This window comes from Arachis hypogaea, chromosome 13 (genome assembly GCF_003086295.3).
Source record: "Arachis hypogaea cultivar Tifrunner chromosome 13, arahy.Tifrunner.gnm2.J5K5, whole genome shotgun sequence".
NCBI lineage: Eukaryota > Viridiplantae > Streptophyta > Magnoliopsida > Fabales > Fabaceae > Arachis > Arachis hypogaea.
The window spans coordinates 493,026-547,738 of NC_092048.1; the positions used below are offsets into that span (position 1 = coordinate 493,026).

Below are 54,713 nucleotides of genomic sequence, written 5' to 3' on the forward strand. Positions count from 1 at the left end.
GGTTTGTTGCGGCTGAGCAATTAGGCCATGTGGTAGTGCAGTAGCTGCCAGCGCCGCTGCCTAGTTATTGTTCTTCTAATGGTTCTGCTAACTCTTGTTATACTCTTGTTCTAGATTGAACTTTGGAACTAGTATAGGGAGGAAGAAAGATAGTAATAATCACGGTGATGATCACAGTGATGATAGTAGTTAGGCATGAGAAATGTGGTAAGATTTGAAATGAGAAGAGTAATGATGGAAAATAAAATTAAAAGTAAGAGTTAAGTTATATTAGAGAATAATTTAAAAATTTTATTTAATTTTTTAAGATTTGAATAATTTTATCTGTAAAAATCTATTTTTTACAAGTATAAAATTAATTTTAATTTTTTATAATTAATTTTATTAATATTTAAATTTTTGATAATTAAAAATAACTATTTACTCATAATATAATAGACATAAAATATTATATAATAAATATGAGTAATACTGTACGGACAAATTTGGTTGTCAACCAAATTAAGTGAGTTGGACATCAACAAAAATAATTCCCATCACTTTTATACACTCACTCACCTAAATTTTATTGTTAAATTTAGTTAGACTTAATTCACATAATATATGTATTCAATAGCATTTCTCTAAAATATAATAATTTCAAAATGATGAGAAGGGAAGAGGAAGACAGAAGAGGCTAGAGAAGCCTAAATAAACGGCAGTGATGTTGAGCTGTTGTTGTTTTTGTCGTTTAGCTGTGCACTTAATACCTCTTCACTCTCTTCACTCTTCACTAATGCGAACGATACTTCACTGTCTTCACTCTCTTCATTCTCGTAAACACTTCACTCACTCTTCAACACAACACACTCTCCATCATCATCACATTCACATTTCAATCACTAACTCTTCTCCTACTACCTACCAAAGTGTGAAAACCTTGCGGTATGTGTTCGTGTGTCTCTATGTTTTCCCTTTCCTTTTTTTATTTTAAACAAAAATTGTGCGTGTGTTGGGAAATGTGAACTTGAATCTTCCATTATGGCTACTACTTTTTAACCATGTGGGTTTTGAAATTTGAATGGAATTGAATTGCTGCAGGGGTTTTCTTCTTCTGCCGCCGCTGCTGGGTGGCTTCTCTGTTCTGCTTCAACTCTCCAAGTCATCAATCACTCACTTACCTGAGCGAGAAGAGGAGCTACTCAACAACACTAACTCTTACAGGGTTTCTATATTTAGATCAGGTTTTCTTTACATTTTTATACATGTAGCTTCATTTAGTCATTTATTGCATTTTTCTTTTAGCAACTCCTGCATGCTTCTTTTCGTTTCATGGTAAAATGTAAACCCTTTTTTTTGGTATGAAGCTAGGCCCCCATTGCTCTTCGTTTTCTTTTTTACCTTTCTTGATAAAATTTGCTATAACATAAAAATGGTTATGGAGAAGAACAAAGTCCAGATGCAGATAATGAAGAGGCACCACATGACTTAATTAAACTTCCTGAGTGGCTGTGCCCATAAGAATTCTAGAGGAACAAACTCTGAGGTTATTGAATTTGTTGTAGAAATGTGAACTATGAATTAAGTACTTTTTGTAAGTTATGCTGGGCTGTAATCTGAATGGCAATGCATAGTTTAGTTTGATGCCTGACAGTTCTAAGGAAATGCTAGATGTTACAAATGTTGTTGCATGGAAATAATATACCATGAGAGAAATTGTTTCTCATGGTCCATGAATAATGTTGATAGAGGTCCACTAAGAGAAGTTGAGACTTAAACAAAATAGCAAATAGTATAACATTTTTCAGAATTTATAGAAATATTTTTTATGCGATATGTTGTATATCACATGTTTTATTATTTGCTGAAGTCTGGTTGTGCAGGCTTTGATTGGCAGTAATTTTGGGTTGAACTTGCCGGCTGAGATGATATTGGATGTGATGAATCTTAAAAAATGTCTCACAAATGTCTTTCTGCTCACACTAGCTATGCTAACCACTGCATCAGGTAATTTATAATCATACATCTCTGTTTTTTTTAGCGATCTCACTTTGGAAAATGTCCAAGATATTATTATCATGTTGATCCAAACCAGGCTTTGAATCAATACTCAACACCAAATGGTTCGTATCTGCAGCCTAAACAATAAGCATGCCTTCTTACAGACTTAAAACTCTTCCCCTTTACAAAATAATTAGTCTTAAAATGAAATTTATCATGGCATTGGCTGTGAGACTGGATTTTATATCAATTCTATGGCATTCCCAAGATAAGTCCTGCCAATATACTAAGCTTGCTTCTTAGGGGATTCTGTCCATATACTTTTAACGGTATCATTCATAATCTAAGCTTGGTCTTGTTCATCAATTGGGTGTTAGAGGAATAGGGGCTCTGAAGAGGACCAAAGGGGGATACTTTTTAAATGATTGCAACCTACTTTTGTTACCGGTACATCTCCTTGTCTATTAGGATTCTAACTGTGAAATCATTAACCCTGCAAGCTGAATGCTGAGTCTCTTATGTTTGCTTGTTTGTTTATTGAACATAAAATATGGGGGTGTTTTCCTGTACTGTATGATATGGAATTGTTACAATCAGTTGTTGATTTGGATCAACTGGAACTTATAGGTGGATTTGTTGGCGTAAACATTGGAACTGATGTTTCTGACCTGCTGGCTGCTTCAAATGTTGTTGCGATACTAAAGGCCCATCAAATTACTCATGTTCGTCTATATGATGCCGACACTCACTTACTACAAGCCCTTTCAAACACTAGTATTGAAGTAATTGTTGGTGTCACCAATGAGGAGGTACTAAGAATAGGAGAATCTCCATCAGCAGCTGCAGCCTGGATTAATAAAAATGTACTTGCTTATGTGCCTTCAACTAATATCACAGCAGTAGCAGTTGGCAGTGAGGTTCTTTCGACAATCCCGAATGTTGCCCCGGTTCTGGTTCCTGCCATGAATTCTCTTCACAAAGCCCTGGTTGCTGCAAACCTCAACTTTCGGGTCAAAGTCTCAACACCACACTCTATGGATATTATCCCCAAGCCTTTTCCTCCTTCTACTGCCACCTTTAACTCTTCATGGAACTCTACAATGGTCCAACTGCTTCAGTTTTTGAAGAACACAAATTCCTCTTTCATGTTAAATGCCTACCCTTATTATGGATACACTAAAGGAGACGGCATTTTCCCGATTGAATATGCTCTTTTCAAACCCCTTCCTTCGGTGAAGCAAATTGTTGACCCAAACACTCTATTCCACTATAACAGCATGTTTGATGCTATGGTGGACGCTGCCTATTATTCTATAGATGCCTTAGATTTCAGTGATATACCTGTTGTTGTGACTGAGACTGGCTGGCCATCGTTGGGTGGATCAAATGAACCAGATGCTACTGTAGGAAATGCTGAGACATACAACAATAACCTGATTCGGCGAGTCCTGAATGATTCAGGGCCCCCTAGTCAGGTGAACATGCCTATAAGTGCATACATATATGAACTATTTAATGAAGACAAGAGGAATGGACCAATATCAGAAAAAAATTGGGGAATCTTTTATTCTAATGGTAGTGCTATTTATCCGTTGAGTTTAAGTACTTCTGGCCAGATTAATGGAACATCTGCATCAGTTTTTTGTGTGGCAAAAGATGGTGCAGACAGTGATAAGTTGCAAGCTGGCCTGAACTATGCTTGTGGACAAGGTGGAGCAAACTGTGCCGCTATTCAACAAGGGCAGCCATGCTATCTCCCAAATAATGTGAAAAGCCACGCCTCTTTTGCTTTTAATGATTATTATCAGAAAACTCATAGTACTGGAGGAACATGCGACTTTGATGGAACTGCTACAATTACTACAAGGGATCCTAGTAAGTTGATATATTTTTGTTTCTATTTTAACTCTAATCTTTTGGTATCGTACACTTTTATCACTTCCGAGTTCTTTCCTTGGATTTGCGCACATTGTTATTTTCAAATTGCATGCTTACTAAGATGCCATGGAATTTGTATCATTTTATGTTTACTATATACCATGGACAGCATGTTGAATTTAGTGTCCTGGTTCCTATTAGCTTATTCCTTAGAAAGTTACCTAAGCAATTAATTCATTGTAATCCATTGCAGGTTATGGATCCTGTATATACACTGGAAGGTATAAAATCTTAATCCATGCACATCCATGCTTCAGTTTATTTGATTTAAGAATAATTGTTACCCTTTTTTAAAGAAATCTTATATCTGATTTTGGGCATTGAATCTTGATGGCAGTTCTAACTCGAGTGGTGGTGGAATGAGTTTGGCTCCGACGGCACTTGGACCTTCAAGCCCCTCGAAAGCATCTTCGAACATGCAAATGTGTAGTCTTCAGTATTTGATATCCGTTGTGGGGGCATTTTTGGCTCTGGTGATGTTATGACCGAAAGGATCGTGGAATCATAGTTGTCATTGATTTTGTTTCTAACATCACATTGATCCATTTTATTTATTTCTACATATCTGTATTTCACCTTGTGCATTTGGGTATCATTTGTAATTTATCTCTTTATGATAGGTAGTTGCTTCAAATAGGAACAACACGGTACCTCAAAAGTGATTGATGACATTATTTTGAGTTTTGACCATGCAAAATCATAGGAAATTTTTATAATGGTCTCTGAGAATCATGCGATTATCTGTTTTGGTTTCCGAAATTTAAAATTACCTATAGTGGTCTTCCAGATTTAGGTTCGGACACCATTGTAGTCCCTCAACCTTTTTTGGCGATGACTGGACAAACGAAGTGTTGAAGTGGCACCCTTCCTGCCTCGCTGGACGCTGCAACAGCTAGTTGACATGACCAGGAATGTATTTGTACCCAATTTGGTCTTTAAAATCCTAATTTTCTCTCATTATTTGTTTGACTTTGATTCTTCTTCAACCTCTGTTCTCCTTGTCTTCTTATTCCCCTTTATCTTCATTAATTATTTCTTTACCAAACTTTTCCTTTATCATCAGTTTACAAGTGGCTCTTATATGTTTGGCACTTTGGCTATGAAATTGGCACTTATATCTATATCATCATTGTCATTGTTCTTGTTCAAACCCTCATCCAAAGAGTCATTGATAGCTTCAAACTTTTGAAGAGTAAAAGACTCTTCTTACTCAATCACTTGTATCACTTCATCTGGTGTTGCACCATATCTTGGCAATCCAATTTTGCTTCTTCAATGAAAGACCTTTCTGACTCGAGTGCATATAGTTAAAACAGGAATAATGGCATGATTTTTCTAACTATATAGTTAAAGAATATATGATCAATTTAAACTTAAATAACTATTATAAATTAAAAGATTTAAAGGTTAAAAGATAAATATGTATATATATTGGTGGAAACTCATGCTTTCACATGAAATTGATAGTTTTTCATGTGATAGTTGAGAACCGTTAAATGAAAATTTAGTCAAATCAGTTAAATTATCTAACGACTCTCAATTATCAACTTCACGTAAAGTCGACTGCACCTGAGTTTTCACCATATATATTATTAGATTTTATTTATTTTTTAATTAATATTAAACTAATCAAATAATTGAATTGGTTTGATTCCGCAATCTTAAAATCGATAACCGAACCAATTAAGGTCAGATTTGATCGAATCTCATCCAAATGTATTTGATTACCCATCGGATCCAAAACCAATATAATTAGGTCGGGTCAGTTTGGACAGGTGGTCGAGTTACCTGTATCCTGTGAACACCCTAACTAAAATGATTAGTTCAATAACCCATTATTGTACAATTAAACTCACTAATGTCGAAAGAAAATGAAAATTTAGGTGTAGTTAATTTCATGTAAAGTTGATAATTAAAAATCGTTAGATGATAATTTAATTAAATTTATTAAATTATTTAATAATTTTTAACTATAATTTTCACATAAAATTAACTGCACCTAATTTTAAAAAAAAAGACACTAAAATTTAAACATGAAAAAACGTGAAAGAAAGATAGTAAAATTTAAAGATGAAAGAAGTTATAAATTTAATTGTGGTTAATGTTTTATTTTATTATTTTATAAATTTTTAAGGATTTTTTCGTGTAAGTATGTTAAAAAAATAAAAAATAATATATGCACATAAAAGATGAACTATTAAATTAATTATTATGTTTATTATTTAATATATATTTAATGATTAATGTAAAAAAATTAAATAGTAGAGGAAACGTGATGTTGGTAGGGGAGCGAGTGAGTTGTGAGCGAGTTTTGAGCATGGATGCAGGATCAGGAGGAGGGTATGGTTATGGGTGGGCAGTATGTGCTGGATTCAACGCCGCCCTTGCCGCTATTTCCACTAAGCTCCCCCTTCCTCATCAGGTATTCTATTCTATTCATTCCTATTTCTCATCAAATAAACCAACCATACATCCTAACTCTGCATCACAGTTTCTTAGGTACGCCTTTGTGGCACTCTTCAATGTCACCATGTGGGGATGCTATGTCAACAGCCTCAAATCCCTCTCTTCGCTTCAAGCAACCGTCACCAATTTCGCCACTAATTTCATCTCTTCCGGTTTGGCCGGTTTCTTCTTCTTCCACGAATCACTCTCTCCTCAGGTACATAACACCACACCAATTGTTTGTTAATATGCCACAAAGAAAGGACTTACTTTTCTCAATCATATTCAACATTATGGCTTGTTATTTCATGTTGAACATGTTCTGATGCAAAATAACTCTTCCACAGTGGTTTGCAGGTGCCTTACTCATCATAATTGGTGTAGTGATTCTTAGCAAGTCAAGTGTTGAGGAGAAGCTCAGAACTGATTAGATGGTTTGGCTTAGCATAATGCCTTGCAATACAGTTTCTTGTTGCTTTTTGCCTTTGCCGAATGGATCTCTCTGTTTGCACCCATCTTGTGTATCTTTTGATTCCCCATCTTACTATGATTTCAAGCTTCAAAGTTCATCTGGTGACAAGTTTTTACAGAGTGATTTAGCAATTAGCATGTAAAAAACAATACTCTTGATTGGCCTTAATGTTCATGTTTTACTCTAGCTGTAATTTCACTTTTCCTGATGCTAATCTGAGCATCCATTCCGGTCCCTACTGTTATTTTTAAGAGACAAAATATCTAACTAATAAGCCTAACACCATAATCATTTTAAAAGCTTGCTCAAAAGATCAAGAAAGAAGGAACCTATTAGTGATATTGGCATGACAGACCTCATTCTATTTTCAAAAGATGGGAAATCATCAGATAAAGCAACAGGTCAAACGGTACATATAGCAGCAACTTTTATTCAGACTGCTTGATTTCCTAAACAAATTTCACACTAGTATTTGTGTAGCTATAGGGCAAAGGATCAGCGTGGGAACTGGGACCTTAAGCTGAACAATTATACAGGAAAATCTAACAAAATGCAGACCAGGAACTTGGCAACACAAACCTACCTGTTCTGATTTTTCTTCTGGCTTATATTATCTGTTACTTTCCACTGAAAGGAACCCTTTTCTTCCTGAAATATATCATTATATCCAAACGAATTTAGAAAATTTGTTATCAAATTCTTTAATACATTGGAGTATTCTGGTCCCGGGATTTCTTAGAGAGCAATTTTCCTTGCAGCTTGAAAAACGTGAAGTGCCCATATTCATTCATCAGCCACACAGTCTTCTGGATAGACTCAGTATCACCCTTTTGTTGAATGGTGTGTCTCCACTAGCGATTCCTTTGATTTCTGAGTATGCTTTAATTTGACAAAATCCTGATCATGCATGTTCTTGATGCAATGCACTTACTTAAATTCAACCATTTGAATAGTTTTTCCTCACCATGACTCCATGTTCTTTCAGACATAATCTTGAAAATGCATGTTGCCCGATCAACAAAAATCAAGATTGTTGTTCCCGTTTTATCTGAATCATGGAACAATATTTGATATTCAATTCCGCTACATTACCAACAGCATTTCTGCCAACTTCTGCCAACTCTTATGACTGTGTTTAATAGAAGTGTCTTTGTGGATGTGTCTAATAAAAATGTTTTTTTTATGGCTGTGTCTAATAGAAGTGTCTTTATATATGTATATGTGTCTCCTTATACATGTGTTTAAAATATAATAATTAATTATTGTTGGCAATAAGTTAGCAAATAGTATATTGGTATCTTGTACTTTTCGTTACATTTTCCAAAATCCCATCTTTGAAGCTAACCGTATAAATGTTAAATAATAAATATCAAATTAATTACTATCACTACCGTTTTCCTCTTAACTTTTCATATTTGTTCGTTGAATCTAGGAGCATTTGTAACATTTCATCCTCCTCAAGAATTGTGTTAAACACCAATTTCTGATAACATTTCATCCTCTTGAATTTTTGGTTCATCCCACAATGGTTCCTTCACTTTCAAGGCTTCTGCTAAGTACAATCCTGTGAACAAATTGAAAGAGCAATTCTTTCTTGTTTCCAATGTCTCCAAAAGATCACATCATTGTATCGAGGATACAGGTAACGTTCAAGATCAAGAAACCAAACCAGTAAAAGGTAATAGGTTAAGGCGGCATCAGTGTTCTTTCTTCCTCGTCACGGTGAACGAAGAACGATTCTCCGTTTTGGTGTTCTCCCATTCCCAAACTACGAAATGTTGGAAGAGCAAGAAACTGCTTTTCTATGATAGAATGCAATATCGTGGAAACTGCCGTGGATACCTATTTATAGGTTTCCCAAGGCGGCACCACCTGGCCGACATATCTCTTTATTCTTACTAGCGGCTCAACAGCCATAAATGTAGCCATCCTTCTATTATTTTTAAGAAATTAATTTTGTTTTTTTTTGTTAATATATTATTTATTTTTTAAATTTGTTATATAATTATTTTTTTATTATTTTAATATTAAAATAATCTTATTTATATTATATTTTATTGAAATTAAATTATTATAAAAAAAATTTATAATGCTAAATTATAAAAATACACTATAAAAAAAATATATTATAAAAAACAAATCATAGTTCAAAAATTAATGTTAATGGTAATAATAGTCTGATTTAAAGAGAGTTATAGCTCAAATGACATAGTCTTCTCATACTCATTTAAGAGGTCGCGAGTTCGAGTCTCCCTATCTTCCGTAAAAAAAAGCAAATTATAATACATATTAATTATTTATAAAAGATAAATTATACTTATATATATATATATATATATATATATATATATATATATATATATATATATATATATAATATATATGTCTTTATCATTTTAGGCCAAAAATATAGATCTGAATTTAAAGAAGCTTTTATTTTTCTACAAATAATGGAAAAATAAAAGAAATGAATATGCTTTTTTTTTTTTTAAATGTCAAACTATAAGAATCTAAAGAATTGAAATATCTTGTTTTGCGCTGAATTTTTTAAAAAGACAAAAATGATATTAATCCTTGTTTATCATTGAAAAAATTAAATTAAATCACATTACATGTGATTTGTTAGGTATTTTTATTCAATAACAGTTACTTGCAATGATATTGTTTTAAATACAATATTATTTTAATTTTTTATTATTTTAAGAAATTAATTTTTATATTTTTATTTTTAAAATTATAAATTTAATAAAATTATTTAAAAAATAAAAAATATTTAAAATAAATATAAAAAATTTATAAGTTATTTCACTTTTAAAATGTATGAAATTTATAAATTTAAAATAAATAAGATATTAAACAATTATTATGTTATTATTATGTATACCAAAATCAAGATAAATATTTATAAAATAATTATTTATAAACATTATATAAGTTTATTTATTTATTTTTTATATTTTTAATTTGAATCAAAGATAAAAATATATATTCAAAATATTTTTTATCTTCATGCATAATTCTAATAGATAAAAAAATTTATTTTTTAATTTTATATTCAATTTATTAAATTATCTTTAATTTTATTATTTTTTTAAAATTATTAATTTATACTTTATTATATTCTTTCATTATATCACACACTGTTATTTTTCCTTACTATTATTCTCTATACATATACCTATTATTGTCTCACCACGAATGTTATATTGCTTTGTTCTCTTTTCGCATTTTCTTCTTCTCCTCTCACCAAGTACTATTATTACAACTTTTAATCTTGTCTATCGCTTTAATCTATAATTATCTATTCTATAAACTTTTATGAGTTGTTCAAATATTATTAAAAGAATTCGTTTTTGTATCTTTTGAATATTTATATGTATAAAAACAATAATTTTATCTTGATGTGCATGTTAAGTCGTATTATTGATTTATTAAAAAAAATTAAGACATAAAGCATTTAAAATTTTTGCTCAAATTATCAAAATTTAATGTTAGTAATGCTAGACAATAATATCAAAATATATTATTTTTAACTAATATAATAAAAAATAGTACATTATTGTAAGTTTTTAGCTAATAATTATAAATTTAAGTTACATTTTAATATAGTATTTTGAAACAAAAAGTTATCATTACTTTCTGTATTTGACTACTATTATATAAATTTTACGTTTGTTTTATTGTGTATAATAATTAAAATAAACAATACTTTATTTTTTATTTTGTATGTTTTGAAATAATGCGATCATACTATAAGAATGATATTAGTTTTCATAACTAATGTGAATATTTTTACTATTTTTTTTTCATTTAAATAGTATCCATAAAAAATAATTACTTAAAGTAAAACACTATATAAAGAAATAAAGGAAAAAAAAATCTTTGAATTTATCATTTTTCTTTGCTTTTTAATTCTCGTTTAATATTATTCAAATTTAATAAGTTAATGGTGGTGATTCTTTTTATTATATTATTATATATATTATTTTTATACCACTAAACAAAAGGTGAAATTCTATATCTTCTTTTTTTTATTTATTTTATTTTATTTTGGTTATCTAAATTAGTCTGTATATTCTCATTTTCTATTATTTATGCAATATTTTTTTCTTCTAGTATTTATCTATTAGTAAATATTGAATTAACAATTTTATTTATTGTATTTTAATATGTTTATTTTTGTTATTTAGATTATTTTTTCTATTAGTTTAATATTGATAATGATTAATTATAGTAGGAATACATAAGGAGTACATAAAGCTTTTTAGTTTTCTGTTTCTCATTTTAAAAATTTTCAATGAATGAAAAAAGAGAAAAACATTGACCATGAGAAAAAAAAAACCTGAACCAGTTACTTAAAAAATCAATTAATAAATATTCTTATCTTACCACATCTTTAATATTATATGTCAATCTAATAATTAATAAAAAATATTAATCAACATAGAACTAATTAAAAATAAAAAAAATTAATAAAATTATCTTGAAACTTTTTCATACTATCATTAGTAGATACAAAATTTCTTACATATTTTATATGCCAATCAAATAATAAATATTATATGCCAAATAAATAATATTAAATTAATTAATTTTTTAACAATATAATGTATTTATTTTAATTTAATTATAAATAAATTTACATATACTTAAATGTCAAATTCAGTACTTTATATGATTAATAGTTTAAGAAATTAATATATTAATAACTTTTTTTATGTCTTTTATATATCAATCAAATAATAATGCTATAAACCAAATAAATGATATTGTGGAATATAAAATTATTAAATTTTTTTATATAATTTATTTAATTAAATTTAAAAATAAATATTCATGTACTCAAATTTTAAATACAATATTTTACAAAATCAACAATTTAAAAAACTTTAAAAAAATAATATCATCTAATACAAAATAGTTTAAAAAAAAAATCTAATTTAAAAATAGAACAATTTACCTATATAAAATAAATGCTTGAAATCTTTACCTGATTACAACAATTAAAAAATGGTTACGTGCATGTCTTATTTTAATTTCTATATAATCCGTGGGAGCTAACCACGATTTTCCGATTACACATAAACGTGCCTGGCGGCAAAGGTTTACATGCAAGGACAGCTGAACGTAAACCGTGGGAGGCAGCCACAGTTTACTTTGGAGAATGCAACACATAAACCGTGGGTGGTGAGGGTCGATCATATTTGAGCATTGAAAATTTTGTGAAGTTGGGTGGCTGACAGAGAATCCAGAGAGCTTTGTGGTTTAGGGGGCCGGTTTGAAGTTTTGAACCAGTTGAGCGGTGGACAAATGGAAGACGAATCTTGTATGTACCGGTTAAATAGCGTTGCGCATGTGGCTGGATTTATCGATCAAGAGGTTAGTTAAATAACTTTATTATTATTATTATTATTATTATTATTATTATTATTATTATTATTATTAATGCTAATATTGTTATTATCATTATTAATATTATTATAAATATTATTATTATTATTATTATTATTTTAATTGTGACTTTTTAATTTTGATTATTTTTATAATTATTATTATTATTACTATTATTAGTAATGTGACTTGTTAGTATTATCGTTACTATTATTATCGTTATTGTTATTATGGTTATTATTATTATTGTTATTATTGGGAGTTGTTAGTATTATTATTGTTGTTGTTACTTTTGTGATTATTGTTGGTATTGTTAGCTTTGTTATTATTGTTGTTATTAGAACTATTGTCATCATTAGAGTACATAGAAAATATGTTGAGGATTTTCTTATGCATATTTTTGCAGCCTACTAGGGTTATTAGATGTGTCAGGAGACAACAGAATATGCCTTTACACGACTGGATTATACCGTATCTGGAGACCGCGGGTTTGTATCACTTGGCTAGGCTGAACAGTCAGTGGTTCTGGGTTGATGAGCCTCTACTTAGCGCATTCATTGAGAGGTGGCGTCCTGAGACCCACACCTTTCATATGCCCTTTGGGGAGTGCACTATCACTTTGCAAGAGTGGCCTATCAGCTGGGTTTGCCGATCGATGGGGAGCCCGTGAGTGGGTGCCTGACTGAATTTGAGAATCTGATGGAAAACGGAAGACCGGCATGGGTGTGGTTCCGCGAGTTGTTTGGGGAGTTACCTCCGCAGAATAAAGTCAAGCAGATGACAGTGTGCTACACATGGTTCCATGAGCGGTTTCGGGTGCTTCCAGCAGATGCTACTGACGAGATCGTGCGTATATACGCGCGTGCCTATATTCTGATGTTGTTGTCATCTCAGCTGTTTGCGGACAAGAACGCAAACCGGGTCCACCTTCGCTGGTTGCCTTACTTGGCATCGTTGGACGACTTGGGTAGATATAGCTGGGGCTCGGTGGCACTGGCCTGGTTGTATAGATGTCTTTGTCGTGGGACAAACAGAAACGTTGTTAACTTGGCGGGGCCACTTCAGCTTCTACAGTCTTGGATTTTCTGGAGGTTTTCGAGTTTGAGACCTAGTGGTTTCAATATCTTCGGGTTTCCGCTTTCATCCAGGTACGGATATATTATTTTAGGTCCATAACTTGTTCAATTACATGTGTTGTTACCCGTATTGACATGCTTTGAATGAAACTTGTAGGTGGGCTAAGTATCTACCGAGAAACGATGCAGTGGATCAAAGAGTGATGGCTACACGCCTTTGCTTGGATAGATTGCATGTCCATGATGTGAGTCGTTTAGTTATTGCTCTTACAAGTACTTGTTCCTGTATAGAGTTATGGTTTTAAGTAACGTTACATTCTCCGAAACAGTTTGTGTGGGAGCCTTATTCTTCTCCCGAGGTGACTGCTGTTGTTCATCCAGAGATACTAGTCGACGAGCACCGTAGGCTATGGACGGCAGTCACTAGCCTGATATAGTTTGCCGCGATTGAGTGGCACCAGGTGGATAGGGTGATGCCGCAGTTCGGCGGGGTTTAGCATCTCCCTCAGTTTGCTCTGAACATAGATTGGCTTCATGCGAAGGATGGAAGGGGTGGAGACCGATGGTTCCCCAGATATTATCAGGAGTGGCATCAGCATTGGGAGGACCGTTTTGATTCAGTCATACTGGTCGACCGAGTAGCTGACCCCGGTCCGTCAGCTGAGTACTTGGACTGGTGGTGCCGTGTGGCCCACAGATTCCTATCTCCAGAGGTTGCATTTCAGGATCCGAGGCCAATTTTGTTGACGGAGGAGGCTCGTCACAGAGGGTCGTCACAAGCACCTCCAAGGGTGCAGGTTGTTGACAGACCGATAACAGGCGAGTGGATCGGCGTCGGCGTATAGGCACACATACCACCGATCGAGATTGGCGATGGCTTGACGACCGTTTGGATGAGAACCTAGCTGGTCCTGATGATGGAGGTGTTGTGGATTATCGTGTTCCTCGACGTAGAGCCAGACGACAGGGTGGGCGGGATGTCAGTGGACGGGCTCGAGGTAGAGTACCATCCGCTGAGGATCACGGTGCTCAGCACGCTGTTGATGAGGATGTTGGTAGTGTGGCAACAGGGATGGATCAGCCCACCTATGATGTGGGAGGTACCTCTCAGCAGTTAAGAGGGACCCCAGCATCAGCATTCAGCGCCGTTCCCCCACAGCCATCCGCACCAGTGGCGGACTAGAGACCGAGGAGGGTGAGGCGTCCTCCTTTGTGTGGCACCGGAGGTCACCTGCTTGGTCATTTCGATGAGGATGACAGTGACACTATCGAGGATGCTGATTCGTTATGTGTTCTTTTTTCATAGTGTTGGGACTATGTTAGATTATGTTCTTAGCATCATGTTTATGTTTTTATGTTCCAGACTGCTGTTGCATATTATTTGCTATGTATGTGATATTTATGTATGTTGTATGATCTACGGCTACGAACTAGCTTGTCACAAGTATTACGCGCATTCATAATGATACCAAAGTAATTCAATTAAACATCTAAAATAAAAGGATTTAAACAGACGAACTTAGTACACTAAACAAAGGAACGACATTCATTGACTCAACCAACCTTACATTACTCAAATTAAGACCTCCTAATAGAACTTAGAGAACAACAACGACACCATAAACGTCATAACGTCTAAGCATCACCTCCAGCAGTATGTCTCCGCCGGTCACAGTTCCTCCGCGTATGCCCAAGCTGACGGCAGAGGCCACAGCGCTTCGGCTGGTTCTCAGCAGACTGATCCATGCTATCGCGGATCCTGGTTGCCTTCAGACGACCTTCCCTTGCACGCCTCATGTTAGGTTCAGGTATGACAGTTGGTCCAGCATATGGGGGCCATAGACCTTCTGGGATAGGCGGAACAAACCCGTGCTTGTAAACGTTGAACACCTCACCCATACGATACACCTCGTGAACATATGACGCCCAATTCAGGCACGAGTGGGCGCAACATGCAATGGCGTGACAACATGGATAATGGAGCACCTGAAAGTGGCCACAATCGCAAGTGTGATCCTAAAGGGAAACTCGATAGCTACCTAGCGAGAAGTTTCCAGTCGGTGTCGTCTCGGCCACCGTGTACTCCGATTGGTGCCTGTCGTATAACGTGACGGTGAAGCACCTTGAGTCTCTTATGTTCCTCTCAATAGCCTTCACCAACGCCTGACAAAATTCATAGCCAGATCCAAGTTGCGCCTCAGCTGTTTGTCCGCAGAGCACAAATAGCTCAGCAAGCCTCCTATAAGTAGACTTAACCAACGAAGTGACCGAGAGGTTCTGAGTTCCCTTTAACACGGAATTCACGCATTCACTAATGTTGGTTGTCATGTGGCCGAATCGTCTACTGCTATCCTCGTATTGGGTCCACTTTTCATACTCCATCCGGTTGGCCCAGTCACACATGGCCGGATTCTCAGTCCGCATGATGTCAAACCAATAATAGAACTCTGCTTCAGTTTTTGCATAGGCCGCATTCACCAGCATCCTCCTTGCATCTTTACCTTTGAAGCTAAGGCTAAAATTCGCTGCCACATGACGGATACAGTACGCTCGAAAAGCACGTGGAGGCAGCCAACCATTATCGGGATTCTCAAGAGCAGTCTTGATGCCATTATGCCTGTCAGAGATAACAAGGATGCCCTCCTGTGGCGTCACATGCGTTCGTAGGTTGGACAAGAAGAATGACCATGACTCCGCATTTTCTCCCTCCACAAGGACAAAGGCAATGGGGTGGATGTTCGAGTTTCCATCCTGCGCAATCGCCAACAGTAACGTGCCTCCATACTTGCCATACAAGTGGGTACCGTCAATACTCACAAGCGGCTTGCAATGCCGGAAGGCCTCGATGCAGGGTGAAAATGTCCAGAAAAGACGATGAAAGTACACTGTAGACTCATCGACCTGATCCCCAACTCAAACAGGAGAGGTCTTCAACACAGTCACTGTCCCGGCCATGGTCAACCGTACCCCTAGCATCCAACGTGGCAACTCGGCATACGACTCTTTCCAGTCTCTATATATTTGTGCGACTGCCTTCTGTTTTGCCATCCACGACGGATGCTATAGTCCTTCACACTCAGAACAGCTTCATCTTTATTCTGGAACGATTGCCCAACCTGAAATTCTATAGAAGAACCCCCAATTGTAGCACCTCCGTCCACCTGTTGACCCAGAGTCTCCAAGTTTAGAGTGGAGAAGTGTGGAGGGTACTGCTGTGTGCCAGAACTTGAAGGCTCGTGTTGTGCATGTGGATTAGCACCTCTGTCATCATCACTGTCCCCAATGATATTTACAGGTTCCTGGTCAGAGTCATCGTCCCGCATTGCATTCTCTACTCGATCAGGTTCCCCAAAGCCTTGATCTTCATGAATTATGCCACCTCCTGTATCCACCTCAAATGCCTGCTGCCAGACCCCAGGATTCTCCAACGGTACAGAACCAACTGCCTCCGTTCGTTCTAAATCAGCCGGGAAGGAAGGGGATGCGACCTACGGAACAGATGGTCGGGCCGCAGGCATCGAACTAGACGCACCGCCCGCGGCAGTCGAACTATGAACTGGAGCTGATGCCCCAGAACTATCGACACCAACCTCCAACTTCGCGAACAACTCGTGTATTCTGACCTCCGGAAAACTCCTAACACAATGAAACAGAACCCTAATATCTTCATCAGCTGCTAGCACAAACGTATCATACTTAACACCGGTCGAGACCACTGCGATGGGAATCTTGTAGAATAGCTTCTTCACCCACTTGCTTCCAAATACCCCAAACTTCTACAAGATGCTATTCTTCACATCTGACAAAGTGTTTGATGAACTGATGAAAACACTCAATGGTTCTCTGTCAGTGAACTTCACACCATTTTTTTGCTTCTTTTGATTTTCCCAGAGCAATGCACTAAGACAAGAAAACTCTATTCCTCACTTGACATTGTGATAATGATCTCTCCTCAGCAGCTTGAATCTCACTCACATATATATAGATTTTCTCAGCTCATAAACCGTGGGAGCTCACAATGGTTTATGCCCATTCGAAGCCTTTCATAAACTGTTGCTGCTAGCCATGTTTTATGCACATTTGTCTTCATAAACCGTGGTTGCTTCCAATGGTTTCCATCTCGCATTCACCAAGGGTAAACCGTGGCTGCCTACCACGGTTTACGTTGAGCTCTTCTTGCATGTAAACATTTGCTGCCAGGCACGGTTTATGTGTAATCTGGAAACCGTGGTTAGCTCCCACGGATTATATAGAAATTGAAACAAGGCATGCACGTAACCATTGTAATCAGGTAAAGGTTTCCAGCAGTTATTTTATATAGGTAAATTGCTCTTAAAAATAAATATTGATGTACTCAAAATTCAAAATAAATACTTTACGTAATCAAAGAAGCAAGGGGGGTTAGGCATCAAGGATCTTAAAGCTTTCAACTTAGCTATGTTAGCCAAGCAAAGTTGGAGAATAGCAACTAAACAGGAATCATTAGTTAGCAAGATATACAAAGTCCGTTACTTTAAATATTCATCTTTTCTTAAAGCAGACGCTGGATCAAACCCCTCTTGAGCTTGAAGGAGTTTATTGGAGGGAAGGAAAGTGATTGAAAAAGGCTTAATGTGGCAAATAGGGAGATGGGGTTCAGTCAAAATTTTTGAAGACCCTTGGATTAGGAATTTCAGGCCTATCTCAGTCTATCAACAACAGAATGTAAGCTCAGATATTACATGGGTGAATCAGCTACTTAAACAAAACAGAACATGGGATGCATAATTAATTCAGTCCATCTTTAATCCAGATATTGCAGCAAGCATTTTGCAAACAACAATTAATGAAGGAGAAGATAGGATTACCTGGGCAAATGAGAAATCAGGCCACTACTCAGTAGCATCGGGGTACCAAATAGCTTTCTTTTTCTTCCATCCTCCAATTAATCAGCTCCCTGAAGTCTGTAACCAGAAGAACATTTGGAACTCGGTCTGGGATCTGCAATGCCCCCGAAGGTAAAGATCTTCATCTGGAGGCTACTTCACAATGGGATTCCGGTTCGACAGTGCATCCAAAGCAGATTCCACAATGTACAGGACGTGTGCCCTAGGTGTGGAGGAGAAAGAGAGACGGCTCTTCACTGTTTAGTGCTCTGCCCATTTGCAAATCAGACTTGGCAATTATCCAACCTCAACGCAGCATCAACAGTTAACAACAATCAAGAACCGTGGCGATGGTGGTCGAAATTGAGCGAGCTTGCACGACGACAATTGCAAGGAAGGAAGGAATTAGCATTGGCGGCTATGCTAGCTTGGACAATCTGGAAAGGAAGAAACGCTAAAGTCTTCGAAGGAAAGGATGTTCCTCCTCAACAAATGTATGCTTAAACTAATGAACTCCACTAAGAATATCAAACGCACAAACTCCACTAATTTCTTTCAATAGCCTTCTTTGGTTCAGACATGCAATCTAATCCCTACATATTCATTTCTTTCACTAGCTTTCTTTAGTTCAGCAAGTAATTTTATATTGACTTTTCCTTTTTCCCGTTAGGTTATTATGTTTTCATGTAAGGGCATTTTGGAAAATTCCTCTCTAATTAATTGGTGTTCAAGTATGGACCAGAACATAACAATGTACTCATTTTATATGATAAAATAAATATTGTCTATCTTTGGGAAAAAAATAATAATTTAAAAAATTAAAAAGTAATATTAAAATATATTTTATATATATGAGTAATTACCCAAATCAGTCCCCGAGGATTTTAGAATCGGACATTTTAGTCCCCAAGAAAAATTAATACACAGATTAGTCCCCAAAGTTTTACTCCGACAGACAAATCAATCCCTAGTTCATTTTCCGGCAGAGTAATTACTCAGATCAGTCCCCAAGGATTTTAAAAACGGACATTTTAGTCCTCAAGAAAAACTAATGTACAAATCAATCCCCAACGTTTCTCTCTGTTAGACATAATAGTCTCCCGTCCAAAAATAAAATAAAATAAAATAATTATTATTATTAATTGCACAATAATATTGTACTATATTTTTTTTATTTTTTAGACAAAAATAATGATAAATTTATTCATTAAATTCTTATATATATATGTCACTCAATAATAATAATAATAATAATAATAATAATAATAATAATAATAATAATAATAATAATAATAATAATAATAATAATAATAATAAATTATTAGATATTATTTTACAAGAAATTCAAAGTTAAAATCATTTGATATTTTTGTATTTAATATAATCAAAATATGTCCTATGTAAAAAAAAATTATATATGTTTATATTAAAAAATATGTATTAAAACAAAATATTTTAATTTGAATTTATATTAAATACATATTTTTTTAATACAAACATATTTTTTAAAATAGTACATCTTTTGATTATATTAAATACAAAAATATCAAATGGTTTTAACCTTAAATTTCTTATAAAATAATCTCTAATAATAATAATAATAATTATTATTATTATTATTATTATTATTATTATTATTATTATTATTATTATTATTATTATTATTATTATTATTATTATTATTATTGAGTGACTATATATATATATATATATATAAATACATATATAAGAATCTAATGAATAAATTTATCATTATTTTTATCTAGAAAATACAAAAAATCATGGTATAATATTATTATGTAATTAATAATAATAATAATAAATAAAATTATTAGAGATTATTTTACAAAAAAATCAAGGTTAAAATCATTTGATATTTTTGTATTTAATATAATCAAAAGATGTACTATTTTAAAAAATATGTATTTAATATAAATTCAAATTAAAATATTTTGTTTTAATACATATTTTTTAATATAAACATATATAATTTTTTTTACCTAGAACATCTTTTGATTATATTAAATACAAAAATATCAAATGATTTTAATTTTGAATTTCTTGTAAAATAATCTCTAATCATTTTATTATTATTATTATTATTATTATTATTATTATTATTATTATTATTATTATTATTATTATTATTGAGTGACTATATATATATAAGAATTTAATGAATAAATTTATCATTATTTTTGTCTAAAAAATACAAAAAATATAGTACAATATTATTGTGCAATTAATAATAATAATTATTTTATTTTATTTATTTTTAGACGGGAGACTATTATGTCTAACAGAGAGAAACGTTGGGGATTAATTTGTACATTAGTTTTTCTTGGAGACTAAAATGTCCGTTTTTTAAATCTTTGGGAACTGATTTGGATAATTATTCTGCCGAAAAATGAACTGGAGACTGATTTGTCTGCCGGAGTAAAACCTTGAGGACTGATCAGTGTATTACTTTTTCTTGGAGACTAAAATGCCCGATTCTAAAATTCCCGGGACTGATTTGAGTAATTACTCTATATATATTAATTTGATGTTTTAATAGTAAAATAGTAAGTTGAAACAACAAAATTACTATCTCAAAATAAATATTAACAATCAAAACATGATGACTGATGAGTAGTAACAAGTGATATCTACTCAACAGCAACTAAAACAAAGATAAGGCGCCTATGCCAATAAGCGATTGCAGCTGTGTGTGACCCTGACTCTGACTCTGAGTGATGAAGACATCATCGGGAGGAGGAAGACCCTCTTCGAGCTCAGCACCAACGTATTCATGGGCGCCGACAACTTCTGCCTCAGCATCGGGGAAGAGGATTCATAGGGAGATGGTGGAGCTCAACAACGACCCTCCTCCGCACTGCTCCGCCGGCCCCAAGGGCGACAACCTCTATCACTGGATCGCCACCATCATTGGCCCCCCTGGTATGCTTTGTTATGCTATTTCAATTCAATTTCTTTCATTTCAACCATTCAAATCTTAAATTCATACATGCTCTCTCTCTCTCTCTCTCTCCCTCTTTCACTTGTCTACAGGAACTGCATACCAAGGTGGCATATTCTTCCTTGACATCATCTTTCCTCCCGATTATCCCTTCAACCCTCCCCAGGTACTCCTAATTGATCATCTTCACGATGTTTTGTTTCCTAGAATTAGAATACTTAATCCTGTGTAAACTGATTTTGTTCTGAGTAATTTAATATGTAAGTCCTGCCTTGGATTCTTTTAACTGTTTTAGGTAGTATTCAAAACTCGCATTTACCACTGCAATGTTGGCACTGATGGTCATGTTAGTCTCGGAATGTTGAAGGATGGTTGGAGTCCAGCACTAACCATTACCAAAGTGCTCACTGCAATTAGATCACTTTTAACAAATCCTGACCCTTGTAAGTTCTTCCGCTCTCTTCTCAACCCCATAATGTGGAATGGATTTACTTAAGAGTTAAGAGTTATGATAATGGTTGTTTCAGATAACGCTGTTGTCCCTGGCATTGCTCACTTGTATTTGGAAAACAAAGCAAAACATGATCTTGTTGCTGGAGAGTGGACTGCTCGATTTGCCAAGTGAATTATTCAAGCCTTTTTTTTAACTTCTTCTTTTGTATCATGTTGTTCAACTATGTCTATATGTGAATACTAGTTCATACTTGTATCTCCTTCTCACAAGCTTCAGTAATAACATAAAGCAAGATGCTGTTATCTCAAATTCAATCTATGTTTTCAATTTGTGATTCGCAATCAATTCTACTACTTGTCAAGCTCAATCAACATATGGAATGTTATGTATTAACAGTGTCTCTGGTATATTGAGCCAACTCATACTATTGCACTGTTAGATTAGGTTTGGGACTTAAAACGGAATTTGTCATAATATTAATGTCTCATAGTTCTCTGTCCATTAGGCAAACAGAAAAAGGTAGTCAATCATCCCATTTAAATGTATTGTCAAAACTATAAAAATGGCAAGATAAGTAATAGGATTAAGTTAAAGAGTGCCTTTAGGATTAGTTAAGAGGATGAAAGTGGAAAGCTTTGGTTTTTTAATGTATTTAATGCATAAAAAGCTTAAAGACTTTACATTTGATTTATATTTTTTTATTTAAATTTTCTATTTTAGTATCTTTGAAGAGTTCCTTTCGAGTATTTGTTAGCAAGATTTTTGTTTCTTCAATGTATTTTCTGTTCACTGATTAGAATATTTATTTTTGAGAATTTGACAACATGTCCCTTTCCTTCAGCCCTCCAAATGACCACATCTTCAAGCCACCCGCCACTATACATTAAAAGTTTAACTTTCAATTAAGGTAGTAAACTGCTGCCTAACATAAGAGAAAAATGTCTTTAGCATCACGTGGTCATCATTGAGACTACAACTCATTCTACACTCACTTGTCAACAACTACTCTCTATGAATTACTACATTTCTTAGTCATTCTTTTTCCCTTTTAAGAACAACATTACAGAATAGAACAATGCCGAAGCTTGCTTGCAAGAAGGAGAGTGGAAAGGGGAAAGAGCATAAGGGATCTGGGAGTTCGTGACGTTGTGAACGCAGGCTTATCAGTGGCAGAAGCCATTGAATTTGATGCTGTTTTGAGGGAAATTCTCTCCCTTTGTGTTTCCTTTACAGATATCTGGTTCCAAATTGTGACTCGGAGAGTGCTGAAGCCATCGCAGCCTCATTCGTTGCATCAACTTGTTTATTACTCTCTCTATCAATCTTCTTCCAATGCCTATTTACAAAGGAAAGGTATATGCTTCAGTTAATAATATACTTAGTGCCGCTGCAATGAATGTTTTCACTTTGAGATACAGCTATAGTGAAATATGTGTTCTTCAAACCCAAAAAATAACATAATCCATCATATTTCAAGAATATGTTTGCATACATAATTGCTTGTTTGCAAATGGAAATTCTGGAAATATTGGGAAGGAGAATAGTCTATTCGGAATGGGTTTATTAGCAGGTACTTAGGAGACATAGAGATATAGTGAAGAGAACTGTTGGTGGGTATTTTCTTGTGCAAGGAAGAGCTGATGACACCATGAATCTTGGTGGAATAAAGGTATTAAATTTATAGCGTAAGAGTGCTATATCTTTCCATGACTATGGCATGCATAAACTTAATAAGAATGTGAACTACTATGTAAATTTGTAATTGAAGGGTCACTCTGAAAATTCTTAAAAACTCACATGATCATTTCTGTTCTTTACATTAGCATTCTTGGAAGGGCTGTTCTTGTTAATCACTTGGAATGTTGTGTTAATGTAATGATATGCAGACAAGTTCTGTAGAAATTGAGCGTGTATGCGACAGGGCCGATGAATGCATTATGGAGACAGCTGCAATCAGTGTCACTCCTGCAAGTGGAGGCTCTGAACAACTTGTTATATTTGTAGTTTTGAAGAAAGGATACAGTTCCGATGTAGAAGCTCTGAAAAAGAAATTCTCTAAAGCCATTCAGAGCAACCTTAATCCTTTGTTTAAGGTTTGACACTCATGATTGATTTTAAGCAATTACAGTTACAAATATGAATAGAATGCAGATAGTTTATTGCCATGCAAAAAGTAATATTGGCTGGCATATGGATCCATATTCTTGAGTTGTGAAGGGCCGTTGATTCTATAATTTAAAATAATAAAAACAAAAAGTTTGAATAAAAGCATAAGAATTTCTATGCTGTATGCCCCTTTCCTGGGTTTGTAGTTCAATTGGTCAGAGCACCGCCCTGTCAAGGTGGAAGCTGCGGGTTCGAGCCCCGTTAGTCCCAAATGAATAAAAATCCAAAATAAAACACCAATTTGTATGTGAAAAGGAATCCTAATAACAAAAAATATCATTCCTAAGAGAAATTCCCTCTTTTTTGCTTTGTGAAAACTTTTATTTAATTTGAAATTAAAAAGTTAAAAAAAAAAAAAAAAAACAGAATTTTCCCTCGAACAGCTTCGAACAAATTACCGAGGAGAGTTCTAAAGGATCAAATGAAGCGTGAGCAATCACTTCACAGCAGAATTTAGCAACATCATCATTGGTTTCCAACAAACCAGAGCCATGCAACGAGATTCAGTCACTTTCAGTCTCGTAGAATCTGTTTAATTGAATAAAGAAAATTCAATGTCCTCATGGAAGAATGCATAGTTTGTATACTACTGGAATTTATCAATAGTAAGATTTAGTTAAAAAGTATACTAAAGGATATTAATTGAGAGGATGAAAAATAAATTTTTTTTCAATTTATTAAATAAATATGAAACTTAAAAAGATTACATTTACTTTCTATTTTCTATTTAAATTTTTTTATAACATTGTTAACAAGATTTTTACTTTTGATTTCTTAGATCATTTTTTTAAAGTAAATAAAAAAAAGAGTAAATTTTAATATAACTATGTTATGATTATTACGGTGAATATGTAAATATTGTTAAAATTAAAGTAACTATTTTTTTTATATTTTAGTAATATTTTTTTAAGTAATATTAAAAAAACGTTATTTAATAATAAAAAATATTATAGTCAAATATAGTCATCAAACTAGAATATCATAAATAAAGATGGAAACTCAACTGCAGTCGAATTTACGCGAAATTGATATCTAAGAGCCGTTAAAAAATTTAAGTGATTTGACTAAATTTTCATCTAACGACTCTCAAGTATCAACTTCACGTGAAGTCACTTACCTAAGTTTTTACCATAAATAAAAATGGCGGCTATTTGGAAGCTGTACGCCTGTACTGCACGTTTCTTTTTTCTACCGACTTTTTAAGTTGCATACTATATATTAAAGAATTAGAGTACCTAATAAAAAGTTTTGTATTAAGACAAACAAAACTTAATGGGATTGATTATACTAATAAAACATCTTTTAGAATTAGAACTATGGATGTAAATAATTATTTATAATTAAATGTAGTTTGACAAAATTGACGTTACAGTTGAGCTCCAAAGTAATAACGTAATTAATGGAATTCAAATCTGAAATTGGGTGTCTGCGGGCAACCCCATATATGAATTCGGGGTTTAAGGGGTTGGGGTTAGGTGTAAAGCATCACGTGGTTCACCGTTCACCTCATTCGGAAATCATTAGTCACCAACTACCCCTCTCCACCAACTACTTCTTTTCTTAGTCATTTCTTTTTCCCTTTTGAGAACTTAACAGAATACACCAGCGCTGAATCTTGCTTGTGACTTGGAAACTGGAAATGGCAAAGACCATAAGGGAGTTGCAAGTGAAGGACTTTGTGGACGCAGGGTTATCACTGGCAGAAGCCATTCAATTTGACGGTGTTTTGAGGGAAATTGTGTCCCTTTGTGTTTCATCTACAGATATCTGGCGCCAAATTGTGACTCGGAGAGTGCTGAAGCCATCTCACCCTCATTCACTCCACCAACTTGTTTATTACTCTCTCTATCACTCTTCTTCCCATGCTTCCGATGATGCTGATCCTCCTCTATATTGGTTCCCTTCTTTGTAAGTACTCTTAACTGTATCTCTATAGTATGTATCTGTCACTGTTCAATCTTCATTGTTGAATTTTGATTCCAGGAAGCAGGCCAGACGCACCAACTTGGGTCGCCTCATGGAAACATATGGTCCTAAGCTCTTGGGAGATTCCTATAAAGACCCCATTACTAGTTTCCGTCTCTTTCACAAATTCTCTGTTGAACACCCTCAGGCAAGTTCTAACACTCAAACACTCCCCCTCTTGATTTAGGTCATTTGATTGATTACGTGTCCTGTTATTGCTGCAGGAGTATTGGTCCATTGTTCTTAAAGAACTCTCAGTTTCATTCATTAAAGCTCCAAGGTGCATTTTGGATACTTCTGATCCCTCAAAGCCTGGAGGAACTTGGCTTCCCGGAGCTGTCTTGAATATTGCTGATTGCTGCTTGCAGCCGAGCACACGCCCCTACAAACCAGATGACAGTTTAGCCATTGTCTGGAGGGATGAAGGATTTGATGATACCGAGGTGAATCATATCACACTCAAACAACTTCGACAGCAATTAGCGTATGCTCTTATGATTACCTCACTTATCATGCTGCTATTATTCTTTTCCTAGTTGTATCTCACGCTTTTGTTCTGATTTTTCTCTTCCCCACTTGAAGTAGTTTTCAATCTGTTTTCTCTTTTCTAATGTGTTTTTTTCATTTTATTTCAGGCTGGTAGCCAATGCAATTGAAGCCACGTTCTCAAAGGGAGATGCAATTGCAATTGACATGCAAATGACAGCCAGTGCTGTCATTATATATTTGGCCATTGTTCTCGCAGGATGTGTTGTAGTCTCAATTGCTGATAGCTTTGCACCAAAAGAAATCGCAACTCGCCTGCACATATCTAAGGCAAAGGGTATATTCACACAGGTAATCCTTTTTACTGGCCTGCTGTTGATATAAAATCATTTGTGAGTCTTCATCTAATAGCATAAGCATTAAGAAGAGTTGGTCCTTGACTTTGTCAGCTTGAATTTGTTTTCAGGATTTCATATCTCGAGGTGGCAGGAAATTCCCTCTGTACAGGTAAACATTTGTTGGCTTTATAGTTGTTGCAACATTGAAAGAATCATCTTTTGGTCTAAACCACTAGTATCCACAGGGTTATTTCTGATGTATTTTATTTCTGGTACAATTGACAATGTATTTGTGAGCGTATATTTTGGAATGACTGTACTATTTCCCTTCTTTGGCCAATGTTTTAAATATAGATGATTGCAATTCAATTGATGCTTAATGCAACATGAATGCCCCTTAGACTGGATTGCTTCACAACCTGTGAAATGAGAAATCTCAAGCTTCCTTGTACTAATGCTTGAATTTATGAAGAAAATTAAGGTGGTTGTTCTTTTTACAAATTAATGGCTACACTCATAAACTAGTTCTCCTTGGTCCTTGCAGTCGAGTCGTGGAAGCAGGCGCAAGTAAAGTTATTGTGCTACCTGTGATAGGTGACGATGTAGGAGTACAATTAAGAGAACAAGACATATCATGGAAGGCTTTTCTCTCTTTTGGAAGGAAGCATCCAAGGTAATGTGCATTAGAGTTTGCTTAACAATCAGTTTTCCCAACTAAAATCAGAAAGGTGAGAAGTTGAATTGTTTCTCTTGTGTATTCATAGCAGATCACCACACTACTCTCCGGTATATCAATCAATTGATTCTGTCACTAACATACTTTTCTCATCTGGAACCACAGGTAAATATTCTCAATTGAATAACATCGATTAGTGATTATTTACCATTATGATGATCTTCTGTTTATATATATTTCTTGCCTTCACAGGGGAGCCAAAAGCTATTCCTTGGACTCATCTTTCGCCAATACGTAGCGCTGCTGATGGATGGGCTTGCATTGATATTCAAGCCGGAGATGTCTATTGCTGGCCTACAAATTTAGGATGGGTTATGGGACCAACTCTATTATATTCATGTTTTCTAACTGGCACAACTCTTGCTCTCTACCATGGTTCTCCTCTTGGCCGTGGTTTTGGAAAATTTGTTCAGGTGATTCTTCCAAACACAATAATAATTTAGAGTTTAATTGCAATGTAAAACCCTTTATTCATTTAACTATAGTTGTGTAGGATGCAGGTGTTACCCATTTGGGAACAGTTCCAAGCATAGTAAAAGCTTGGAAGAATACGCGATGTATGGAAGGCTTGGATTGGACAAAGATAAAGTAGTCTCTATCATAAGCCTAAATTAATCAAGCAATTGATATGAAAAATGAACTGAAAAACTGTGGTTATATGCAGAACATTTTGTTCCACTGGAGAAACCTCAAATGTTGATGATGACCTTTGGCTTTCCTCAAAATCTTACTACAAGCCAATCATCGAAACTTGTGGTGGTTCTGAGCTTGCATCTGGTTACGTCATGGGAAGCTTACTGCAGCCGCAAGCTTTTGCGACATTTAGCACACCATCAATGACAGCTGGCTTTGTCATCCTTGATGGAAATGGAGATCCTTATGTCAGTACATTTTTCTTCCTTATAACATGATTTTGCTCCAAGTTGACACTGCAAACAATCATGCTAATACCTTTGTGTAAAATGTTATCTTTGGGATTAGTGTTCTTTTCTTCAAAATATTTTTCTTATCCTTTTTATATCTTTAACAAACATAACAGCCAGAGGATGTACCTTGTGTTGGTGAAGTGGCCTTATTCCCTCACATTATGGGAGCAACTGAAAGATTGCTTAATGCTGATCATGATGAAGTGTACTTTAAGGGAATGCCTATTTACAAAGGAAAGGTACGTGCTTCAGTTAATATACTTAGTGCTGCTGCAATGAATGTTTTCACCTTTGGATGCAGCTATCTTGAAAGGGGTAAAGTATTATTTTGGTTCCAACGTTTGGACTGAATCCTAATTTGGTATCTAATATTTTAAACGTCCTAATTCAGTCTTAAAAAGTTTCAAACATGTTTAATGTTGTCCCACAATTAAATTTGACAGGAACAATTAGCATATTGAAAAGGCAATAATGTTTGGTTTCGGTACATAAATAAAATCGATCCACCAACGATCACCAATGTAAAAGATTTTTCCTTTGATTCTGGAGCGTTGATGATTGATTGATAGGGTTTGGGATTTTTTTTACAAGAAGGAAATCGACAAGAAGTGTCATAAGAAGGTTTTCGTTATGGTTTTCTAACATACAAAAAAAGATATGACTTAACAATAACGTTGTTAACGTCCACTTCTTTTAATTATTCGTGTCAAATTTAATGATAGGACAATATTGAACCCGTTTGAAATTTTTTGGGATAGAAATAAGACATTTGAAATGTTAGCGCCAGATTATAATTTGACTCAAACGTTGGAAACCAAATAGTACTTTATCCTATTTCAAAATATTTATTCTTCTATGCCAAAAAATAGCATAATCCATCAGATTTCAAGAACATGTTCGCATAAAAACAACTATTTGTTTGCAAATGGAAACTCAAAATAATTGGGAATGGGGAATAGCCTATACGGAATATGATTTGAACTATGGATTCACTAGCAGGTACTTAGGAGACATGGAGATATAGTGAAGAGAACTGTTGGTGGGTATTTTGTTGTGCAAGGAAGAGCTGATGACACCATGAATCTTGGTGGAATAAAGGTATTAAATTTATGGTGTTAGAGTGATGTATCTTTCCATGACTATGGCATGAATAAACTTAATAAGAATGTGAGCTACTATGTAAATTTGTAATTGAAGGGTCACTCTGAAAATTCTTAAAAACTCACATGATCATTTCTGTTCTTTATATTAGCATTCTTGGAAGGGCTGTTCTTCTTAATTACTTGGAATGGTGTGTTAATGTAATGATATGCAGACAAGTTCTGTAGAAATTGAGCGTGTATGCGACAGGGCCGATGAATGCATTATGGAGACAGCTGCAATCAGTGTGGCTCCTGCAAGTGGAGGCCCTGAACAACTTATTATATTTGTAGTTTTGAAGAAAGGATACAGTTCCGATGTAGAAACTCTGAAAAAGAAATTCTCTAAAGCCATTCAGAGCAACCTTAATCCTTTGTTTAAGGTTTGACACTCATGATTGATTTTAGGCGATTACAGTTACAAATATGAATAGAATGCAGTTAGTTTATTGTTGAGCTGGGAAGGGAAATCAATATGATTCGGTTATGAATTAACAATAGTGACACTCTTGGTATTACGTAAACAGGTAAGCACCGTGAAAATTGTGGCTGAGTTTCCTCGAACAGCTTCGAACAAACTACTGAGGAGAGTTCTGAGGGATCAAATGAAGCGTGAGCTATCACTTCATAGCAGACTTTAGGGACATCATCATTGGTTCCCAACAGACCAGAGCTATGCAACGAGTTCCCTTTCAAGCCCAATGGAACTTATTAAGTGAAGAAAGAATATGCAATGTACTCAGAAAAATGCATTTGTATACTAGTGAATTTATAGATAATAAGTACGCAATAAGCATTATTCTAATACCCCTTTGGTAAAGAATAAATGGGAAATCAATCAAAAGTTTTAGGATGAATTATTTCATATTAAAAAATTTTAGTGACCTATAAATTCAATTTTTTTCAGTAGTTTATTTGGTATTATAAAAGAATTAACGTCTATCACCAAATTTTTTTCAAAAAATTTACTTGGTATTTTCTTTCTAAAAATCAATCGTAAAATTCATCAAAAATCTACTAAGTTTATTAGTAAAATATTAAAGGACACATGACGATAATCCCGGAACGAATATGCATGACAAAAATGACGATAATCACGGGATACATTAATATGCAAATTTTAAAATCTTATAAGACACAAAGATACGCATACATATAAAATATAAAATATTTTTTAAATAAATTGTAATGATATTTTGATATTTTATTGATATTAAAATATAAATTAAATTTTTTAATTACTTTTAATGTCTTATTTTAATTATATCAACTACTTAAAATATTTTTTATTTTAATAAATAATAATATATACTATATCTAAATTTATTTCAAAAATATATGTTAAGAATAAGATTGAACACGTTCACACGTGATGGTATTTAAGTGTGTTCAAACGTGTCCAAAAAAAATTTTTTTATTTTTTATTAAGACACGATTGAACACAACAGACACGCGTGTCAAACAACTGTTAATAAATATCATATCCAAAATGTGTCCAACAAGCGAACACAACAACTCAACGGAATTTCCATTGTCCATTCTTGAGAGTGAACCACGTGTCTAGCATTACATATACTGAATTGACATGTAACTAAATCAAGGATCGACTCATAAAATTTCTAACACCTCAACCTCCGGAGTCTTGTCAAAATTATTATGCAGTTAAATTCATGAACACGTGTAAAGTTTAAACTAAAAAGATCCAAAAAAAACTATTGGAAAGATATAATTTATAGCCATCAATGATAGTTTTAATGGTGTGAGATTGGTGTGAGATTTCATCCAATGGCACACTTTTCTTTGCTGGTTACATGCTGGCCAGAATTTAACAAAATTACTGGCGCTTGACTTTTCCATTACAGAAATATAGAATCAGCACAACGTTGACAACCAATAGGATGCGTTGCGTTTATGGCTTCAACGCGACTCCGTTCAATTAATATCCCCCAAGGTATGAGGAATCATCCATACTGAACTACGAACTCTGAACTCTGAATTGGCATAAAGTAAACATCAAATGAAAATAGAAATTCATCACCAACGTTATCATTACTGATATATCCTAAAGCGAGGGAAAGGAAAAAAAAGGGAAAAAAAGAGAAGAGGGGGGGGGGGGGGGGGAGGGAGGGAAGAATAAAAGAAAAATGTGACCCAAAATTTGGCCAAATACAGAAGGAGGTGCTGGTGTTGGTTCATAGTGCTTTAGTACCGCAATGCGACACCAACCGTATGCCTCCTGTAAATTCATTCACAAGACTTTGATGACAAGGAAACAATGGGTAGTCATTTACACAAATAGATACTCAACACCAACTGAAGCCATTTCTAAACTTGTGACAGAATGAAAAAGCAAAGGACAGAAATACAAATTCGAAACATTTAAGATTTCTTTCCCCTGCCAATATCTCATCATCAAATTGTACTGCCAGTCAAGCACAAAATTTTGCTTCAAACCTATACCGAACTGAAGTGGATAGATGTCACTGTCTTACGTATTACCCCAACCTGGATTATAACCTCTATTTCATTTCTTAGCTAAGACCTCCCCTTTGCACTCACTACCAGCAGCAACCACAAAACCTGCTCCGACCTGCAACACCGGCAACATCAAGGTCCAGTTCACATTGCAACCATAAAAATAAGTAATATCTCAAATTAGTCCTCAAATTTTTATTTTATGGACAAATTAGTCCACAAATCAAATTATTCATCTACATGAAATGACTGATCTGAGAATTTTAAAAATGTCTTAGAGACCGTCATATCTTTATTAAACAACGATGAAGACTGATTTGCCTAAACATTTTGGCAGAGTATAACGTGAGACTGATTTGTCTAAAAATAAAAAGTTGGAAACCAATTTGGTAATTAAAATTTGTTGGGAACTAAAATTTCTAACTAAATTTCTGGAGACTGATTAAGATATTACTCAAAAAACAAGAGAAGTGAATTACTTGACAATCTTTTAGTACGGCACGTTCTTGTAGCTGTACGTTGCTGCAGATAACTGAACCTTGGATTGAACAACCGTCACCAATGGTAACATGATTCATAACTATTGAATTAACAACCTGCAACCATAATAGCGAAAAATGAGGGAATTACTATAAACTACTTTTACATAGTAAATACATCACCCGAGTTAGATGCAAGCCAGCGTTGCTGATCAATGAGGATTAGAGAGAATCACACACATATCGTCCCACCTTAACATTTGCACCTATCCTGCAGTGACGGCCAATGACAGACCGTTTCACACTGCATTTGTCACCCATCTGTGAACCTTCCCCAAGCATACAATGTGGTCCTACCTAAAACAAATCAAGAGCATATGAACTTTAAGATGGGAAAGTAAAAGCAATGCAGAATACTGTATATCAGATAGCAGTGTTACTGTACAAATACATAAACCAGTTGCACTTGAACTTGAACTTTGCACTGTGCTTAATTAACTTACAGTTGTTTTTGCTCCAAGCTCTGCTGAAGGATGGATAATGTTATTTTGAGCAGAGAATGAATACCCTGACAAATGATTAGCTTCTCCTATCACCTGTCACATTAAAAATAAATATAACCCAATAAAGTTGAATGTACACAAAGTAAAATGCAAGACAATATCAAGTGCTTGATAAACAACATAATTAATATGACAAACTTACATCTCGATTTATATCGCTGTATGCTTGTATAGAATTCAAGCGAGCACAATACCTGTTGCTTCCGGCAATATAAACACAACATTTATGAGTTTTTCTGAAAGAAGTGCCATTAGGACTCAAAGCATATCGTTGATGAAACGTCCGCTCAGATGCATTAGCAAGTATTTGTGATAACATTTGTTGATTGCTTTGAGCAATAATCTTCTCGGTTCCATTTTCTTCTACTTGTGCTACGCCATTCAGTAATGCTTCTGATTTCTACCTCTCATTTCAAAATTTTGAATTAGGTTAAAATCCCACAAAAAAATTTAAACTACATCTATGCAAACCTTAAACAACTAACCAGTTGGCTTCGGACAAGATATGGCAATACATCATGTTTTAGGCTATGAAATGTACCCTTTTGATCTAAAACTTCTTGTAAAATTGATCTGCAAGAAAAATATGTATTTAAGATACAAGCAAATCATTTATAATATACAACATAGAATATAGATAGAAGCTGAAAATTAAATAAACATACCTTTTGAATGCATACAAGTGAGCATCCATTAAATCAGCTCTGATTTCTATCTGCATGAAAGATAAAAAAAACAGAAAATTAAATAAATAAGGATAAGGGCATAAAGTCTTCCATTTAATTTTCTACTATTCAGATAGCACACTCATAGTTCCATTAAAAAATGTTTTTTCTACCAGTTAAAACATCTGTGCATTTCTGAATACAAGCATAATAAAAACTTTCACCTCCGAGGCCTGAGCAGATAGAAAATAAAATAAATGTGCAGAAAAAGATATGCAATAAGTATAAATAGAAGAAACATGTGGTTTCAAGTTATGTTTTAGAAACACTGAATTCCCACAGTTAAAGAAGAAGAGTCTCTTATATCAGAGAAGTTATAGGTAGTAGGAACTAGGAAGGTTCAAATTCAAGGAAGATAAAAATACCTCGCCAGCTGCACGGAGTATGCTCTTCTGAACTCGGAGATCTTTTTCAACTTCAGCTCCTGAAAAGAGTTGCAGCTTTTACATTAAAACACATAAAGGTATAGTGCCATCTATAAGGAAAAGCTTGATATCTTACCAGTTGCTATGTGAAGTAAGAACTGTTGTGTGGGATCCAATCCTATCAAGTTATAGCGGCCAGGTTTCTTGGTTTTGTCTTTCCCACCAGAGGATCCTGACTCTGAAGGCCCACTTACAGGAGCAGAACAAAGCATAGCAGTGACAACAGCATCATGCCGCCTATGAGTAGCTGCAACTGCACCAAGTGGCACATCAGAAACAAGATCACCACTGACAACCTGCAGAGAAAACAAGACAATAATTCAACAATTTTGTTTAGATGTCAGAGTTAAGACTACAAGGGATAGGGATATTCGGTTATTCACCAATATGTCCTTAGCAGTTAGGTGGTGTGCAATCGCTCGAATAGCACCAGCAGTTCCTACATCCTCGGGAACTGCAGCAACCTGGGACATTTTCAAACACACACCAAAAAATAAATAAAATAAAAATAATTCACACATATAGCACTTATACGGAATGAGTATATTCACTACTGGGATATATATAGAGCTAACGACCTTTGGCACCCAAAAAAATTCCATAATTATAGAATCTTCTTAGCAGGATATGTTAAATGTTGCAGGTGAGTTTTTTACAATAAAAATTCATAAATTTGATCATGAAAAGTGATAAAATAACATAATAATAGTCAACATTATAGCCCTTGTACTTCCCACCTTTCAAGTCTTCAAACTATTTATTTATTTAGTTATGTTCTAAGTTTGATTCAGTCAGATATAATTCCTTTTTCAATCAAGTCTTGGAATCAGACACAGAGATCACTATCCTCTAATTAGGCTTTACACAACAACAGCATCCAAATCTTAACTCACTAGGTGCCATTGGTTACCGAAATAAAACAATATTATAGCATTGTAATGAGAGAAAAACAATACTCTATATAGGAAGAGAAAAAAACCGTTGTTCCCTTAAATGATTGATCATAATACTGCCCTAATCCTGTCATACGGCATAGGCACAAAATAGAGTAGTTACCTCGACATGGAGGCGATCAGCATAAGCCGCCGATATCCAGCCCCCAACATTAAGAGCAGCATCTTCGCCTTCGACTACCTACTCATCAAAACAGCATCAGCAATTAACTCTCAGCTGAAAATTCCATTGCCAATTCACGACAATCGCTAATTATCAATCAGTACTATAACCTATGCATCTATCACTATCAGTTAGAAGAATTACAAATGAAAACGATAGACTAGCTAAGCAAAATTAGAGTAATTAGCACATTACCACAATGAGATCTTTGAGGTTGCTAAGCTCCAATAGCTCGAGCACGTAAGAGATAACAGGCCGGTTCGCCACCGGAAGCAAGGCGTTCGGAATCTCCTGCGAAACGAAACGAGACGAAAAGAAATGTTTCAACTACACATTTAGACGTCCGAAAATAGGGTTTACTTGGAAGCATTCTCCGATAGCGGCAATTTTTCATCCTCCGAAGAAGCAGAGAGAGAGAGAGAGTACCTTGGAAACGAGAGGGAGGAGTTTCTTGGAGACCCCGCCGGCGAGAACAACGACTTGAAAGTCCATGATCATCGCTGAAGAAAGGAAGGGCTTTCGGAGGGTTTTCGATTCTGTATCCCAAATCTCGGATGTCTTCACTGCGGCCAGCGGAGCACTCACTCGCCGAGCCCAAACCAGACACGATTCTGATTATTGTTTATTACTAATCTGCCCTTGCATTTTAAGCTCCAGTTTTTACTTTTTAGCATGTTGAGGTTATGTATTGATAATTAATTTGTTAATGAAATCTAGTAATAATCTCACATTCTCATGCAAGCAATGAATGCAAATCTAACAACAATGTTGGTTTTTCTGTGAAAGACCTTCAATTTTAGGATGTGCTTGTATCAAGTATAAAAATTAGAAGATGGTAAATGGTCTATTTTGTGAGATTGTCCCTCATACTTTGGAGTATGGATATTCTCCATCTCTCTTATTTGAAAAAAAAAAAGGTTATATATATAATAAAGGATAAAGTATTAAATTGGCCTGTAATTCTATTTTGGTCTTTAAGGTTTAAAGTGTTCTATTTAAATTTAAAAAAGTTTTATTTAGCTTCAAATTAGTTCCATCATAAGGTCAAAGTTAAATAATTTACTGAATGTCTTATATGACAGCAGTACAAAAACAAGTTTGATAATCTTAGATAATAAGTACAAGCTCCAAAGGTACAAAATTAACTGTGGTACATCAATACATTTATTTATCATTCTCCTTAATTATATAGAAAATATTTCATTTAAATTGAAAAAAATGATAAATAAAAGTATTGATGCATCCACGATTGATTTTGTATCTCTGGAGTTTGTACTTGTTCTTCAAATTATCGATCTTGTTTTTATAATACTGTCATGTAGGACATTCTAATTATTTAACTTTGACATCATAGTGAGACTACATTGAAGTTAAATGAAACTATTTTGAATTCAAATAGGACACTTTAAACTTTAAGGACCAAAACAGAATTATGCCCAAACGTAGAAGATCAATTTAATACTTTTTTCTATAATAAAAGAGTGATTCCTCTAATATAATTAAAGAATTTCAATATATCAAACAGTAAAAATAATAAAGTAATTTTATTTATTTATTTTTGTATTTATAATTTTATTTAAATAATATAAAATAAATATAAATATCTGAATATATTAATAAAAAAATTGATTGTACAAAAGTATTATATATATATCGAGAAGTTAAATTTTCCCGTTAACTTTTTGACCAATAGACTTAATTAAAAACTTCTTGTAATTTTTTGTATAATTTTTTTTTTCAAAAATTAGACTTTTGTGTATGTAAGAATAAAAGAATAAAATTATATATTTCTTTTATTATTGACATACATATATATAATATGAAATTTATTATTGATTTTAAATATAAACTACATTCTAAATTTAAATATTATCTTATTTTAAATTTAAAATTTATCTTGTTTAAAAATATTTTTTTTTAAATTAAATCACAGTTCAACTTGATATAGATTTGGATTTAGTTAAGATCTTGTACAAATTTAAAATTTAAATTTATATACAATTAAAATATTGTCTTTGTAATAAGATAACAAATTAATAATAAGAATTTCATTATGTATATATTCGCTTATTTTTCTTTTACGTGAGATTTAAGTTTAAATTTTTTGGAATGTCTTTTTACATCCTTTTACAACTAACCTAATGAATTTTGGGGGGTCATTGAGAGTAAAAGAGAGTATCCACAAGAGTGTGAGAGAAGAAGGAAAAACAAAATCTCATTTTTATGCAGAATAGCAGATTTTAAACAGCAGTTCTCATTCGTTCACCGTTGGATCATATTGAAATTTGGATTGCAGGTTCATCTCATTTTGTTCGTCATTCTAGACAATGGAGATGTTGATTGAAGGTCTGTAGTGGGAGAAATTAACTTCGAACAATGATTTTGGATATTTTTCATCTTCTTGTTACTCATTTGTAAGTTTTGGTATTTTGGTGTTTTGGCTGATTGTATGCACGATTTATGTTTTATTTGAAATTCTCTTGTATCCCATATTTGATTATAGTAGAACTATTTTATTGGTTTGGACGATTTGTGATTTTTACCTCTCACATTGAGGGATTTTCATGTTAAAATATCGGTGTGTTCTTGTTTTTGCTTTACTTGATATATTTCCTTACTCATAGTTGCTGCCATATTATTTTATGAGTGCTTCCATATTATTTTTGTGTTGAATATTTATGTTGCTTTTGCTGCTAAGCTCTTTCATATTGGTATCAGAGCTTGTTGGTATTTTTCTAGAATTGTGATTCTATGGACAATGGAGGCTAATATTAATATTAGTAGAATGATCATTTTTAATGGCCCTAATTATGATCACTCTTGATGTAAAGATTAGGCAGTGTATTTTTATTAGCTATGGCATGAATGAGTTTGGTTACAGGTTTTTATGATCCTATTAACAAAAAGGTGATTCAAAGTATAGATATTGTCTTTGTTAAAGAGCAAACATTGAAGGATATTGATAATGCAGAGAAGTTAATGGTTCAATCTAGGGATGATTTTTCTAACTTGGATATTATTTTCTCTACGCCTATGGTGAAAGATGGTAAAATTGAAGCTCACAATAATAAGTATGATACAGGTGCAAGTGAAGATGAAACAGTTGATCTGACACATCATGAAGTTAGTGATGATGATCATGATGAATAACCAACTTTAAAAATCCCTGCAAATACACTCAGAAGATCTACAAGAGAGCGAAAGCATTCATCAAGGTATTTTACACATGAGTTTATTTTGTTTTGTTGACAAATATGGAAGAACCTGAATGTTACGGAGAGGCTATTGAAGATGGAAGCAAAGTTTAATGACTTGAAACTATACAAAAAAATAAACTCCTTACTTAAAAATGATACTTATGAGTTAGTGAAGCTACCTAAGGATATGAAAACTTTAAAGAACAAATGGATATTTCGAATCAAGAATGAAGAACACAATTTTAAACCTCGATATAAAGGTGGATTGGTTGTTAAAGGCTTTAGCCAGAGAAAAGGTGTTGATTTTGAGAAGATTTTTTCTCCTATAGTGAGGATGTCATCCATTCGTACTGTACTTGGATTAGCAGCTTCTCTTGATCTGGAGATTGAGCAAATGGATGTGAAGATAATTTTTTTCATAGTGATTTGGACAAAGAAATCTACATGAAGTAACCGGAAGACTTTGTTGTTAAAGAAAATGAAGACCTTGTATGCAAACTTAATAAGAGTCTTTATGGGTTGAACCAAACTCTAAAACAATGGAATAAGAAGTTTAAATCTATTATGGAGGAGCATGGTTACCATAAGACAACTTCAGATCATTGTGTATTTATGCAAAAGTTTTCTGATAGTGATTTTATCATTCTTTTACTTTATGTGGATGATATTTTGATTATGAGCAAGAATGCTTTGAAGATTAATGAGTTGAAGAAATAGTTGAGTGGTGCACGAAATCACAATCACACTTTTGCAATTCCGCACAATTAACCAGCAAGTGCACTGGGTCACCCAAGTAATAACTTACGTGAGTAAGGGTCGATCCCACGGAGATTGTCGGCTTGAAGTAAGTTATGGTTATCTTGTAATTCTTAGTCAGGATATCAGTAATGATTCTTAGTTTTAATTGTAAAAAGTAAAAGAACATGAAATAAATACTTGTTATGCAGTAATGGAGAACAGGTTGAGGTTTTGGAGATGCTTTGTCTTCTAAATCTCTGCTTTCCTACTGTCTTCTTCTTCACGCACGCAAAGCTCCTTCCATGGCAAGCTGTATGTTGGTGAATCGCTGTTGTCAATGGATAACGTCCGTCCTCTCAATGAAAATGGTCCATCTGTGCTGTCACCGCAGGGCTAATCATTTGTCGGTTCTCACTCATGTTGGAGTAGGATCTATTGATCCTTTTGCGTCTGTCACTACGCCCAACACTCGTGAGTTTGAAGCTCGTCACAGTCATCCCTTCCCGTATCCTACTCAGAATACCACAGACAAGGTTTAGACTTTTCAGATCTCAAGAATGCTGCCAATTGATTCTAGCTTATACCACAAAGACTCTGATCTCACAGATTTGAATGCTTTGTTGTCAGGAGAGGTAATCAAACTCGTGAACCAGGAACCCAAGAGATATACATTCAATCTAAGGTAGAACGGAAGTGGTTGTCAGGCACGCGTTCATAGGTTGAAAATGGTGATGAGTGTCACGGATCATCACATTCATCATGTTGAAGTGCGAATGAATATCTTAGAATAGAAACAAGCATGATTGAATGAGAAACAGTAGTAATTGCATTAATCCATCGAGACACAGCAGAGCTCCTCACCCCCAACTATGGAGTTTAGAGACTCATGCCATCAAAGATACAATATGAAACATATAAAATGTCATGAGATGTAAAATGAATCTCTAAAAGTATTTTTTATACTAAACTAGTAACCTAGGTTTACAGAGAATGAGTAAACTAAGATAGATAGTGCAGAAATTAACTTCCGGGGCCCACTTAGTGTGTGTTTGGGCTGAGCATTGAAGCTTTCACGTGCATAGGCTGTTCCTGGCATTTAACTCTAGCTTTTGTGCCAGTTTGGGCATTTAACTCCAACTTTTATGCCAGTTCTGGCGTTTAACGCCAGAATAGGGTAGAGACTTTGCGTTAAACGCCAGTTTGCGTGATCTCAACTCGGGCAAAGTATGGACTATTATATATTGCTGGAAAGCCTAGGATGTCTACTTTCCAACGCAATTGAGAGCGCACCAATTGGGTTTCTGTAGCTCCAGAAAATCCATTTCGAGTGCAGGGAAGTCAGAATCCAACAGCATCTGCAGTCCTTTTTCAGCCTCTGAATCAGATTTTTGCTCAGGTCCCTCAATTTCAGCTAGAAAATACCTGAAATCACAGAAAAATACACAAACTCATAGTAAATTTTAGAAATGTAATTTTTGCATAAAAACTAATAAAAATATACTAAAAAGTAGCTAGATCCTACTAAAAACTATATGAAAATACCCCCAAAAAGCGTATAAAATATCCGCTCATCACAACACCAAACTTAAACTGTTGCTTGTCCTCAAGCAACTAGATAAATAAAACAGGATAGAAAGAAAATTAAGAGGCAATAACATCTCAGAGTTTTATATGAAGCTCAAATTCTCATTAGATGAGCGGGACTAGTAGCTTTTTGCTTCTGAACAGTTTTGGCACCTCAATTTATCCTTTGAAGTTCAGAATGATTGGCATCTATAGGAACTCAGAATTCAGATAGTGTTATTGATTCTCCTCCTTTAGTATGTTGATTCTTGAACACAGCTACTTTATGAGTCTTGGCCGTGGCCCTAAACACTTTGTTTTCCAGTATTACCACCGGATACATAAATGCCACAGACACATAACTGGGTGAACCTTTTCAAATTGTGACTTAGCTTTGCTAAAGTCCCCAGTTAGAGGTGTCCAGAGTTCTTAAGCACACTCTTTTTGCTTTGGACCACAACTTTAACCGCCCAGTCTCAAGTTTTTCACTTGACACCTTCACGCCACAAGCACATGGTTAGGGACAGCTTGGTTTAGCCGCTTAGGCCAGGATTTTATTCCTTTAGGCCCTCCTATCCATTAATGCTCAAAGCCTTGGATCATTTTTACCCTTGCCTTTTGGTTTAAAAGGCTATTGGCTTTTTCTGCTTGCTTTTTCTTTTTCTTTCTTTTTCTTTTATTTTTCGCCATTTTTTTCCGCAAGCTTTTTATTCACTGCTTTTTCTTGCTTCAAGAATCAATTTTATGATTTTTCAGATTATCAATAACATTTCTCCTTTTTCATTATTCTTTCAAGAGCCAACAAATTTAACATTCATAAACTTCATTATCAAAAATTATGCACTGTTCAATCATTCATTCAGAAGACAAAAAGTATTGCAACCACATATAAATAATTTGAATTTTTCTTATTAAGAACTCAAAAATAAAACTGCCTCCTTATTCTAAAAAAATCTGCTATTTTATTCATGTTTAATGATGATGAGAAAAATAAATTATAGCTTACTTGGAGATAATTAGATAAAAATAAAAATAAGGATACTAATTACTATTATTCATGTGACTCCTAAGTTAGATCTCTAATAGCAAAAGTTATCACAGAGTTAAGATTAGGACTCAACAACCTTTATTTTGGGAGATGGATGCTCCTTCAATCTGTGGGGTGTCTGGCCCTCCAAGAGACAGCTTCTGGCGCTTCAGCTCCTGTAGCTCACGCCCTTGCTTCTCTTGTTCCTTCAGCAATTTGCAGAGCATTCTATTTTGAACCTGTTGTTCTTCTTTCAAGTGATCCATAGCTTCTTGTAACTTGGTGACAGATGCTTCTAGGCGGGTCCAATAGTAAATCTGAGGGATTTCCGGGAGGAACTCCTGTGCCCTCCTTTTGATGGAGTTATCTTGCACTTGTTGTCCTTCCATTGACTTTTTGGTGATTGGGTGCTCGACTGAGATATACTCATCCATTCCCATCTTTATCCCAACATCTTTACATAGAAGAGAGATTAAGCTTGGGTAAGCCAATTTGGCGTCAGTGGAGTTCTTGTTTGCAATTGTGTAAAGCTCACAAGAAATCAGATGATGAATCTCTACTTCGTTTTCCAGCATAATGCAGTGGATCATCACTTCTCTTTTGACAGTGACTTCAGAGCGGTTGCTGGTGGGCAGTATAGAATGCCCAATGAAGTCCAGCCAGCCCCTAGCAACTAGTTTGAGATATCCTCTCTTGAGTTGATTCGGGACACCTTTTGTGTTGGTTATCCACTTGGTTTCAGGGATGCATATGTCCTCTAGAACTTGGTCCAAGCGCTTATCAAATCTCACCATTCTCCTATTAAAGGATTCTGGATCATCTTGTAGTTGAGGCAGCTTGAAGACCTCTCTTATTTTGTCCAGGTGGAAGTAAATAATCTTCCCTCTGACCATTGTTCGAAAGGTATAGAAGGCGGTTCCAGTCATTCTCTACTTATCTGTTTGCCACAGATTTGAGTAGAATTCCTGAACCATATTTCTACCCACCTTTGTCTCAGGATTAGCTAGAATTTCCCAGCCCCTGTTTCAAATCTGCTCTTGGATCTCCAGATATTCGCCTTTTTTTCAGATCGAATTTAACTTTCGGGATCACTGACCTTAGACCCACTATTTTGTGGTAATGGTCTGTCTGTTCTTTGGTTAAGAACCTCTCTTGATTCCAAAGTGGTTTTGGAGTGTTCTCTTTCTTGCCTCTTGAAGTAGTTTATTTTTTCTTAGGAGCCATGATCTTAGTGAATCTTAGCTCAATGATCACGAAAAACACACCAAACTTAGAGGTTTGCTTGTCCTCAAGCAAAAGAAAGGAAAGGAGAGGAATAGAATGAGAGTCAAATTCGAGTTATGGAGGAGAGGGGGAGGCCGATTGTGAATTTATAAGGGAGGGGATGGGTTCAAAAATTTTAAAAAAGATATGATAGAAGGTATGATTTGTAAAAGATAAATATGGTATGAAAAAGATGAAATTTTAAAATTGAAAAGATATAAGAGAATTGAAAAAGATAAATCTGAATTTGAAAAGATAATATGATGAGTTGAAAAGATTTGAGAAGAAATTAAAAAGATATATGAGTTTTGAAAAAGATTTGAAAAGAAATTGAAGAAGATTTGAAAAAGATTTTTAGGATTAAAGAAAAATTTATTTATTTATTTATTTTTTTGAAATTGAAATTGAAAGATGATAATTTGTAACCTGTTTATGCAAGAAATTTTGGATGGAACTATGAAAATTTGGAAAAAATTTGAGTTAGAAACAAAACTTCCTCCCCTCCATATTCCTGGCGTTAAACGCCCAGAATGGCACCCATTATGGCATTTAACGCCCATTTGCTGCTTCTTTTGCGCGTTTAACGCCCAGCCAGGTACCCTAGCTGGCGTTAAACGCCAGAAAGCCTGTATCACTGGGCATTTTTCTAAACGCCCAGGATGCTGCAATTCTGGTGTTAAACACGCAGAATGGTACCCATTCTGGCGTTTAACGCCCACAATACCCCTTACTGGCGTTTTTGTGCCAGTGAGCTCCTTTTCTCTGCTTTATGCTCTGAATTCTTCTATAACTCTGTGAACTCCTGCAATTGTTAATTAACCTTGAAGATAATTTATATCAAACTCATATAATTATTATTTGAAAAACAAATACACCTTGCTAATGGCTGGGTTGCCTCCCAACAAGCGCTTCTTTATTGTCTTTAGCTGGACCTTACTGAGCTTTTAATCTAGTCTCAGCTTTGAGCATTCTTGCTCAACATTGCCTTCAAGATAATGCTTGACTCTCTGTCCATTAATAATGAACCTCTTATTAGAATCAATATCTTGAAGCTCCACATAGCCATACTGTGACACACTTGTAATCACATATGGTCCCTTCCACCGGGATTTCAGTTTTCCGGGGAACAATCTGAGCCTACAGTTAAACAGCAGAACCTTCTGTCCTGGTTCAAAGACTTTGGATGACAGTTTCTTATCATGCCACCTTTTTGCTTTCTCCTTGTAAATTTTTGCATTTTCGAAAGCATTGAGTCTGAATTCCTCTAGCTCATTTAACTGGAGTAATCTCTTCTCTCCAGCTAACTTAGCATCCAGGTTTAGGAATCTGGTTGCCCAATAGGCCTTATGCTCCAGTTCCACGGGCAGATGATAGGCCTTGCCATACACAAGTTGGTATGGAGAGGTTCCTATAGGAGTCTTGAATGCTGTTCTGTATGCCCACAGAGCATCATCCAAGCTTTTTGCCCAATCCCTTCTACGGGCAATTACAATCCGTTCCAAGATTCTTTTTAGTTCTCTATTAGAGACTTCAGCCTGCCCATTTGTCTGTGAATGATATGGAGTTACCACTTTGTGGCTAATTCCATATCGGACCATAGCAGAGTAAAGCTGTTTATTGCAGAAATGAGTGCCCCATCACTGATTAGTACTCTAGGGACACCAAACCTGCTGAAGATATGTTTCTGGAGGAACTTCAGCACTGTCTTAGTATCATTAGTGGGTGTTGCAATTGCCTCCACCCATTTAGATACATAATCTACTGTCACCAGAATATATGTGTTTGAGTATGATGGTGGGAAAGGCCCCATGAAGTCAATACCCCATACATCAAACAAGTTATATATATATATATGGTCTTTTAATAAATAAGGAATTAATTTTCTTATATGCGTTTGTGTTTTGCTGAATTGTTAACACATTAGTCACTTTAAATAGTGGAATATGTAGTTCTTTAATCTATAACTATGAAACATTGGATCAAGATCTTTGTTAGTTATTGCGCATTTGTGTTCTATGATTTCAACGTTATGACTTTGTGAAATGGTATGACAGGTTTTTCTTTGAATTGATTGAAAAAATCGAACCAAACCACACCACGAACACCCCTACTATTTGGGACAAATCCAGATTCTAACCCAATCTGAATTTGACTAGGATTCAACCTAGCTTTCAACTGCCAAGTGCTAACCTAACTTGCAATGAAATCCCACAGGATCATGACACAAAATAGAAAGATGTACAAAGAACATCTGAGACATCTTATGGCTTTTTCTCAAAGTTTTAACTTACTGTCTTTTACGTCTCATTGGTTTTTTTCTTACAAATTTCACCATGTTTGCCTTTTTCAATGAGACTCAGACAGACTAAACTGAGAAAAAAATACAACATGTATACTATGAAGGAGAAGAACTCAGAACAGCTTAGGTAGCTATGAGAACTGAACCCAGTGCTCTATTTTTCTCTCTTGCCTTCAACCCTTGGCCGTTCCCCCTTATTATAGAAGAGTGAAGTTTCCAAGGTTGAATCAAGTTCAACCTCATGTTGTCTTCTTCTCCAATCCTCAGAGCTTGCAGCAGCTTGGTCAAAGGAGAAAGAGAGAGAAGTCCAAATCTGAGACATGCAACTTACCTTCTCTCTCATCCTTTTTCTTTAAGCTTCATTGATCGCATCTGTTGAGCTTGACTTTAGCCGCAAGTTTTGTTTTTGAGCATTGATGAGCTTCTGACCATGTTTGACTCCACTATCTTCATGGTAGCTTGATTTGAGCTTGAGACTTGGTAGATTTCTTCACGATTTTTTGGTGTAGCACAAATGGGGAAATATGCCTTTTGACATTCTTAGACCAAGAGAGAATAGCTTCTTGGTTGTAGCCCATCTTCTTTGCTTATATTTGGAAACAACCTTTTTGTCTTTCTCCATAACTTAGCTTCTGCAGTTTTTATTTTCTTCTTTCTTTTTCGCTGAGTGATGTGACCAAAAGAGAGAGAAGAGAGAGGAGAGTTTGGCTTTCGGTGGAAGCTTTTCAAGAAATTAAAATGAATTAAATTTTGAGTTTAAGTTTCTGAAAGTTAGGCTTATGTTACTTCACCGAATGAGTTTGGATCTTTTCTTTGGGCCTTTTTTTTGTTTTTCTTTCATAAGGTTCAGCAGCTTGCTTTTATAGCCATTTATCACGAGAGCTTTGATTTATTTTGGTCCTGATATAGTGTGGGCTTTGTTTTTCATGCTTCATGGGCCAATGTCAATTGATTACTCTTTTGCACACAAACACAACATAATCATATAAACAATTAATAATCCTTTAATAATATTTGTTCATTACTAAAATAAAATATTCGATTACCAAACTTAACAATCTTTCCCTTAATGACAAACATTATTAAAATGAATTGAAGAAATATTTAGGAACAGAAACTTTCCTTTGATAATTTATGTTACTCCCCTGTCCTTTGATCATCAAGCTCCCACTAAATATTTGTTTTGATCAACTTGATTTAAACAATTCATTTATAGAAATAATGTCAATATTCAAGATGACCTTGACAGGATCATAAATCATAGCTAATATTCAATAAGTTCAGATCCTAAATCAGAGCATCATTAATAGATTCAAATCCTAATTCAGAGCATGATTATAACCACTAGGATCACAAATACCAATTAACCAACATGTACAGTCCATGGTGATGATCAAAATCAGAGAAAAAAAATTAATTTTCTTCACACTAGAAATAGATGCGGTATTTGCCCATCATATTTCTATTTTAATTTATTTTTCACACTTGAAACTTTCTCTCCCTTTTGTTATCAAGGAGGAAAACCTGCAAGTAAACACAACAATAAACATAACGAAATAGCAAAGCATGCATATTAGACAGAGTTAAAGTTTATTACAGTCATCCAAAATAGTACTCAAAGTAACTAGTGGACAGTCATAAAATATTAGAACCAAAAACATAGTTCACGAGAGACTTGAAAGCAGTTATTAGAGTTCAGTAAACAGAAATAACAAAATATCAAAGATTCCTCTTCCTTAATTTCCAAGACATCTTCATCTTTGTCCGATAGGACCTGGTCCTCCTCAAGCAAATCAAGATGTTTCAAAAATACTTCAATCCGAAAATGGAATTTTATCAAGGATTTTTCATTTTGGACAGCAATCTTACGCTGTTCTTTGCTTGATCTGACCATTTGTTTGGTCATGAAAGCAAACTTTTAAAAAACATCTTTAACTATCCTAGAAATAAGGTATTTGTGTGAATTAGAGGTACCAGCTGTTGAAGGAGAGAGAAGACTTTCATCTTCACTTTCATTCATGGCCGAAGTCTTAGCACCCTTGAAATCTTTGCCTTTAGTCTATTTTGTTGCACCATCACCTTTGAGAGAAGAGATTTTGTTTTCTATGGACTCATTACTTAAATCAATTGAAAAATATTCAAACAAGCAAGTTAAAAACATTTCACAAGTTAAAATTCAAAAATTAAATAAATTTTTTTTAAAAAATATTATTAAAATTGCAATTTTTATCTTCAAAAGTTTTAATTTTCTATTTTTAGAAATATTAAAAAAATAAAATCTTATATTCTAAGACTACAATTTTTGTGTTCTAAACATATTACTAAATACAATACTAACTCGTAATTTCAGTCTTTACAAACAAATATTAATCTATGACACGTTGAAGAATAAACCCAAGCAAGTAAGCAATTTTACAGATTATCCGGATACTAAATTGCTCTCACCTCAAAAAAAAAAAAAAAAAAAAAACCTTTCAATATTAATGAGAATTTTTATTTTTGTATATTGGATTATGAATGATAAAATCTTTAAAAATGCTTTAAATTATACGTTATAAAGTCTTTAAAAATGCTTTAAATTATATGTTATCCGTTATTGTGAATGTTTACAAAATATCAATAATTTTTTTATATATAATTAAAATAATATTTTTTTTACAAAACATTAATAACATTTTGTAATACCATTATAACAATATAAAATATTAACATAATTAAATATTATTGTATTTCACACTAAAATTATCTATATCTAAAAATTTTAGCCATATTGATGATAGTAATTATCCACTATCTCACCAAACAAAATTACAAATTATAAATTACCGTAATAATAATATTTGCAGCATTTTCAATTGGTAAATTATAATAAAACTAAATAAAAACAAGATACGCCTATATCTCGCGGCCTTTCAGCACAATTGCACAAAACAACAAAGATAAGTAGAAAACAAAACAAAAAATTTGTATTCAGATTTTAGATACAGTGAACAAACGTCTTAAAAAGTTCACACTAGATTACAATACTACACCCTGATTGAACAAAACCAGAAAACTCGTCAGGCACACTAATCCTCCTCAATTTACGGTTCTGCCCTTCCCCCATTTCACCCAAATAGAACCCGTGCTCCGCACCTTCGTATTCGGATCCAGTCACCAGCGTCTTCGGCCCTACCGCAACCCCTCGCACACCAACCTGGAGCCCCGGACCCGACCCTACCCAACTCACAGCTTTGCTATCTTTCGCAATTCCAGCACATGACCTAGGGCACCGACCTGTTTCCCAAACTCCCTCGACCCGCTTCCACATGCCCGACTCGATTTCCAGCACCTCAGCGGAACCTTCGAACATTCCCTGGCTCTCCGTGTCGTAGCCGCTAACCACCCAGAACTCGTCGCCGACAACCACACCCTCGCACTCGTCTCGAGCACGGGTCATAGGGTCCAACCCGAACCATTCGTCTCCCTTCGGGTCGTAAGCCCAAGCCGTCTTCATCGCGTTCTTGTTCTCGTCGTGCCCGCCTGCGATGTAAACCCTACCCGTTGCCGAACCGATTGCGAAGAACGATCTCTTCTCCGGCATGTCTTTCCCGCGCCGCCACCGTCCAGTACGGAAATCATAGACGAAAACCGCGGTGATGGGCTCGTAGCTCTGCGGGTCCCATCCGCCCATGAGAACCAGCCTCCCCTCGCAGCTTGCCAGCTGGCAGAACAGTGGCAACCCGAACGGATATTCGGGTACCGGATCGACCCGATCCCACGACATACTCTCCGGGTCGAAGATGGTGATGTCGTAGCTTGGTGATCCCGAAACGGCTGGTTTCTTCCCCTCTTCGGATTCATCGTCGTGGCTGTGGTTCTCACGCGCTTGGACGAGGCAGGCAAGGGTGCGCCCGTGGCCGGTTTTCTTGCGATGGTTGTAAAAAGAGTCGCTGTGGAGGAGGAGGCGCCACTGGCGGCAGACTCGGAGGGCAACTGGGTGTGCCGAGTGTGGCAAGCGAGTGAGACAGTCAAGGCCGAGTTCACTCGGTAAACCAGGGATTAACTCAGTGAATTCGTGGATCTGCATTATCGTTAGTTATCACTTTATCACTTACGAGTGATGAGTGATGAGTGAAGAGTGTGCCTTGTGTGTGTGGATTGAATAAAAAATAAGTGAGGAGTTTGAAGCATTTTAATATTTTATAGAGAGCGTCGCCGTTAGATAGTTCTTAGCAGCTTGTATTTGCTCCCACAGCTTGACACATGTATCTCATTACCACTCAAAATATCACACTTCCATGCATCATCTTGGATTCTTGCTGCTTCTTTCTTCTTTTTTCTTTTTCTTTTTCTTTTTCTTTTTCTTTATAATTTTTCCCCTCAAATAATTTTAGTGTATCATTATTCATGTTGAAAAGTGAAAACCTAAAGGCGTGATCGACGAGGGAATAAAATATTTGTGGAAAATAAACTTTTATTATTGTACCTGTTTGCATCTAAATGCAAGAATAATGGTAGAAGAACGGTAAGTAATGTTATAAAACTTCTGAAAAAGTATCTGATTAATTACAAATTTTTTTAGAAATAAATTATGGATGTGTTTTTATAATTTTTTAAAAATTGTAAAACAAATCAAATCTTTAATTAAATTATTGACAAGAATGTTAACATAATAGTTTAAATATATTACAGTCAGAAAAAAATTTATTCGTATAAGGATATTCCTTAACGCTTTCCTATAAGTATATTTTACTCCACTGAGATGAGCAAAGACCCAGATGATTGATTCAGTCCAACTTTAAAAGTGATTAATCATTAAAAAAAAAAAAGTAAACAGGAGGATTATTGGGCAAATGCTCAAACTAAAGGAGCATTTTTTTAATTAAAATCTTCTTTCAAGGACATATCAGCTAAATCGAAATTTAACTGAACCACCATGCAAATTAAACTGCAATGATTTACAAATTTAAGATGTACACCATATCCTTTGTTCCATAGGTCTTATGTACGAATGGAATTGATATAACGTCGATGTAATCTATTATAACCAAGCTAGAAAAAATTAAAATTTAAATAAACTAAGTATATAAAATATAAAATTGTAGCCAAATTTAAATAATAAAATTGTCAGAATTTAATATAAATTTTATAAAATTAATTATAATATTAAAAAGTTTTAAAAAATAAATTGAAATTTTAGATACTACCGTTATAACAATTACATATTTACATCACTCTGTTCTCCCCTCGTGCTACTACTGTTACTCTGACTAGGCGCATTATTAATGATATAGTTTCTAATAATTTTTTAAATAATATTTTTCATACTAAAAAATTACTATAATATAAAATTTGGATCTCGTTGACATATATTTTAAATAAATATTATTATATATTAAAACACACTTTTATAAAATAAAATAGTTAAATCTATAGAAATTAATATGTTAAAATTTTTAAAAATTGACAAATTATTTCTTCACACGCTAATAACTAAAAGCTGTCTAGAAAAATTGATTAAAACATAAATTGTTTATTTTTGCCATACTCGATTAAAAAGATGAAAAAAAAAGAGACCTAACACTTTATTTAAATAGATGATAGAAAATAGAAGAAAAAATTAAAAAAATTAAAAAAAATAATTTTTTATGTGTTGTTTGGATAAAAAAAATAAATAAATAAATTAAAAAATTAAAAAAATCATAATAAAATAAAATTACATTAATACTTTTATTTATATTATATGTAAGTTAAAATATGAATTATATATAAAATAATAAATTTATTCTTATCATAAAATAAAATATAAATATTTGTATTTATTTATTTTTATTGTATTTTATAAATATTATAAAATATTATAATTTTATATATTTAATTTAAATTATTTATCTAATACATATAATATTTAAATGTAAATTTATATTATAATAATATATTAAATTATTAGAACTAAATTTATATTAATAATTATTAATAATAATCTAACTAAGAATAATATTAAAAATATATAAAAGATAAATTTTTTTATTTATATTAAAATTTTTTTTTAATAGAATTCACATAAAAAAAATTTTATTCTTCTTTTTTTTTTGATATCCAAATAAAAAAATAAAATTCTTCATTTATTTTTTTATTATTTTTTTTTTCTTATTTTCTCTTCAAATCAAACATAGTGTAAGTGTGGAAAATGGATAAGGTTGCAAACGTGTGCGAGAAAGCCTAATTGATCAGATGCACGATGACCAGACACGTGGCAGATAATGTAAAGATTAAAAAACAAATCTGATTCTTATTCTTTGGACTTTTGGTCAAACTTTGTCCCCAGCCATTCAATTAGTAATAAATTAATAATAAAACCCATTAAAAAAAAATTGTACCTGTACCAAAAAGACTAAATTAAAGTTCTATATCTTCCATTTTCCGGTAACAGTTTTTGCATTATTTATTATACATCCATATATAGTAGAAACATATGTAGTGCCCGGTGCCCCACAGATACCAGTAGACAGGGACGGACATAAAGGGCGAGTGGCGGCCTTAGTTCCAAACTTTTTTTAATAGTAATAAATTATTATATATAATTTAATTTTTTTAAAAAAATATTCAATATTTAATTTAATATAAATAAAATTTTAGTCTAATTTAAATATTAATAATTTTTAATATTTAAAAAATAAGTAACAATATTAAAAAAATTTGAAAAAAAATATTATTACTAATATTTTTTAATTAAATAAAAATTTTTAAATTTCATAAAGTGATTTTTTTTGTGGTCGTTTTCTTTATTCGTTTGGTATTAATTTTTTTTGTTTTAACTGCTACAATTAAGAGATCTTTTTTAACTATGAATATTGTGAAAAATAACTTAGAAACAAAATAAAAGATAAATTTTTTACTAATTGTCTTTTAATTATATTGAAAAGAAAATTGTTGAAAATTTTGACACAAATTCTATTATCGGTGAATTTTATGATACGAAGAATCGACCACTTCGTTAGTAAAAAGTATACACATTTTTTTACTTTAAAATATATTCTCTATTCGTGTATTTTTAAAATATATCTTATATTATATAATTTTTTTACATAATTTTTAATATTATATATGTTATTGGTCTCTCCATAATATCATTTCTAGATCCATCCTTACTAGTAGAAAACTTGAACAAAATTATGTGAAATTACTCGGGTTTATCTTTCTAGTGACTTTTTTGTGCATATAAGCATGGATTCGAAATGATTGATTAAAATTTAAAAACCTAGTTACATTACTAAATCTGAGAGAAATAGGAGAATGATCAATCATATAAATATGACCAAAAAAAAAAATTAAATGGCTTGATAATTAATTCGAAAAATAATGAGATTTTTAATAAAAAAAATTTGTTTGATCTTTGATCTTTATTTTTGTGAAATAGATTAACTCTTTTATTAATATATTTTTTTATATTAATGAAATAAATTTATATTATATATTAAACGGTTGATTTATCTGCTAAGAGTCAATTAAAATTAATAAATTTTTTTGTTAAAAATCTCGTTGTGTTTTAGGTAATTATTAACGTTGTTTAGATTTTTTTAATATTTTTTAAATATATTGATTAAATTTATTGTGTAAAATTATAAAATATTAAAAAAAATTTAATTATTTTTATTTATAAAAATTAAATAGAGAATATATTAGTGATTAACTATCACATAAGCATGTTGTGGAGAGAAATCATTAACATAAAAACTGTTGTAATAAAGATGAATTATGTGGATAATCATTTTTCATGAGACTTAGAGTGTGTTTGGCAAACACGTTGGTGAAGAAAGAAGTGCGTTTGAGCTTCTTGAAAGTTTCACTTTTATATTTGGCAATTTTTTTCTTTCTAAACGCATAAACGATTCTGCCTCTGAACCCACGTTGAGAAGAAGCTAAAATTTGTAACTTCTGCGTTTCACGTTTATGGTTGCTAATTACCTTTAGAAAATTAGGTGAGAAAATTTCTTCTTTTTTACCAACCTTACCTTTCATTTTCTTCTATAAAAAAGGATACCAATAACTATAATCTTCACAGTAGTTCTTTCTAGTTCTTTTTACTTTTTCAGAGTTCTTCCTTTCATTTTTTTTCAATCAAAATCGTTCAGATTTTCTTCTGTTACTAGTAAATTGAATATTTTAATTTTTTATTATTTTTAGTACTCATTTTCATATTTTAATTTTTAGTGTTACGATTTCTGATGTTATGTTTTTATATGAGTTTTTTTATCATTTTTTATACTATTTTTTATATGTATATTTTTTATGATTTTTTTTTTAATTTTTGTTTGACTTTGTTTATATGATTTTTTATTTATTTTATTATATTTCTTTTATACATATGACAAATATTGTTGATTTTTTTTGTTGTGCTATAATTTTTAGGTATTTTATTAATTTTTATAATTTTTTTATTATTTTTTGTTCATATAAATTCTTTTTTCTATCTTTTATTACATTGTATTTATGTTGTGTATGAAATTTTTTTATGTTTTTATTTATTTTATTCATATGAATTTTATTTAGTTTTTATTGTATTTTTTTGTTCATATGATATATGTTGTTAGTTTTATGAAATTTTTTTTATTTTTTATTTTGACTTTGTAAAATTTGTAATTGTCTAATTTACTTTATTTTTAAATTGATGTCTCTTTTAGTAATTTTTTATCTAAAAGTGATTTTGAGTAGTATAATCCAAACAACATTTATTTTGCTATAATCAATTTTGATACAAATATTATCAAACATAAATCACGTTAACCCAAACTTACTTTTCATCAAAATCAATTTTGTAAAATCAATTTTATGCAAACTCACGTTTGCAAACTGAAATGCAAGCACACACTTAGTTTACCAATGATTGCATTTAATTATGTTTGAAAAGTAAAGCTTCTTTGTGCTTATAGATAGCAACTTAATATGAAGCATATGGAACACACACACAAGTAATAAAACACCCTTCTCTCTCTTTATACATTACTAATAGTTTCTCTCTCTCTCTCTTCCTTTCTGCATATATTAATAAATATATGAATAATTTTTATTGAGCTAATTATATTAATATTAGAGTCTTCTATTTACGCTTCTTTATTTTATATATCTTCTTTATTTATTCTACAATACGAGACTCTAATCAAATTTTAGGAAAACTCCAGGTAACAAATTTTCATTATGTCAAAGCTCTCTCATCTTGAATTTAATACTCTTAATATATCTGAAAATAAGTATTTATCATAGATACTAGATGTTAAAATCCATCTTGATTCAATGGATCTTGGAGATACCATTAAGGCTGAAAATAATGCATCCCAAAAGGATAAAGCCAAGGCCATGATTTTCCTTCGTTATCATCTTGACAAATGATTGAAAAATGAATATCTCACATTAAAAGATCCTGCAGATCTGTGGAAAGACCTTGAAGAAAGGTACAATCATCAAAAGACGGTGATACTTCCTCAAACCCGATATGAATGGACGCACTTGCGTCTATAGGATTTT

The 54,713-nt window shown here is 33.5% G+C and overlaps 8 protein-coding genes across 14 annotated transcripts; 6 read left to right on the forward strand and 2 right to left on the reverse strand.

Moving 5' to 3' along the window:
- Nucleotides 1-774: 774 nt before the first annotated feature.
- On the forward strand, nt 775-4,634 carry LOC112736211 (glucan endo-1,3-beta-glucosidase 4). 2 transcript variants are annotated; one of them, XM_025785567.3, is made up of 6 exons: nt 775-924; nt 1,081-1,223; nt 1,850-1,986; nt 2,608-3,855; nt 4,112-4,139; nt 4,256-4,634. In XM_025785567.3, the coding sequence occupies exons 3-6, from the start codon at nt 1,905-1,907 to the stop codon at nt 4,401-4,403; spliced, it is 1,506 nt and encodes a 501-aa protein (XP_025641352.1). In that variant the 5' UTR covers nt 775-924; nt 1,081-1,223; nt 1,850-1,904; the 3' UTR covers nt 4,404-4,634. The 2 variants fall into 2 exon arrangements, with proteins under 2 accessions (XP_025641352.1, XP_025641351.1); XM_025785566.3 differs by having other exon boundaries at nt 1,863-1,986.
- A 1,525-nt stretch (nt 4,635-6,159) lies between these two features.
- LOC112736212 (uncharacterized) lies at nt 6,160-7,028 on the forward strand. Of its 2 annotated transcripts, none has more exons than XM_025785568.2 (3): nt 6,160-6,340; nt 6,410-6,580; nt 6,711-7,028. In XM_025785568.2, the coding sequence occupies exons 1-3, from the start codon at nt 6,194-6,196 to the stop codon at nt 6,792-6,794; spliced, it is 402 nt and encodes a 133-aa protein (XP_025641353.1). In that variant the 5' UTR covers nt 6,160-6,193; the 3' UTR covers nt 6,795-7,028. The 2 variants fall into 2 exon arrangements, with proteins under 2 accessions (XP_025641353.1, XP_025641355.1); XM_025785570.3 differs by having other exon boundaries at nt 6,163-6,340; nt 6,721-7,028.
- An 11,259-nt stretch (nt 7,029-18,287) lies between these two features.
- LOC140178076 (uncharacterized) lies at nt 18,288-18,671 on the forward strand. The gene has a single exon (XM_072213196.1). The coding sequence runs from the start codon at nt 18,288-18,290 to the stop codon at nt 18,669-18,671; it is 384 nt and encodes a 127-aa protein (XP_072069297.1).
- Nucleotides 18,672-20,789: 2,118 nt separating this feature from the next.
- Nucleotides 20,790-21,889, forward strand: LOC112736213 (constitutive photomorphogenesis protein 10). The gene is made up of 4 exons (XM_025785571.3): nt 20,790-21,107; nt 21,219-21,292; nt 21,422-21,569; nt 21,654-21,889. The coding sequence occupies exons 1-4, from the start codon at nt 20,903-20,905 to the stop codon at nt 21,749-21,751; spliced, it is 525 nt and encodes a 174-aa protein (XP_025641356.1). The 5' UTR covers nt 20,790-20,902; the 3' UTR covers nt 21,752-21,889.
- Nucleotides 21,890-22,765: 876 nt separating this feature from the next.
- Nucleotides 22,766-23,848, forward strand: LOC112736215 (probable CoA ligase CCL12). Its single transcript, XM_025785573.3, has 3 exons — nt 22,766-22,933; nt 23,151-23,249; nt 23,467-23,848. The coding sequence occupies exons 1-3, from the start codon at nt 22,913-22,915 to the stop codon at nt 23,677-23,679; spliced, it is 333 nt and encodes a 110-aa protein (XP_025641358.1). The 5' UTR covers nt 22,766-22,912; the 3' UTR covers nt 23,680-23,848.
- A 1,260-nt stretch (nt 23,849-25,108) lies between these two features.
- Nucleotides 25,109-30,228, forward strand: LOC112736216 (probable CoA ligase CCL12). Of its 5 annotated transcripts, none has more exons than XM_025785575.3 (14): nt 25,109-25,654; nt 25,730-25,859; nt 25,936-26,195; nt 26,347-26,548; nt 26,664-26,704; nt 27,080-27,208; nt 27,303-27,376; nt 27,464-27,684; nt 27,765-27,859; nt 27,936-28,152; nt 28,311-28,436; nt 29,197-29,295; nt 29,513-29,719; nt 29,864-30,228. In XM_025785575.3, exons 1-14 carry the CDS (start codon nt 25,386-25,388, stop codon nt 29,975-29,977), a joined length of 2,184 nt encoding a protein of 727 aa, XP_025641360.1. In that variant the 5' UTR covers nt 25,109-25,385; the 3' UTR covers nt 29,978-30,228. The 5 variants fall into 5 exon arrangements, with proteins under 5 accessions (XP_025641360.1, XP_072067074.1, XP_025641359.1 ...); XM_025785574.3 differs by having other exon boundaries at nt 25,159-25,654; nt 27,300-27,376; XM_025785577.3 differs by having other exon boundaries at nt 25,357-25,654; nt 25,936-26,154; nt 27,300-27,376.
- Nucleotides 30,229-31,493: 1,265 nt separating this feature from the next.
- On the reverse strand, nt 31,494-36,010 carry LOC112736217 (uncharacterized). The gene is made up of 13 exons (XM_025785578.3): nt 35,546-36,010; nt 35,315-35,410; nt 35,060-35,137; nt 34,387-34,467; nt 34,080-34,299; nt 33,944-34,002; nt 33,519-33,568; nt 33,339-33,426; nt 32,996-33,253; nt 32,794-32,886; nt 32,543-32,647; nt 32,291-32,407; nt 31,494-31,926 (listed from the first exon to the last, which is right to left on the reverse strand). The coding sequence occupies exons 1-13, from the start codon at nt 35,615-35,617 to the stop codon at nt 31,861-31,863; spliced, it is 1,383 nt and encodes a 460-aa protein (XP_025641363.1). The 5' UTR covers nt 35,618-36,010; the 3' UTR covers nt 31,494-31,860.
- Nucleotides 36,011-48,146: 12,136 nt separating this feature from the next.
- LOC112736218 (F-box/kelch-repeat protein At2g44130) lies at nt 48,147-49,897 on the reverse strand. Its single transcript, XM_025785579.3, has one exon. The coding sequence runs from the start codon at nt 49,273-49,275 to the stop codon at nt 48,220-48,222; it is 1,056 nt and encodes a 351-aa protein (XP_025641364.1). The 5' UTR covers nt 49,276-49,897; the 3' UTR covers nt 48,147-48,219.
- Between the last annotated feature and the right edge of the window lie 4,816 nt (nt 49,898-54,713).

Coding starts and splice junctions, on each gene's coding strand:
- LOC112736211 (XM_025785567.3), top strand. CDS start 1,905: ATGATATTGGATGTGATGAATCTTAAAAAATGTCTCACAAATGTCTTT. Junction 1,987..2,607: donor TATGCTAACCACTGCATCAG/GTAATTTATAAT, acceptor TGGAACTTATAG/GTGGATTTGTTGGCGTAAAC. Junction 4,140..4,255: donor TCCTGTATATACACTGGAAG/GTATAAAATCTT, acceptor TCTTGATGGCAG/TTCTAACTCGAGTGGTGGTG.
- LOC112736212 (XM_025785568.2), top strand. CDS start 6,194: ATGTTGGTAGGGGAGCGAGTGAGTTGTGAGCGAGTTTTGAGCATGGAT. Junction 6,341..6,409: donor AGCTCCCCCTTCCTCATCAG/GTATTCTATTCT, acceptor TCTGCATCACAG/TTTCTTAGGTACGCCTTTGT. Junction 6,581..6,710: donor ACGAATCACTCTCTCCTCAG/GTACATAACACC, acceptor ACTCTTCCACAG/TGGTTTGCAGGTGCCTTACT.
- LOC140178076 (XM_072213196.1), top strand. CDS start 18,288: ATGCCCCCGAAGGTAAAGATCTTCATCTGGAGGCTACTTCACAATGGG.
- LOC112736213 (XM_025785571.3), top strand. CDS start 20,903: ATGAAGACATCATCGGGAGGAGGAAGACCCTCTTCGAGCTCAGCACCA. Junction 21,108..21,218: donor CACCATCATTGGCCCCCCTG/GTATGCTTTGTT, acceptor ACTTGTCTACAG/GAACTGCATACCAAGGTGGC. Junction 21,570..21,653: donor TTTAACAAATCCTGACCCTT/GTAAGTTCTTCC, acceptor TGGTTGTTTCAG/ATAACGCTGTTGTCCCTGGC.
- LOC112736215 (XM_025785573.3), top strand. CDS start 22,913: ATGCCTATTTACAAAGGAAAG. Junction 22,934..23,150: donor TGCCTATTTACAAAGGAAAG/GTATATGCTTCA, acceptor GTTTATTAGCAG/GTACTTAGGAGACATAGAGA. Junction 23,250..23,466: donor TGAATCTTGGTGGAATAAAG/GTATTAAATTTA, acceptor AATGATATGCAG/ACAAGTTCTGTAGAAATTGA.
- LOC112736216 (XM_025785574.3), top strand. CDS start 25,386: ATGGCAAAGACCATAAGGGAGTTGCAAGTGAAGGACTTTGTGGACGCA. Junction 25,860..25,935: donor TCTCTGTTGAACACCCTCAG/GCAAGTTCTAAC, acceptor TTATTGCTGCAG/GAGTATTGGTCCATTGTTCT. Junction 26,196..26,346: donor CAACTTCGACAGCAATTAGC/GTATGCTCTTAT, acceptor ATTTTATTTCAG/GCTGGTAGCCAATGCAATTG.
- LOC112736217 (XM_025785578.3), bottom strand. CDS start 35,617: ATGATCATGGACTTTCAAGTCGTTGTTCTCGCCGGCGGGGTCTCCAAG. Junction 35,411..35,545: donor TCCTCCCTCTCGTTTCCAAG/GTACTCTCTCTC, acceptor TTCGTTTCGCAG/GAGATTCCGAACGCCTTGCT. Junction 33,254..33,338: donor ATCTTGTCCGAAGCCAACTG/GTTAGTTGTTTA, acceptor AATGAGAGGTAG/AAATCAGAAGCATTACTGAA.
- LOC112736218 (XM_025785579.3), bottom strand. CDS start 49,275: ATGCAGATCCACGAATTCACTGAGTTAATCCCTGGTTTACCGAGTGAA.